The sequence below is a fragment of the Miscanthus floridulus genome, chromosome 4 (genome assembly GCF_019320115.1).
Source record: "Miscanthus floridulus cultivar M001 chromosome 4, ASM1932011v1, whole genome shotgun sequence".
Classification (NCBI taxonomy): Eukaryota; Viridiplantae; Streptophyta; class Magnoliopsida; order Poales; family Poaceae; genus Miscanthus; species Miscanthus floridulus.
This window is the reverse complement of record NC_089583.1, coordinates 66,593,439-66,665,527: the sequence shown is the minus strand read 5'-3', so window position 1 is coordinate 66,665,527 and position 72,089 is coordinate 66,593,439. Positions and strand designations below refer to the sequence as shown.

The 72,089-nt window shown below is 43.2% G+C and overlaps 2 protein-coding genes and 3 pseudogenes across 2 annotated transcripts; all 5 read left to right on the top strand.

Annotated features, from left to right (window-relative positions):
* The first annotated feature begins 41,487 nt into the window (after positions 1–41,487).
* LOC136551613 (wall-associated receptor kinase 5-like) lies at positions 41,488–48,417 on the top strand (annotated as a pseudogene).
* Positions 48,418–52,252: 3,835 nt separating this feature from the next.
* LOC136548586 (carotenoid 9,10(9',10')-cleavage dioxygenase-like) lies at positions 52,253–56,772 on the top strand (annotated as a pseudogene).
* A 2,276-nt stretch (positions 56,773–59,048) lies between these two features.
* LOC136548585 (serpin-Z2A-like) lies at positions 59,049–59,495 on the top strand. The gene has a single exon (XM_066540060.1). The coding sequence runs from the start codon at positions 59,049–59,051 to the stop codon at positions 59,493–59,495; it is 447 nt and encodes a 148-aa protein (XP_066396157.1).
* Positions 59,496–64,491: 4,996 nt separating this feature from the next.
* On the top strand, positions 64,492–68,470 carry LOC136548584 (carotenoid 9,10(9',10')-cleavage dioxygenase-like; annotated as a pseudogene).
* Positions 68,471–71,269: 2,799 nt separating this feature from the next.
* Positions 71,270–71,716, top strand: LOC136548583 (serpin-Z2A-like). Its single transcript, XM_066540059.1, has one exon. It carries the CDS (start codon positions 71,270–71,272, stop codon positions 71,714–71,716), a length of 447 nt encoding a protein of 148 aa, XP_066396156.1.
* Positions 71,717–72,089: the final 373 nt, after the last annotated feature.

Here is a 72,089-nt window from a genome sequence, read left to right as displayed (position 1 = left end):
ATATGTTCAACTCATTCCTTAGCTTGCAAAACCTTTTCTCATCTAGTGGCTTGGTGAATATGTTGGCAAGTTGATCTTCGGTGCCCACACTCTCAATGCAAATGTCCCCTTTTTGTTGATGGTCTCTAATGAAATGGTGGTGGACATCAATGTGCTTTGTTCTTGCATGTTGAACTGGATTGTTGGATAGCTTGATTGCACTCTCATTGTCACATAGCAATGGCACTTTCTTGAACATGATTCCAAAGTCATTTAAGGTGGCCTTCATGCAAAGTATTTGTGCACAACAACTACTGATGAATATGTGTTCGGCTTTGGCGGTTGATAATGCAACACTATTTTGCTTCTCTAATGACCATGAAACAAGTGATCTTCCCAATAGTTGACATGTGCCTGAGGATGTACTTGCCTTGACTCACAAATGTTCCATTCTTCAATTGCTTGATTTGAAGACCAAGGAAGTAACTCAACTCTCCAATCATGGACATCTTAAACTCATTAGTCCATCATCTTTCCAAACTCTTCACAAAAGTCTTGATTGGTTGATCCAAATATGATATCATCAATATAGATTTACAACACAAACCAGTCTTTACCAATCTTCTTGGTGAAAAGAGTGGTGTCAACCTTGCCCATCATGAACCCTTCTGACAGTAGGAAGTCCCTCAATCTCTCATACCATGCTCTAGGTGCTTGCTTCAAGCCATAGCAATGCCTTCTTCAACTTGTACATATGGTCGGGCTTCTTGTCATCTTCAAAACCGGGAGGTTACTCAACATATACTTCTTTATTGATGTAGCCATTGAGAAATGCACTCTTGACATCCATTTGATAGAGCTTGATGTTGTGGGCATAAGCATAGGCAAGCAAGATTCTAATTGCTTTCAATCTACCAACCGAGGCATATGTTTCTCTAAAGTCAAGATCTTCCACTTGAGTGTATCCTTGTGCTACCAATCTTGCTTTGTTCCTTACTAATATCCCATCTTGATTGTAACAGAACCGTTAATTTGTAAGAGCACAAGTACAAAAACAATCACCAAAATGATCAAATTCTTGCACTTGAGCCCATATAAACCCGGTAGTCCACTAAAACCACGAAGGATTTCAAACCAACTTGCATACAACCAAGATCACAGTAATTCAACATAACACATCACACATTACAACATTTCACAAATAGTTTGCAGATAGATTACAACACATCAGAGTCATAGTTATTACAAACCAAGTCTTGTAAAGTAGCAGAAACAAATAGTTTAACTCACACACATGAGTTCAAATACAAGTACCAGCTTGCCGATCACATCCCACAAAAGCATTCGGATAAGATAAATAGAGATCATGCCCGTGATCTAGTCTTCATCATCCACCGGGTGTAGACAGTACTTATAGAAGCCCCGATAAAGAAGGTCATCTGCAATAAGAGGGAATAAACCCTGAGTACTGAGAATGTACTCATCTAGACTTACCCGCCGGAAACCAAAATAATTGACACCAAGGATCATGCATAGCTTAATTTAGTGGATCTAGGTAGACACTTTCTTTTTGTGGAAAAGCATAAGTAATAATGATCAACTCTTAACCTAAGCTAGCAGTGACTTTTAGCCATTAACCTGTCATCTATATTAGCACCTGTACTAAGCAATCACTTGATTAAGATGCAAACATTATTAACCATAGCAGGTAGAAACTGTGGCAACATTATCATCATCCTCCATTTAACCATATCGTTAAATTAAGTGAATCTACGTTGCCATTGCTCAGTCAAGTTCTCACTATCCGAGAGAGACGACGATTCAAATCGATTCCTATCCAGCTAGAGGGGTATTCCTAACACAAATCCTACTTCCCCCATTAGGGTCACAAACAAGTCACCTTTGGTACAATTCAGGAGTCGCGGGTATGATCAGTGCCAGCAAAATCAGAGAACCACTCTACCATGAGTGCTCGGTGACTTAACCCACCCTTGGGCTTACGCCAATGGCTCTCCGCACATCCTTACTGCCATCTAGATTGTGACCAACTATTCGTGATCCCAGGCCTGAGTCAAACTACTAGGCTTCACTGGTCGGAACGACATATCTGGCCAGCTAAGTGTTAAGCTACGTTCAACATGACATGAGGACATGCAGCGTATTGGTCCTTAAACGACACAGACAGAGTCACTATGTCCAAACCTACACAAGACTCCGCCCTGGTCTTAATTCATTATTAACATGGTTCTTTTCCACAATAGCAAATATAGCCAACCATGACCCACCTCATCCTAAAGCTCGCAGGTGATAGGAAATCACCCGACTTCTACCGCACTAAGCATGGCTAAGCATTTAACCCGTTCCTGAACTTAAATAGGATTCAAGTGCGATATCTGGACAAGGATAGATATATAATGCAACAATTGGTTCCAACCAATTCCTATACTTAATGCATCAGCAATGATAAAAGATACTCAAGATATTTGTAAAAACATGGGAGACTTAATATGCTCCGGGGCTTGCCTTTCAGGAAAGAGGATGGGTGGTGGTCAGGGCACTCGGGCAACTCCTCCTCGGTGGCTGCTTCGTCGGTTGCCTAAACCTCAGGCTCCTCCTCCTGGCTCGCTCCCTCAAACTCCAGAAGCATCACTCCCTCCAACACACCTATTGCATGTATGCGCAAGATAAATATCATGGATGCACATGAACGAAGTTAGGGATGCTCGGGGAATGCACATGCCTACTGCAGTCCGCATATTCTAACTTAAGCTCTATTCAAATCACTTTAACTTACCAAGTTTATACAACCTAATGTACAATTGCTCATCTTCAGTTAAGGACCTAGCAACTGCACCTAAGCATGTTCTCAAGTTAGGCTAGCACCTAAACAATCAACAAGAACATTGCAACAAAACATACACACAAACATTCGTATTTTAGCAAAATAGGGACTATATAGTGGTACTATAAACTGATTATAACTGGAGATCTACAAATCGAAATGACAGGCAACAAGACAATTTGGAAAGCTTATGAAATTGCCTACAATTCATTTTCAGACCACAAGGCATGATTCCAACCTTTACCAGGTTGAATTTACATAAACACATAATCAGGTCTAAACAAGACAGAGAGCAAGCAAAACTGTGATCCAACTTTAAACGACTGTAACTCCTAAACTACTAGGCCAAAAGCCACCAAATTTTAACAGGAGCTAGATACATAAGTTCTCTACAACTTTTGTATTCACCACTTTCCCAGCAAACCAAATTATCAAGGTGAACTTTGCAAAGTTCCCAGAACTCTCCAGAAAGACATAATGCAAGAGAATATTTATTATCTTATGTTGCAAACATATAAATGGACAAAGCCAACTTTACTAACTCATCACACATATCAAAATAACACCTAGAAAGTAAAGTGTTCACCACCAATTCATTTCTTTTAATGCCTTTCTTAATTTATTTAATTATTTAAGAGGAATAATAAACATATATGAAAACTACGCCATTTAATCTACACAAATTACAGTAGGTACTACATGCTCTAAGTAGGATACTGTAAAAATTTTAGATCATTTGAACAAGTATAACATTCTACACAAAAATGACAAGGCATAGAGGCTTAAAATAACATAAATAGAAAACCCTAGTGAAAAGTGTCAAGCAACAGATTTTATATTTTTCTTAGCATCCTTAAGATACTAGGACAACCTCTAATAAATTTCATGAGCATTGGATTCATAGATAATTTATAACAATTCACACAAGGATCACCTAATTATAAAAGGAAAATCTATAACTCAAAAACTATTCATGCACTTACTATCAAATTTTTACCAGAGCTTATACTCATCAAGAAAAGCTCACCATATAAATTTCATAATTTTTGGAGCACAAGAACTCTATATATAAATTAAACAAGTTTGCATTCAGTTTAAAAACACATTTCAAGTTTCAATTTAATTCTTCCAGAAACTCTACTGCAACTGCTAATATTATATTTTTCCTAAATACTACACTTCACCAAGATCCTAACAAAATTGGAACCACCAAATTTGGATCTACCAAACTCTAGATATAAATTTCACAAAGTTGCATTCAAAACTGAAATAAATGAGCTATCCTATTTCTTAACAGTCGCCGGTAGACGGGGTCCACGACACAGGAGGGCCCACAAGTTAGAGACATGAAAAATAGGGGACGGCATGGGGTCAGCCGTAGTTCACTAGCGGTGACTTTTCCAGCGACTACACCGGCACGACCATGACCTCCTAGACCTCCCGAACCTATGGAGCGACTTGGCTAGACCTATTGTCAGAGATCAAGACGACAGCGGCGGCCATGGCGGCAAGACAGTGTGGCTCGATGGTGAGACGTCGGAGCTGACCACGAGAGCTCGATCTACGGCTCAGCCAAGACACTACCAACTACAATGAAACTAATGCACAAGCTTTCATAGCGAATGGCGGACGGAGGTGTCCTGGCCACGACGACGGGGCTCGGCAGCGGAGTACTGACAAGGTCCGCGCGGCGAGATGGCTTACCGAATGCGGCTAGCAAGCAACTGTGGGTGCGGTGCGATGGTAGAATCACAGAGAAGCTGCTGCGGTGGCAATCGAGCAATGAGGCGTGAGCTTGTGCCATCAATGGCGACGGCGACGCTGCTCTGCTGCTGTGGCGGTGCTGCGGACGAGCGAAGGAGGCGAAGGAGAAGCAGGGAATGAAATGTGGCGCTGGGAGGCTCATGGGCGGACGCTGGCGCTTCATTTGGCGTGCGGCAGCACAATGTGGCCTATGCAGGCGGGACGCCAACGACGCCCGGTGCCACATGGCGTTTGAACCCTAAAACCGGTCTATTACTGTAGCTCGCCATCAGTTAAGCCATCATAGCCTGACAGCCCAAGTTGATGACGATTGATCTCTTAAACCGCTGATGATTAGTGAAATCCATCTAAATGAAAGTTGTAGCCCTTCATACAGTCTACAATTTAGATTAAAAGACCAAGGCCTAATTCTCAAAGAATCACGAGTAAACTCATCTCCAATGTCGAGCCAATGAAACTGAAATTTGGTTTTTGACTTAGAAAATTTCTAAGTCTCCAAATAGACCTCAAAACTGACTTGTGGGTCCTTTTTGAGCATGTTCTGCATATTTTCATGAGATGGTCATAAAATAACTTTTGTTCCTTATATAATTTTCTACAACTTTTCTTTAGGTTGCTTAGACATGCAAACACTTTAAGCTATACTTTTTAAATAGTCAAACAAAAGAGCTCTAGGGGTCAACACTAGTCAAACTATTACTAGGAAACATAATTAGGCAATATGGTCAACATGAACATTATTCCTAATAACATTCTAAGTGTAGCTAAGTTGTTTAAGAGGATAATTAGCCACACCACACATTGATCACACAAAAATCAAGCATCACATGTATTGAAACAAGGAAGAACAAGTGAAATGTTACTTTTGTTTCAAAGCCATGTTTCATATGTTTTATGAGTTTGTTGCATAGTACTAACTAACCATGTTACTAAAGTATGTGACATGTTTCAAGAGTGAGTTGCACATGTTGCACACTATTCATTTCACAAAACAAACACACATAGAATAGAATAATATGTTGCAATGTTTCAAAAGCATGTTTCAACAATACAAGCTCATGAATGGATGAATGATGCTCATGTTTATGAAATGCCAGTGCAAATGTGGAAGCCAAACACCTAGGGTGTTACATTGATCTTGCTTATTTCTATAGACCTATTTGGTTCCGATCACATTGTGTCCCTTTGGTCTCTCCACAAGTTCCCATACTTGATTTCTCGTGAAGTTGTTCAATTCTTCATGCATAGCATTCACCCAATCAACATCATTTAATGCTTCATCTATCTTCTTTGGTTCAATGCATGGATGACACAAATACGAAATGCTCACAAAATGAAGCCAATCTTGATCTAGTTTCCACACCTCTAGAAATATCTCTAATTATAGTGTCCAATGGATGATCCCTTGCAATATGAGTTGGTTGGAGTATTGGAACATTGCTTGCACTTGCTTGATCATTAGGGTTGAGATGATGTACTAGCTACTTGATCTTGTACATTGTCATGAGAGCCACTTGTGCTTGCTTGATTATTGTCAACTTGCACATTTGAGTTAGAGAGCACTTGCACTTGACCATCTTCTTCAATCAATCACTTGTCTACTCAATTCACCAACATCCATGTTCTTCATAGCATTTGAAAGTTGAATGCCTCTAACATCTTCTAAGTTTTCATTCTCATCTTGGGAACCCTTGGTTTCATCAAATTCAACATCATGCACCTCTTCAAGAGTACCACTTTCCAAATTCCTAAACTCTATATGCTTTGCTTGTAGTGGAGTATCTATGTAAGAATCCTTCATCACACTTCTTATCAAACTTGCCCAATCTAATGCCTTTCTTCAAGATATAGCATTTGCATCCAAAGACCTGAAAATATACAATGTTGGGCTTTCTACCATTCAAGAGCTTCATATGGTGTCTTCTCTTTCAATGGGTGACAATACAAGTGGTTTCTACAATAGCAAGCCATGTTGATAGTTTTCAGCCCAAAAGAATTGACTCACATTGTACTCACTAAGCATAGACCTTACTGCATCAATGAGTGTTCTATTCTTTCTCTCAGCAAGGCCAATTGATTGTGGAGTGTACTTGGCCTGATAATTGATGTCAAATTCCAAAATCACCACATAACTCATCAATTCTAGTGTTTTTGAACTCACTACCATTGTCACTTCTAACTCTCTTGATGGTTGTTTCAAACTCATTGTGAATGCCCTTGACAAATGATTTGAAAGTTGCAAACACATCACTCTTGTCCACTAGAAAGAATATCCAAGTGTATCTTGTATAGTCATCCACTACGACAAAGCTATATTTGTTTCCACCGATGCTAGTGTATTAAATCCATGTGCAACAACTCAAATGCCTTGCTAGTGCTCATTATGTTTTTCTTAGGATGGGTGTTTCCAACTTGTTTGCCGGCTTGACAAGAACTACAAAGCTTATCCTTTTCAAACACAACAACTTTCAAGCCTCTAATCAAGTCATGTTTAACCAATCTATTCAATTATTTCATTCCAACATGACCAAGCCTTCTATGCCATAACCAATCTTTACTAGACTTAGTGAATAAGCATGTTGACAATTGAGCTTCACTAGCCTTGAAATCAACCAAGTATAGATTCTCATATCTAAAGCCTTTGAAGATCAAGTTAAATCCATCTACACTTATGATCTCTACATCATCTACCCCAAATAGGCATTTGAATCCAAGATCACACAATTGAGCCATAGATAGCAAATTGAAGTTCAAGCTCTCAACTAGCAACACATTAGGATATGCTCATGTTATTGGATATTGCAATCTTACCAAGCCCTTTGACCTTGCCTTTGCCAGTATCATCAAATGTGATACTATCATAACCATCATTGCCATTGGTATTGATTGAGTTGAACATTCTTGCATCACCGATCATGTGTTGAGTGCACCCACTATCAAGAACCCAATGCCTTCCTCTGGCTTTGTAATTAACCTACAAAATAAGATCAATTCTTCTTAGGTACCCAAACTTGCTTGGGTACTTGAAGGTTAGTGACCAAGCTCTTTGGCACCCAAATAGCTTTCTTCTTTGAGCTCATCCATGGTGCACCAATGAACTTAGCATTCACACCATTTGTAACCTTAGTAAGCACATAGAAAGAAGCAAGCTTAATTGAGGATACATTAGCATTCTTGTTCTTGGTCGTGCACTCATGCTCTTTATGACCAACTTGCTTGCAACTAGTGCAAAGCCGACCATTGTTCTTCACAAAACTAGTCCTGTGAAGACCGGACTCAGGGCCTGTGTCCGGTCCTCATAGCCATAGTGCGCCAATAGTTCCACCACCACATCACCATATGTCAGCAACAACCGGACCCAAGTCCTGCGCGTTCCGATCGCCATTGTGCGCTAGAGTCCGGTCACTTAACCGAAGCCAAGCCACTGCTCCACTACTGACCAGATGCGTAGGTCCAGCGTCTGGTCAGCTCAATGACCTCCTCGACTTCACTAACTTCTCCACCCTTGCTCAAATGTGCCAACCACCAAGTGTATCACCTTATGCACATGTGTTAGCATATTTTCACAAACATTTTCAAGGGTGTTAGCTCTCCACTAGATCTAAATGCATATGCAATGAGTTAGAGCATCTAGTTGCACTTTGATAATCGCATTTCGATACAAGTTTCACCCTAATTAATAGTATGGCTATCGATCCTAAATGCGATCACACTCGTTAAGTGTCTCGATCATTAAACCAAAAATCTCCTATCAAGTTTCACCTTTGCCTTGATCTTTTTGTTTTTCTCTTTCTTCTTTTCCTAAGTCTAAGCACTTGATCATCACCATGGTAACATCATCATCATGATCTTCACCATTGCTCCACCACTTTGAATAGTGCAATCTATCTCATGATCACTATGATAAACTAGGTTAGCACTTAGGGTTTCATCAATTCACCAAAACCAAACTAGAGCTTTCTGTAGGGCCGACAGCCGATCGCTGAGCACATCGTGCCTAGCAGGGCCGGTAGCCGAGCAGTTGAGCGCGTCATGCCTGGTAGGCCCAATGACCAAGCATTGCACCTTGGAAGCAGCTCATTGGCCTAGTGTCATCGCAAATGAGCGGTTGCCGTTGAGGCTTTCCTATCTCTGTGCCACCACGAGCTCGCCTCTACGCAGAACGCGTGACATGAAGCTCTCCTGCCTCCACGCCATCGCCTGTGCAGCTCACTAGCCTCGCGTCGTCATGCATGAGCGACTGCCATGGGGTTCACGTGCCTTCCGTGTCGATGTGAGCTCGCCTCTGCGTAGACCGCATGTCGCTGGGCTTTCTTGCCTCTATGTCACCACGCTGCGGCTCACTAGCACGTCGCAAACCATCGATGCTCGCTTGTCTATGTTGGATGTGCACAAGGGAGCAAATTAGGGCGAACTGAGCCTAGCTCTCAGTTGATTAGGTTCCCCGTGGTGGAACCTGTTCACCTGAGTTCAAGTCCTTGACTTGGCAAAGGTGCTCATATTTTCCTAGATTCATTATAGGATTTAACTACATTGTACTTTCAGTGGTAGGCGTCATTCCCATCAACAGCGAGACGCCTGTGGTGACTTCATCAATCTCAAGATGTGCCAGCACAGTCTTTTGGAGGTGCTCATAGGGGTAAAGTTTGCGTACCTGTGTTCTTAGGGGTGAGTGTGCGTGCGTGTTGAGCGTCTACGTCTGTACTTGTGTACTTCGCAAATAAAAGGAGAAGATTGGGGAGAGAGAAAAGAGGGGCAAGGAAGCGAACAAATTGTATAGGAATGAGTGGATGAGCAGAGCGCCATGCTTGGAGGCAACAGGCGAGCGGATAGGAGCAATAGAAATGAGTTGATATGATTGAGTGGATGAGTAGTTTTGAGAATCGAAGGAGCAGGAGGTTATTGGGTGGACAAGGCAGCCCACCAACCAAGCATCTAACGGACGGACGTCTGCTTCCCAGTATTATTGTTACTTTATTCAAATTTAGATGCCCATAGCGACGCATGGGCCAATAACTAGTCTTGCCCAAGAACCATCGAGATTAAGCTTGTGTTCGAAGTATTAGAACATAAATGTGATTAGCTCATTAGGATCACTAGCCTAAGGGCACGTACAACGGGCGTATTTTTCTCGTCTCCGGGATGGCCCTTTTTCAGAAATCCCCCAGCTCAGCGAGAGATGGGCACATCGTTGCGTCACGAAGCGATGACCATGGCCCGTGCTCCGATGCAAAACAGACGGCCGCGGCTCCGTAGTACGGGCTCGTCTCCTAGAGGCGACGGCGTGCTCAGATCCTGCGCAGGCAGCAACCGCGCGCGCAGCAGCAATCGATTTGGTGCGCATGGGATTTTTTTCGTTCCAAATCCATCTCCACCTTCATGTATCCCCACATCCTCACTTAACCCAAATCCATCTCCATCTCGCACTCTCATCTCCAATCTGGGATCGCCCGAGATGTCGACGTCGGCTGCAGCTAGGAAGAAGAAGGGCTCGACACCGTCGGCTTTGGATGCGGCGGCGGCAGTGGCCCCAGCCCATACCCTCGGTCGCGGTGGTTTCTCGGCGCTGACAGCTCTCTCCCTCGGTCGTGGTGGTGGCTCAGTGCCGATGGGCTGCTCTCTCGGACGTGGAGGCGGCTCAGCAGCGGCCACGACCCGCCCAACCATCAGTGGTCTCAGCAAGGGCGTGGCGACGGCGCCATCCTATATCGATGGATCCAGTGTAGGTGCCTTCCCCAGCTCTTCGTCGTCCATGGATGGGTTTCCATTCCCCCTTCACCGTCTCTAGCTTTGTGGGATGCGGCCGGCGGTGATCCCTCTTCTCCTAGATTTGGGCAGTTCAACAGCTTAGGATGCATCATGGTAATCACTCAAAACTCGTAGATGTCGACTGCGCATTTGGTGTGTTGCAATCACGCTTTGATATTGTTCGCCGACCAGCAAGGTTATGGAAGCAGGGGGGCGTTATCAACATAATGCAAGCTTGTGTTATCCTTCACAATATGATAGTGGAAGATGAGAAGGATTCAATTAGAGAAGTCTTAGATTTGAATGAGAATCCAAGTGCGACGATAATGCTCCCACCTGAAGCGAGTACAAGTGACAACCCTGATCCTACCTTCATAGAGATACTTCGTAGGAATTCCACTATCAAAGCTCGGCCAACCCATAGAAAACTCAAGAAGGATCTAATCAAGGACATATGGCAACGCTATGAAAACAAAGGAAATGAGACAAAAGGTATAATATAATTATTATATTGATGGTTTTAAAAAATATTGTAATCATGTTGCTCTTCAATATGTCACAGTAAATGTAATGTGAAAATGATTATGGAAAAACATGTCCTATGAGACTTTATGTGCTTGTCTGTGAAGTTACAAGTCAAATTGTCTCCATCGCCTCTCTCTATTTCAACAAATTGATCGCTAGTTTCCAACTCGATTTGTCATTTCGGTGAAATAGTACATTTTGTGAAGCTAGGGAATGAATGTGACTTCCAAACAGCAAGGACAAACCCGGTTCTTAGCAAACTGGTTGGTGATACGAATTACGAACAAATTAAAGGGGTAATCCTCACATTGCTCTCAAATTTTTAATTGAAGTGATAGTCTAGAGTACCACAACGGCATGCGCACTTGCAACCAAAATGGAACCGTTTTTTTTTAAGAATGATACAAACCTTTTTTTTGCAAGAATGATATGAACTGGTTTTGAAGTCCCTTTTTTAGCACAGTGTACAAAGAGATATGCATGTAAGTACTCCCTCAATCCCCTTTTAAGTGTCGTTGTGATATTTATACCGGTGCTTTCTTAAGTTTGATTAGATTTATAGAAAATATTAGCAACATAAGTTTATTATGAAAATAGATTCAACAATACATCTAATGATACTACTAGTAATTATGTATCATAAATATTAATAATTTCTTATAGGGGAAGTGAGAACGACAGTCGAAAAGGAACGGTGGAAGCGTGTTCTCGTGTGTACTCATGTGTATGCTCATGCTCATATAATTCTAGTGACAGAACAAAAAGTTTGTTACGCCAGTATCTTTGAATATTTTTCTGCTCAAGCTCGAGAAGATTTGGTGTCTCGTTCTACATGATATATATACATTGTCGTTGTAGACGACTTGACCTACGAGGTCTGGTTGTGCTTGGGCAATAAGTCGCCAGATGTCATTGTTGATGGGGATTTTCTCAGGTATAAGTAGGACGCAGGTTTCCACTCCTTATATTATACAGCTGGGGAAGAGTTGCTCTCAGGCCTACTTTGGCAGCAGGGGATCCCGGAGGGCTCCAGGTCGTTTCCCCGTGGAGGAAGTCCCCGTGGAAAATTTCCACGCACCGGCACTCCAACTTGTTTGGAAGCACGCAAATCAGGGGTCTCCGCCCCGCAGGAGCTGGATTTTTTATGGGAAAACCTGTCCGGCCTCGTCACATCTGGCGGCATTCCCCGCCGACTCGACTCGTCTCTCCTCTCTTTCTCGTGACTCGCCTCGACTCTCCTCCGCCGCCGCCCCTCCGTCCTCACCTCGACTCTCCTCTTCCATCCCCATCACCGTCCCAGCCACCGTCCCCTTCCGAACCATCGTCGTCCCCGCCTCCACATTGGCTTCGTCCCCTCGCGGGTGAGACGTGACCGCTGCAGCAGCTGAAAGGTGGGCTCCAAGATCCAATCCAGTTCTTCTCGGATTTATCTTCCCTCCGAACAAAGGAAGGCAGTCTCGATCTGGTATGCACCCACTCGGATTGTTGTCCTCATCTGTGATGTGCTTGTTTCATGGTTGAACCACTTTGCTTGCTTCGATCCAGTTGATCTAGGCACTACTAGAGAACAGACTTTAGAACGATGTCCCAATTTGGCATTAGCCTCGGCACTTTTCGCCCCCGGGACTAAAGGTTCCTGCCCAATGGTCGTCCGCGGGGCAGGGATCTTTAGTCCCGGCTGGTATTACCAACCGGGACTAAAGGTAAACCTTTAGTCCCGGTTGGTAATAGCAGCCAGGACTAAAGCTTTTAGTCCCGGTTTGGGTGATGCCCCGGAAATAAAGATTAATCTTTAGTCTCGGTTTGGCCCCCTAACCGGGACTAATTATCCCGGCCTATAGACCAGCTCATTTCTTCTTCCCCGAGCCCGAGCCATTCCATTCAAACTCACTGCCTCTGTTCTTCATCTTGCTGTTGTTCTTGCTCTCTCCCCCTCCATTAGTGTTGCTCTTCGATTTTGGAGGTAACAAACTTAATCCTCTTATGTTTTATCAGTAGCTTATCTCATTTTGCGATGTAGATGCATGTGTAACTTTATATGTTGGACTTTATTATGATTTTATGTCATTTTTAGCTCAAAATCACATGATGATTTGCATATATGTTTGGATAAACAAAAGTTAAATTAGTTCATCAAAATCACTTGATAGTTTAGTATTGCTAGTATATGTAGTACATTTCATGGTTTAGTTAGATAAATAAATATTTTTATTTTTTTAATATATTACTTTAGAAATGAGAAATTTACAATAGTTTGCAAAAATAAGTATAGAAAGTAATTTGATATGGTGGATTTGATTATGATTTCTATGTCATTTTTAGCTCAAAATCACATGATGATTTACAATAGTAAAATCACTTGATAGTTTGGTATTTTACTATTATACATAGTACATATTTCATGGTTTAGTTAGATAAATAAATTTGGAAGTTGATACCTAGAAGACTTATAAATTTGGCAAAAGTCTGTACAACCCTGCGGCTCTGAATGAATTGGGTACGCAAATATACTTGCTCAACAAGTGGTACATGCAGGCGTGTGGCAGGGGTGAGGAGTGGATCTTTGTCAGATTTAGAGACCATCATTACTTCCGTGGCGATGACATCTTACATATTAGTTTCGAAGAATTGCATCAACTATACCACATGGATGCTCTGGACAAATCAATCATTAGCTGCTTTTGTTTGTAAGTGATTCTTACTTTTATTTAATAAACTCACTTCCATGCGTACGTGTATATAATTATCCTCACATGTAACTTATATTTTGTCACACCCAGTTTTAAGAACAAAAGAGGATGTATAAAAGTCTTATGTGAACCCCAGGAACGATCACACACATAAGTGGACAAATTGTAAATTATACCAACACAATGTTTATTACATAGTGAATAAATATTCAACATATAGTCTCAAATATAAATATAATAACTACTAAGATAACTCTCTTGTGGAAGCTCCAGTAGGGACGTCAACTGGTGAACACCAAGCCTAATACTCATCACGATAATCTTCAATCCAATCTTGATCTGTTACCCATCCGGGATTTTTCCAATATAAAAGATAAAGCAAGGCATAAGTACATGTCGTACTTAACAAGATAACTAAAGGTTCATGAGGCTCAAATAGCTGACACTGGTTGAACTGCAAGCAGCTTTTATGTGTATGGTCAAGTTTAGCATTTATTAGCAACAAGGTAGTACCATAATTCCGATAACACATGATCATTATACTAAGACAACAATTAGCTTAAGGACAACTTAGTTAAGCACAATTAAACAAGAGCTCATTTATGGTGTAAGAATTCCTTGGCCGCTCATGACCGTGAGCACGGCTAGTATACCAGTTTATTAACTCTGCGCAGAGGTGTACACTTGTACTGTGAGTCATGATTCTCAAATGCCTAGGTTAGCTAGGCCCAAAACACAGAGAACCATATAAAGCCACTCAAAAGTTCGTCTAACTAGGAAGGGCCACAGGGTCATCAGATATAGGAACCCCCCCTTCCAAAAATAAAAGGCCGCTTCCATAGTAAGGCACAACAGGACAGAGGATGTCCTATACCCGACTCACAGTATCCTCTAAGCCAGCTAGAAGAGGTCTCCCAAGCAACTAAAGCTAGAGCCATGTAGCCCTCACAGCTGTACTATAAGTCCCGGATAATCACTTACAAACAAGTCCTTGAGGAGAGGGAATTAAACCCTCCTATCATTGCTAACAAGTCATCTTAAATTGTTTAAAGCTCAATTATCAGTCAAGTATCAAGATCATGGTTATTGTTTAGCACTAGCATAACACTACCCAAATGCATAAATCTTGGTTTCAAGGTATTCAAGATCAAATTCTAGGATTTCCTACATAGGATAACAAAGTGGACACATGCAAATGAATTTTAGTGCATCTCATGAATAGGACAACAAGGACGGTCCTTAGCTATACTTGCCTTGATCAAAGGGCTCCTGAAGATCCTGTTGGTCTTGCTGGTCATAGATGAACTCTTGATCCCCAATGAAAACCTCACCGTCTATACTCGATCAACAACACCAAGCAGCAACATACAATCATCCGAGCAATCATACATGAGGCAAACAAATAGATTTAATTAGAATAGCACACCAACAGAGACAAACAGTTTTGAAAAGTTTATAAAACTATTCTACACATTGCTATGATCACACAAACGCGAAGATCACGAAAAACGGAGCTATAACGAGGAAGTTATGATTAAAGCAAGTTTTCCTATTAAAGAAATAGATTAAATATAAACTTGAATTTTATAGTTCAAAAACATGATGGAAAATTATATGAATAGATAGATCTTGAAAAGATGAATCTAACGCAACTTGAACGGATCAATTTGGAGTTAAAACGAAGAAGTTATGAGCAATTAAAGGCAGTGGCAAAACTGTAATTAATTGGAATTTCTATTTGAATCTGCATACTGGAAAATACGTTTTCAAAACGAGAACACGTATTCCCTGGAATACGCTTTGGACTGCGGGTTCTATTATTAAAAACCGTAGGGGCTCTTTAGCAAAAATGCCACCCGAAGGGGTATCTTCTATTATGGATCGTCCGATCCAAATCGGACGGCTAAGATCAGATCCAAGGGGAAAAGAGAGAGCTGGCCGGCTGGCACAATACTCCAGCGCGGTGGCGGCCATTATCGGCGGTGGGGAGCTCACTGGCGTAATCGGCTTGGGCGATTTCGTGCACCAAACTCGATAGGACCGGTGCCAAATGAAAGCGGGGATCGAGACGACCTTACCTAGCTAGAAGATGGAGGCCGAGGCAGATCATGGACAGCGTATAGCTCGGCACGGCGGCGTCTAGGGTTTTGGTGGTGCGGGTGCTCGAGACGAGGGCGGTTGCGCTCGGTTTTTAGAGGAGAACGACGTGGGCGTGCTTGCTTTCGTGATTTATAGGGACAAAAGTGTCCGGAGCACGCCAAGGCGGTGTAGCACGCGCGAACTCAAAGGCGTCGTGTTCGGCCTGGACTCGGGCGGGAGGAAGATGATGACTGACAGGCGGGCCATCCTCGTCAGCGAGGCAGAGAGGAAGGAGGCGGACTGCTATGAGCTGGGCCCCGGCTGTCAGTGAGGGAGAGGGCTACTGCGGCGCGCGGGCGCTCGCGGGCTGGCCATCCTGGGCCGCAGCCTATCGGCCCAAGAAGGAGGAGAGAAGGTGCGAGCGGGCTACCGATGCGCTGGGCTGGCTGAGGGAGGAAGAGGAGGCCGACTGGGCCAGAAGCCTGGGCAGAGAGAAAATGAGGGTTCTTTTCCTTTTTCTTTTTTTTATTTTTCAAGCATTTTGAATCCTTTTCAAATGAATTTGAATTCCCTTTTGAAATCAAACAAAACCAAATCAATTCAACACAAAATATGCACCAGCATGAATGCTCAAGCATGTATTCTAACTTTGATGTTGATTTTATTCTTATAAATTTATTATTTAGCCTATGTTTAAATGCTCACACAAGTAAAAGTAAATCAATTTAACCAATTTAAATCTATCCAAATTTTAGGGTGTTACAATTCTACCCCCCTTAAGAGAATCTCGTCCTCGAGATTAGGCTGTGCTTACTCAAACAACTGCGGGTATGTCTTCCTCAACTCATCTTCTCTTTCCCAAGTTGCCTCTGCTTCCGAATACCGATTCCACTGAACCTTGCACATCTTAATAATTCTGCTCCTTGTAACCCTTTCCGCTGTCTCTAAAATCTTTACCGGAAACTCTTCATAAGTAAGATCATCTTTCATAGTGAGTTCCTCTAGTGGTATTTGTTCTTCTGGTATACGCAAACACTTCTTAAGCTGAGACACATGGAACACATCATGCACTCCTGATAACTATCAGGCAATTCCAACTGATAAGCCACTTCTCCACGTCTCTTTAGAATTTTGAAAGGACCAACATACCTTGGTGCTAACTTTCCTTTTAGGTTAAACCTTTTTACACTCCTCATTGGTGACACCTTCAAGTACACATAATCTCCTTCTTCAAAAACTAATTCTCTCCTTCGATTATCTGCATAACTCTTCTGATGAGTTTGTGCCACTCTAAGGTTCTCTCTAATCATTCTGACTTGGTCTTTAGCGTTTCTAAGCACACCTGGTCCAAAGACTTGACTTTCTCCCGTTTGATTCCAAAACAACGGTGTTCTACACTTATGACCATACAAAGCTTCAAACGGTGCCATCTTCAGACTATTCTGGTAGCTATTATTGTAGGAGAATTCTGCATATGGTAAACTTTTATCCCAACTAGTACCATACTGCAAAGCACAAGCTCTCAACATGTCTTCTAGTATCTGATTAAGTCTTTCTGTTTGCCCATCTGTCTGAGGATGATAAGCAGTACTGAAGTTCAACGCTGTACCCAAAGAACTATGGATTTGTTTCCAAAAGTGAGAGGTAAACTGTGATCCTCTATCAGACACAATTTTCTTTGGAACCCCATGCAGACACACTATTCTTTCCATGTATAGCTCTGCTAATTTTGGCCCATTATAAGTAGTCTTAATAGGTAAGAAATGAGCAACTTTAGTCAATCGATCCACAATTACCCATATCGAATCATAACCTTTCTGGGTACAGGGTAATCCTACTATGAAGTCCATACCAACTTCTTCCCACTTCCACTCTAGGATCTTCATTGGTTGCAACAATCCTGTAGGTCTCTGGTGCTCAGCTTTCACTCTCTGACAAGCGTCACACAAAGCTACGTACTCAGCCACATCTCTCTTTAATCCATACCACCAGTACTTTTCTTTAAGATCTACATACATCTTAGTACTTCTAGGATGAATAGAGTAAGCTGACTCATGTGTCTCCCATAGAATTGCATCACGAATAGATTTCACTTTAGGCACACAGATCCTTTTCCCAAACCACAAAGTACCATTCTCATCTATAGTGAATCCGGGTGCTTTTCCAATCACTACATTCTCTGCGATCTCTTTTAACTTCTCATCCTCTAACTAACCTCTACGTATCTCTTGCTCTAACGTAGGAGTCACTTCTACCTCCATAACATTTGCAACTATACCAAGATTCAAGTGTTTCAACTCTTCACATAACTTCTCTGACTCAGGTCCCTTTTTAAAACTACTGTAATATCTCTTCTAGCTAAGAGCATCAGCCACAACGTTTGCCTTACTAGGATGATAGTGCACTTCTAGATCATAATCCTTGATTAACTCCAACCAACGATGTTGTCTCAAATTCAGATCCATCTGAGTGAATATGTACTTCAAACTCTTATGATCGGTAAAGATATCACTCTTATGCCTAATCAGATAATGTCTCTAGATCTTTAATGCATGAACCACAGCTGCTAACTCCAAATCATGAGTAGGATAATTCAATTCATGCTTTCTCAACTGTCTTGATGCATATGCAACAACTCTACCATCTTGCATAAGAACACATCCCAAACCTTGACGAGATGCATCACAATATATAGAGAACTTCTTGCTCAAATCTGGCAATATCAACACTGGGGCGGTGGTCAACCTCTTCTTTAACTCTTCAAAACTAGCTTGACATTTAGTAGACCACTCGAACTTAGCATTCTTCTCTAGTAGAGCTATCATGGGTTTAGCAAGCTTGGAGAAACCTTCAATAAACCTCCTATAATAACCAGCCAATCCGAGAAGAGATAAACCAACCCAAACTTTCTATTTACTAACTTAAAACTTAGTATTCTTAACTAAGGGATCTGTAGACAAGCCTACAATATCCCAGCACTCATTATAAAGAAGCAAATCACTCATAAGCATAATAAGAACTCAATTAATCACACAAGGTTCACACCACACTTAAAGACTCGACTAGACTCAACTTGCGCTTCTAGCGTCTTATTACAAAAGGGACTCCAAAACTATGGTCGAAGCGGGCTGGGAAGCAAATCATAGATCCTTGGTTCTCCAAGTCTTTCCCAGAGGTCATCACTCTCCTTTTGCAATCTCTTGAGATCTCTTCCTTGCTGGCGCACGGTATCTTCCAAATTTTGGCTCTTTTCACCATATCATAGGCAAAGTATACCGTGCCACATGCGGTTGCATCTAAACCCAAAGGTCCCAGCATGCCCCATCCATCTTCTAAGTCCTTATCGGCACGGGGAAGATGATGATCATGGCCTTGCCTTATAGCATCAAAGCGATTACCACAGAGAGTTGCCCAAGCATGGTATGCAGCAGCTTCCATGCTATCTTCCATAGTAGCACGACGACCCATGTGTCGATGTGCTATCTCCACCTCATTAGCCTTTAACTCTTCATTCCATGCGTTGATGGTCACAATGGTCTTCTAGTAGGTGTTCTCCAAGGGGTGAGTAAACTGGGAGCATGTGTAGTGCACCGAAGAGTTCCAATCAGCATAGTGATCAGTGAGGAGCTCTGCAAGACGTTGGTGCATGTTGACGTTGCATTCTGGATCCTAGAGTATTCTTTCAGTCCATCCCATTGATGGGGGTGGCACACTTCCCGATGATCCATCTTGTGACGGTGACAGGGGTTGTCCATCACCTTGATCGACGTCTTGTTCTTCATCACTGCTCACATTGTTGATCCCTTGAGGGCTCTCATCCATAGGTTCTATTTCTTCTTCTTCTATAGGCTCAGGTGTAGGAGATGGCATTGGTGATGGTGGTACAACAGGGTAGACCACTTGCTTGTCTTGATACACACTTGGCTCTTCATCTTGCTCCATAGGCTCATACACGTAACGGGGTGGATTGTAGCCTCCAATGGACATGCGAGCTCTCTTGGGTGCATGAGACATCTATAGAATTTAGACTTTAGTTAGAGAGAAGCAATATTTTGTAATAGAATGTGAGAGAAGAGCATCAAAGTTTAGCAAATAACAAGATCAAGATGAAAAACAAGAAACAAGTGAAGCAAAGAACACTAAAATGACCATTCTAACTAGGCTTGTGTCCTATAGTCAACAGTGCTCTGATACCAATCTGTCACACCCAATTTTAAGAACAAAAGAGGATGTATAAAAGTCTTATGTGCACCCCAGGAACGGTCGCACATATAAGAGGACAAATTGTGAATTATACCAACACAATGTTTATTACATAGCGAATAAATATTCAACACATAGTCTCAAATATAAATATAATAACTACTAAGATAACTCTCTTGCGGAAGCTCCAGCAGGGACATCAACTGGTGAACACCAAGCCTAATACTCATCACGATAATCTTCAATCCAATCTTGATCTGTTACCCATCCGGGATTTTTCCAATATAAAAGATAAAGCAAGGCATAAGTACATGTCGTACTTAATAAGATAACTAAGGGTTCATGAGGCTCAAATAGCTGACACTGGTTGAACTGCAAGCAGCTTTTATGTGTATGGTCAAGTTTAGCATTTATTAGCAACAAGGTAGTACCATAATTCCCATAACACATGATCATTATACTAAGACAACAATTAGCTTAAGGACAACTTAGTTAAGCACAATTAAACAAGAGCTCATTTATGGTGTAAGAATCCCTTGGCCGCTCGTGACCGTGAGCACGGCAAGTATACCAGTTTATTAACTCTACGCAGAGGTGTACAGTTTCACTGTGAGTCATGATTCTCAAATGCCCGGGTTAGCTAGGCCCAAAACACAGAGAACCATATAAAGCCACTCAAAAGTTCGTCTAACCGGGAAGGGCCGCAAGGTCATCGGATATAGGAACCCCCCTTCCAAAAATAAAAGGCCACTTCCATAGCAAGGCACAACAGGACAGAGGCTGTCCTATACCCAACTCGTAGTATCCTCTAAGCCAGCTTGAAGAGGTCTCCTAAGCAACTAAAGCCAGAGCCATGTAGCCCTCACAGCTATACTATAAGTCCCGGATGATCACTTACAAACAAGTCCTTGAGGAGAGGGAATTAAACCCTCCTGTCATTGCTAACAAGTCATCTTAAATTGTTTAAAGCTCAATTATCAGTCAAGTATCAAGATCATGGTTATTGTTTAGCGCTAGCATAACACTACCCAAATGCATAAATCCAGGTTTCAAGGTATTCAAGATCAAATTCTAGGATTTCCTACATAGGATAACAAATTGGACACATGCAAATGAATTTTAGTGCATCTCATGAATAGGACAACAAGGAAGATCCTTAGGTATACTTGCCTTGATCAAAGGGCTCCTGAAGATCCTACTGGTCTTGCTGGTCATAGATGAACTCTTGATCCCCAACGAAAACCTCACCGTCTATACTCGATCAACAACACCAAGCAGCAACATACAATCATCCGAGCAATCATACATGAGGCAAACAAATAGATTTAATTAGAACTGTACACCAACAGAGACAAACAGTTTTGAAAAGTTTATAAAAGTATTCTACACATTGCTATGATCACACAGACGCGAAGATCACGAAAAACGGAGCTATAACGAGGAAGTTATGATTAAAGCAAGTTTTTCTATTAAAGAAATAGATTAAATATAAACTCAAATTTTCAAGTTCAAAAACATGATGGAAAATTATATGAACAGATTGATCTCGAAAAGATGAATCTAACGCAACTTGAACGGATCAATTTGGAGTTAAAACGAAGAAGTTATGAGCAATTAAAGGCAGTGGCAAAACTGTAATTAATTGGAATTTCTATTTGAATCTGCAAACTAGAAAATACGTTTTCAAAATGAAAACACGTATTCCCTGGAATACGCTTTGGACTGCGGGTTCTATTATTAAAAACCGCAGGGGCTCTTTAGCAAAAGTGCCACGCGAAGGGGTATCTTCTATTAAGGATCGTTCGATCCAGATCGGACGGCTGAGATCAGATCCAAGGGGAAAAGAGAGAGCTGGCCGGCTAGCACAATACTCCGGCGCGGTGGCGGCCATTATCGGCGGTGGGGAGCTCGCCGGCGTAATCGGCTTGGGCGATTTCGTGCACCAAACTCGATAGGACCGGTGCCAAATGAAAGCGGGGATCGAGACGACCTTACCTAGCTAGAAGATGGAGGCCGAGGTGGATCGTGGACGGCGTATAGCTCGATGCGGCGGCGTCTACGGTTTCGGTGGTGTGGGTGCTCGAGACGAGGGTGGTTGCACTCGGTTTCTGGAGGAGAATGACGTGGGCGTGCTTGCTCTCGTGATTTATAGGGACGAAAAGCGTTCGGAGCATGCCAAGGCAGGCGTAGCACGTGCGGACTCAAAGGCGGCGTGTTCGGCCCAGACTCGGGCGGGAGGAAGACGATGACTGACAGGCAGGCCATCCTCGTCAGCGAGGCAGAGAGGAAGGAGGCAGACTGCTGTGAGCTAGGCCCCGGCTGTCAGCGAGGGAGAGGGCTGCTGCTGGCGCGCGGGCGCTCGCGGGCTGGCCATCCTGGGCCATAGCCTGTCGGCCCAAGAAGGAGGAGAGAAGGCGCGAGCGGGCTACCAGGCGCGCTGGGCTGGCTGAGGGAGGAAGAGGAGGCCGGCTGGGCCAGAAGCCTGGGCTAGAGAGAAAATGAGGGTTCTTTTCCTTTTCCTTTTTTTATTTTTCAAGCATTTTGAATCCTTTTTAAATGAATTTGAATTCCCTTTTGAAATCAAACAAAACTAAATCAATTCAACACAAAATATGCACCAGCATGAATGCTCAAGCATGTATTCTAACTTTGATGTTGATTTTATTCTTATAAATTTATTATTTAGCCTATGTTTAAATGCTCACACAAGTAAAAGTAAATCAATTTAACCAATTTAAATCTATCCAAATTTTAGGGTGTTACATATTTATATACAGATTCCAGATGTAAGAGCTCCAAAGAATACAAGACACTAGTGTTGGCTTCATTGATCCTTATATCGTATTCAAAACCGATATTATTGCCAAGGAGCGGTGGGTATCTGAAGCACAAAATAATATCATGAGGTTCTTCGTGAAGCCGCACGACAAGACAACAATACTTTTCCCATACAACTTTGAGTAAGTGTTAATAATAATGTAGTATACACATTTTATGTAATATCAATACAACTTATATGCAAGTACGTGTGTGTATAAACCAATGCAGGTTTCACTGGATACTCATTGTCATTGAGTTAAACTCAAGTCGGTTAGTAATCTTGGACTCGTTGAGAAAAGAGCAGGCACTATACCAAGATATGATAGACATTATCAGGGATAATTTCAATCTCTTGCGCACAACTATTATTGAATAGACTTTGCCATAATTTATTAACGATCATACATTATTGGTCACATAGGGTTTGGAAAGAGTTTATTCGGCAACACCGCAAGGATTGCAAGGCACCACTTAATGTAGTCAAAATACCAGTAAGTTGTACTATATATACTTCCCTACGTGTTTAATTACTATATCGTACTTCAATTTACGTGTGAGATGATGAGAATAATCTTCTTCTCGTATAGTGGTGTTTGCGGCAGCAACCAGGTAATAACTTGTGTGGATACTACGTTTGTGAATTTATCACTGCGCATATAAGAAGAACTCCTAAGATGTCCTCAGAGTATGTATATATGAATTTTTTATTTATTTTTAAATGAATATATATATATATGTATTAATACTTTTCCTTTTATTTCAAATGCAAGGCTGAATGGTTGAAACAAAGGGTCATGCAAAAAGACCATCTAAAAGCAGTTCAAGAGTCAATAGCAGGATTTCTTCTAGAAAAAGTGCTAAATCCCAACAGCGAGTTCTACTTTGATCCTAAGGACTAAATGATATAAATTAAATGTTTATTGATATTGTTATTTTCCAGAACAAGATTATGAAAGTGTTGTATATATACATATATATCTATAATATATATAGTTTCATACTTTATTCGAATATAATAATGCTCGAGATGAGAATTAGATGTAATTATATGCGTGCCTATATTTATATTAGCAGTGTAGAATACATACATAAAAACATATTATATATTAAACAAATATGTGTAACTAAACTGAAAACAAATTAAACAAAAAAAAAGAAAAAGAAAAGGAACCTTTAGTCCCGGTTGGGGTTACCAACCGGGACTAAAGGGTGCGGCCACGTTTGCTCGGCTGGAGGGCCTTTAGTCCCGGTTGGTAACACCAACCAGGGACTAAAGGTCCCTCTTTAGTCCCTGGCTCGATGACCCGGGACTGAAGGTTCCACCTTTAGTCCCGGGATCGTTGTCCCGGCGCGGTAACCAGGGACTAAAGGCCGTTACCGCCCGGGACAACAAGGCCATCCTGTAGTAGTGAGGGTTCACTAAATTGTTGATTCATAGGTGCCCAAATATAGTCGATCTAAGGTTTTCGGTAGATTATTGATTCTCAGGTTTACTGGTTCTGGTAGTGTGTTGTCTTGTTTCTTGGATTTCTTGTTTCTAGAACTAACTGGTTCTAGTAGATCCAGTTTCCTGGTTCATGAATGCACTTGTTGCTACTAGCTTCAGTGATATGATGCAGAGGCCAAGTGATGCTCTTGAGCTGACAACTGACTGTACATAATAATTGCAATTTAATAGATTGGTATCTTTAGACAATCCAGCAACACTGAATTTACACATTTCATGGAAGGTTGCTGAGGTCTGACTATGACTTCAGTTCCTGATTTGCGCATGGAAATTGTTAATGCACCTGATTTGTGCATTGCTTTAGTACCATTGGAGTGTTTAATTATAGCTATGAAAAGTATAAGCTTTTACTAAATAAATTAAGGCCGAACTTTGAATGATTGGTCCTCGTTCTCCCAAATAATGTTGATTGGATATCCAACAATAATTTCCTTTTTTAGAGGAAGCAATAATTTTCCTTTTTTAGAGGAAGCAATAATTTCTTTCCATCTTGTGTAGGGACGGTTCTGAAAAGGGGCTGTTGTTTGAGTTTAGTGGATGACCAATACTCTAGAATCAGATTGATTTGTGTGGTAGGCATATATATAGATATAAAACTATGTCTAAATTTGTGAATCAGATTGATTTGTGTGGCAGGCATATATATAGATACAAAACTATGTCTAAATTTGGCTGTAGTTTTTCTTGTCAGTCCTTCTATTCTAAAAAAATAATGCATACATGCCTGGATGAGTAGGTGCTGCCTGGATGAGTAGGTGCTACTATAGAATGCTATAAATATGATTAAGGTGCTGCCGTAGAATGTTATAGAAAATGATTAGGTACTTCTGACTTCTTTAGACTTTTAATACTTGTTTTCTCTACTGGTTTATATATGTAAATGTAATAATATAATTTCATATATGTAACACTAGATGGCTTCTTGGGAGGAGCTTGCTAGGATTTTTTTGTTGAAAGAGGAAGAAGAAGATGAGGAGCTATTCTTTGTTCTTCTCCCTGTTGTAATGCCCTTTCTCGATGAAGAGAAAATACCTGAGCATACCTCTCCTCTTCCTGGTGCTAAAAAGGTTAAAGAGATCCTCGAAGGACACAAGAATTGGTGCAAGGAAGAATTTAGGATGGAGGTTGAAATATTTAGAACTATAGCAAACTTTCTCAGGGCTAAGAACTTGCTACGTGACACATGTGGTATGAAGATTGGGGAGCAACTTGGTCCTTTTATGTTCATGCTCTCTCATAATGCAAGCCCAGATAGGCTAAAGAAGGAGTTTCAACATAGTGGTGAGACCGTGCATAGGAAAATAAATGAGGTCTTCAATATCATTCCAACATTAACCCAAAAATTCATCAGACTTCCGAATCCAAGCCACACACATGTGAAGATTACATGTGACCCTAGGTTTAAGCCATTCTTTTAGGTCAGTTCATACATATAGTACACTTTCCTTAATACCATTCCTAAATACAATCCAAAACTTTAGTAATTTTTCTTACCTGCAGAACTGTATCGGTGCTATTGATGGTACGCACGTCCCTATCACAATTGGACAAGACAATGCCAGTCCATATAGAAATAGGAAAGGGACACTATCGTAGAATGTAATGTTTGCCTGTGACTTTGACCTGAAGTTCACTTTCGTCTCATCTGGTTGGGAAGGATCCACATCTAATGCAGGAGTGTTGCAGTCTGCTCTTGGCAAGGGATTTACTGTGCCAGCAGGCAAATTTTATCTTGTAGACGATGGATATGCAAACACACCATCATTCCTTGCTCCCTATCGAGGAGTTAAGTATCATCTCAGTGAGTTCAGGAGACGAGGCCAGAGGGGAAATGCATATGCCAACTACAAGGAATTGTTCAATCATCGGCATGCAATTCTTTGAAACCACATTGAGAGGGCCTTTGGGCTTCTCAAAAAGCGGTTTCCAATTCTAAAAGTGGGGACACATTACCCAATTGAATGTCAAGTTAAGATTCCAGCTGCTGCTGCTGTATTTCATAATATCATTAGAGGGTTGAATGGGAGTGAAGAGTGGCTAGACATCCTACCTGATAATATCAACCCATCAAATTATGTCAACATGCTAGAGGGAGACACTAACTACCCAAGTGAGATGAAATCAAATGATGGAAATACCCTACAAGACCAGATAGCCCATCAGATGTGGCCTGCCTACAATGTGTAGGATAGTAGTGTTTGGAATGTAATTTAATAATACTTTGTATCTCTTTATGAGTCATGTATTTCTGTAATACTTTGTTTCTGATTTTTGAGTTATGAGTTATGTATTTCTGTAATAACAAAGTATTTCTGTAATACTTTGTCTTGATGATGAGACCTAAATGTTGTGCTACTTTCACCTTGTAAAATTAGATTTGACTTGCTTACAATATTTGTGTTATCATGCTCAAAAAATATTTGTGTTATCATGCTCAAAAAATATTTATGTTATCTTCTATCATGCTTTGGAACACATACACCCTATCCTGTATTCTGACAATCCTAAATTATTTCTTGTAGCAATGTCAAAGGAAAGGGCTACATGGAACTGGAGATATGAGAAAGGGCTTGTTGACACTATGAGAGACCACGTGAACATCCTAATGTTTAGGGATCAGAATGGATGCACTAGAGATGGTTGGAGAAGTATCTCAGAAAAGTTCAACCAGATGTTCCCTTTTTCACACTTCACAAAGCAACAGCTACAAGAGAAGGAAAAGGAGTTAAAGGGCAGTTGGAAGGCGATACATGTAGCGAGACAGGAAAGTGGTGTTGGTTGGAATGACTCATTGGCCATGGTCATTGCGGACCTAGAAAAATGGAAGAAACTGATTAGTGTAAGAATTTTTCACTGAACCAAAAAATTGTTGCCATATTCTGGTTGCAAGAACTAACTATGTTGTTGTCTTAGTATTCAATAGGATAATGGAAAAATGGCTAGGTTCCAGAAGAAGCCATTTCCTTTATATGAAGACTGTACGTCATTGTATGCTGGTATGTTATTTGAAACTTCTCTCTAAGGTTATGTAGCCTTATTGTTCTACTTGAGAGTAAAGCACCATCTAACTTGATAGTATGATTGTGCAGTGCTTTCAGTCTAAGTTATAGTATGCCTGCACTTGAAGTATGATTGTGCACTATTTTTTGCATAGGAAGTGTTGCTACAGGAGATCTAAACTTCACATCAACCGAGCACTTGCAACCTGCTCCTCTTGTTCCTATTGCTGCTCCCACTGCTCCAGTTGCTCCTGTTACAGTCTCTAATAGCACAAATCTATTTGCTACTTTTGATGGGCTAGACGTCTCAAGTGCACGCAATGAAGCTCAATCTTCACCTTCTAATCAAAATTTTGTGTAAAGAGCGAGGAGTGGGAGAAAGCGTAAGCAAAGTCATATTGGTTCTGCTATTGAGGATTTTGTGCAGTTTAAGAAGATGCAAACAAGCAAAACTATGGAAGCTCTCAATGAAAAGAAGAAACAAGATGAAGAATTTTCAATCCATAAGTGTCTCGATGAAGTGGATGCAATGGAACTTATTGATGTGGAGAAGGCGTATGCTATGAGTATCTTCAAATCTAAGATAGATAGGGAGGTATTCATGAAAATGAAAAACAAAAATGTTTGCTTGATTTGGCTCAAACAACAGATTAGGTAATGCTTAGGTGCCACTGGATTAGTTTACTTTGGTATGTCTTAGCTGCTAATGCTTTTCCTTGTGTTTACTTGCAGTGCTATTAGTGGAGGCATTGTTGGTGGAGGCAATGTTTGAATTGAGAAGAAAAACGCAGCTACAGTCATTGTATGCAGGTATATTATTTGAATCTGTCCTTCTCAATTATGAAAATGGGTTGTTGTTTGAGTTCAGTGGATGACAAGTACTCTAGAATCAGATTGATTTGTGTTGCAGGCATATACTCTAGAATTAGATTGATTTGTGTTGCATCTGTGTCTGGCGTTGTTAAGCATAGTAGGTCATATTCCTTTGGCTTTAAAATAGATAATTTGGCTATCGTTTTTGTTGTCAGTCCTGTTCTATGTAGGTCTGATTGAATTTGTTTCTACATTTTGTGACTGGTCTTGTGGAGCTTAGATGACTAACCTGTAGCTGCACCAAAACTTAATAACTTTTCCACATTTGTAATTTGCTTGTTGTGGCATGCCACATGTTACCCTTGGTTCAAGTTGATGTATCCTAGCAGCACTAGATTATTTTACTTTAGGTATGTCTATAGCTACTAATGTTTTTCCTTATTTACCTGCAAGGTTCTTGGTGTGGAAGCAAATGCATGATTTGAGAAGAAAATTGTTTTACTAGCTACAGTGCCTAAGTGAGAAGCTTATGCAAATGAGTTTTTTTCTCCCAAACACCGCTTAAGAAAAGAGTTGAACCATTTTTTTATTATATGTCTTGGATATCTGGACGGATTTGATCAGTGATTTGGTGACGAATGGATTAGCTAGGTTGGATTTGCCACTTGAATTAAATTTTCTATGTATTGAACTATGTCAAAAAATTTATCGTTCCATATTCTTGATGCGGGCTTCTCATGTTATTCAATTATTTGTATTATTTTGGTCTTGTGATTTTCCATGCATTATTTTTATGAAAATGTTGTGGTTGACATTGATCTGTGGTGGATTCCTCATATTATTCACAAAATTATGTTTTTCTTGATTTTCTAAGACATCAATGCAAACCTGTTGCAAAGCTGACATCAATCTATGAATGATAACATCAACGTAAAGGCACTCTGGAGTACGGCCAACCTCCTGCCAAAGGGCGACAGGGAAACTCCCATACGGCATGGATATCTCCCCTGGGTTGGACGGAGTTTCTACTTGTTGATGCAAAAGTGGATCTGCAAACACAAAGGGCTAATACCCGAATCGATATCCAAAGCATGCCAGTCGATTTGACCTGTTAATCGACAAGGATGAAGATACGAGCACTTTGGTCCTAACAACAGCGATACGCCCGGAAGTCATGGCCAAGAGGTACTCACGCGGAACTCGAGAATCGCCGAAGGTCGCACTGAAGCGATGCAACTCGCCGAATCAATGAGAACTTGTAAAAAGGAAAATATGCAAATTGACGAAGTCGCCGAAAAGTAAGTAGATGCAAATAGGAGTAAAAAATTGGTTTTGGTATTGATTGATATATATTACATTGCCCCTCAATCTATATTTATACCCTGATCTAAAGAGACATAACCAAATACGACTAGGACACCAAGTCCATATCTAAGGAAACACGTGACTCTTACATGAATCATACTCTAACAAATATAGAAAAGGAAATCAACTCCTATCTATTTCCCTGTCCGCCTCAATTACGATGGAATTCTCACCGACCTCCTTTCCATCGGCATACTTCCTGTTTCATCGGCAGTAGTTTTCAAGCCTTCCTTCATTGACATCGACAATAACATCTCCAACCTTATCGGCAACGCCCGAGTCTAAATCAACCTTTCCATCGATCACCACCATTCATCGGCAACCATCTTTACAAGCTGATTTTCATCGGCTGTCAGCGTATACAGTAACTTTCCTCCTGCCGATTAGCCCACTCTAATCATTTTGACACGTGCAAAAAACGGTGTCAACACATGCCCCCCAATTTCGAAGTATAAAACCATTAATGCTCCGAAATTTACTCCAGATAACGTTTGCCTTCGCCCAATTACCGTAACTCATCCTTCAAGCCAAAACTTGATCTGTTATCAAATCTAATCCTGATTCACGCACCTCAGTAAATATCGCACAATTGCCAACCACTCTTGCCCTGATTATGGTTAAGATACCAAAACAATAATCCATCGGCAAGATCCTAACATAATAATGTCGCCATTTTCAGAATTAAAATATCCTGTACCGAGATCTCTTCCAAGTCATGATTACTTGCCATCAAATCATCTGTACAATCCCTTGATTATCGTGCGAACAGTTACCATATCCATCTGAACCACCTTGACCCACATGCACGCGGCATAGAGATAAGTCCAAAATACCCCTACTCCAAGCGCCTTATAAATAGATTTCTCCGGAACGCTCGTCTTCTACCCTCAGACTCTAATCTTTAGCATTCTCTCTTTCCGGCGGCGACTCCGACGAATAACTGCGCGACCTCAACCAACAAGAACTTTTCTCCAGCGTCAACCTCGAGTCTCCAGCTCGTGCCCCCATCTACCTCAAGATAATGGCAATTAACTTCGACGTCCCTGCGGTTCGTTCCACTTCCGTTACTTTTTACCTCGATTCCTCTGGTCTTTGCGAGTTCATACAGTTGGTAATTTTTTCTCTTTTTCTTTGTTCTTCGGATCCTCTAAACTTAGGAACTTTGCAACAAATTAGTTATTCCAACTGATCAGCCGCATTTCCAATGCCTAGGACCAATGGGCAACCCAGATCCAACTAATCTAATTAATGCAGAGGTTAACAGAATCCCTTTTAGAGCCCAAAATTTCTCTCTGGATTTATGGAAAGATACATTTCGATCTTGGTCCAAAACCACCAAAGGGTGGAAAGATTGATACTTGAGGGTCAACAGGTCAATGATTGGTACACTGGGCAGAACAGAAGCTAGACCAATGCATTATTCTATCCATTGCCGATATGCAAAAGAACGAGTCAATGATGATTGCAGCTGCTTACTTTTGGTCAGACACAACAAACACTTTTATGTTTGGACATGGCCCAGCTACTCCCACACTTGCCGATGTCTACATGCTCACTGGCTTGGACATTTCAACTGCCAATGAAGGCTCTATCTATGGCAGAAAATCTGAATATAGGGTGAATACCCGCAACATCGGCGGTTGGACGGGATATATTCAAGAATGCCAGAGGACCGGGACAGTTAACAAGAAGGAACATGCCACATTCTTGAATATGTGGTTAGAAAAATTTATCTTCTGTGGTCGATCAGTAGGACCAACCAATGCCTTCCTCCCCGCGGCTGAACTCTTGGCCAATGGTGTAAGGTTCCCTCTTGGCCGATACCTTCTGAGCTCCACTTATCATCTTCTTCATCAAGTGTCTTAGAAACTTTTGCTTGGCGAACCCATCGGCAACTTAGGAGGCCCGTGGTGGTTTATCAACATGTGGCTGAATGCCCATATGCACAAACGTTTGCAATGGGACTTCTTTACCCAACAATTCCCATGAGAAATTGCTGAAGACCACGTGCTTGGGGATGAGGAATCGGCAACACGCTCACCCCTCAATTTTGGTGAAGCCATAATTGTCCTCCCGGGAACAGAGGCCAATGAAGACCAGATCGGCAGATTCTTCCAAAGCTTCTACAATGGTCTTTCTCGTGATCATAGGGCCTGGGTACCTTATATTGACAAAGAAAACAGATTCCCTCTTCTTTTCAACTTTGCTGATGACACTCTGAATCAGGATAATGAACTCATGATGGCCATCATTACTCCCAGGGCAATCCCAATAAACACATTCGGTAGCAGGAAAAACACCAATATCACGTATGAATTTTACAATCCATCGGCAGTATCCCGTCAATTGGCTTTTGGGCAACTGCCAATCAAACTTTGTTTTGCCGATGTGATCAAACCCAGAGAAACAATCACCTATGGAACAGATTGGAGCAGGGTAGTGCGACTTTCCCCCGATGCCGATACTACAGATATTGATATATCCATCTAGACACCAACATCTTTCATCACCGAATCATATAAGCAATGGTGGCGAGAGTGGAGGGAACAACTGTTTGCAACATCTGCTCACACATATTGGCACATGATCGACCCTGAATACGCCATCCTCGATGATGCAGTAAGTTTCTTTTAACTCCCTTCTACTTTTTCCTTTCATATATCGGTAACTAACTTTCTCGTGACAGGTTAACAACCCAGCACCATCTATGAGAAAAAGTGGGAAACCCTTCAATCTTCGGCCTGTTTCCTCGATATCACCAATCGGCTACAATGCCCCCACCTTAGCTACTTTGACTCACCAGAAGACCCGTGCCAAGACCATCACCTCCAAGTCCAAATTGGCAACAGCTAGGGCCACTCCATTGGCTGCTGCTACAACCCTAATCAAGGCATTCAAGGTAACAACCCTATTTATTTCTACTCATGCTGATCACAAACTGTATTAACATTAATCATCAGGGTGTAAGAGCTGCTGCTGGATCGTCATCGGCAATTCCTCCGACATCAAGCACCACTACCTCTGACAAACCTTCAGAGGTATTCCTTTGATTTTACATTTTATCTGTTAAATATCATACCTTACACTTGTTTTGCAGCAACAAATGGGTACATCGGCAAGCGTACCAGATGTTCAAGCTCCACAACCAATAAGTGCCGATGCCCCCCAGCCAACCGTTGCTGAGACCCAAGCAAAGCGCAAAGCCTTAATAGATGCCGAGGCATAGCCAAAATGACAGAAGTCCATGCCGATCCCCACATCTGCCCCAATGTCTGTAAGCCGGCAAGAATCAGTCGATGCAACTGAGCAAGCAGTTAATCCTCCTGTACAGGACATACCATCGGTCATCATACCTCAAGGGCCAACCACCGATGAGGCCACAGAGGATATCCCATCGACAAGCTCAGCCGATCCTCCACATGGCATACTCCAGGCTGCTTCCTCCAGCCAACTACAGGAAATTTCCTTGAAACTGGTAAGCCGATTGACCTAGTCGATTTATAATATTCATACTTATCCTTAACTAACCTCTTTTTCTTTTTCTCAGGAACAAGACTCCCCAAATAGCCTATTTTCCTTTGCCATTGACGTTTCTGATGATGATGGAGAGGAAACAAGTTCTTCCCTTGCACTGGGAACAATATCGGTAGAAATTAAGTCCAAGTTGGAAGCTCTCCTGGACTTGTTATAGCAGGATACCGCCCAACTAGTAGATGACTTGGACCCCGCAAAGGCAATTTTCAAAACAATCCATGGCCAGGTCCCTGCCGATGTTGAAGAAGCACTCTTCCCAGCAGCCCATTTAGAAAGCCGCCAACTGCAATATCAATGGGCTGCTCAATGCATTGTCGATAGAGCAGCTCAGGCTCAACTCAAAGAAGAGATGCTACAACTGAAACAGATTGCCGATGAGAAGCACAAGGGCATCGGCAACTTGCAGACTTCGGGCGCTGAACTTAAGCAGAAAATCTTAGATTTATCGGCAAAGAGGATGGCTCTATTGGCTGAATTGAAAGAAGTCGAGGCAGCCTTAACTCATACCCAACAAGAAGAAAGCTAGCTACCCGATGCCATCAAAGCCCTTCAGCAAGAAAGAGACATCTAGGCTCGCAAAGCCTTGGCCATGAAGAAAAAATTCAAGCCTGTGGAGGGTGCTGCCGATGAAGACATCAAAGAAATGAAGGAAGCCGACCAGATTTGTCTGCGTGTGATATTGGCTATCCAATCCTTGTTAAACTTGTAAATCTTATCTATTGCATCGGCACTTTATGAGACATTGATATCCTTGTATAATTCTAGCCGATAGGACTGTTATCGGCACTTATACTTTTATGCATCCATCTAGATACTAGGGTAATATTTCTTTAAATATTTTTCATTTAATGCTTTGGGAAACACAACCCCTTCGAGGGTTTCTAGAATATATGCGTTACCAGGAACAGACTGATTTATCCGATATGGACCTTCCCAATTAGGAGACCACTTTTCAAACTTTGAACTTTTAGTCCCAATCGGTAAAATCAATTTCCAGACCAGATCTCCATCGGCAAACTCCTTTACCTTCACCTTCTTGTCATACCATCTGGCTACTCTTTTCTTATTTTCTTCGATGCTAACTAAAGCCCTTAACCGATGACCCGCCACATCTTTCAACTCATCCTTCATAAGAGTATCATAATCATCGGTTGTCAGCTGATTTTGAGAATGTATTCGCCTAGAGCCAATTTTAATTTCCCAAGGCAATACTGTGTCGTGTCCATATACTAACTGATAAGGCGTTACTTTGGTTGCACCATGACATGACATCCGATATGACCACAAGGCTTCATTTAATACTGTATGCCACCTCTTAGGATTTTCTTTAATTTTGCGCTTAATGAGTTTGATAATCCCTTTGTTAGAAGCCTCAGCCTGACCATTAGCTTGAGCATAATATGGAGAAGAATTTAAAACTTTAATTCCCATACCTACAGCAAACTCATCAAATTCTCCCGATGTAAACATAGTACCCTGATCGGTAGTGATAGTTTGAGGAATACCAAATCGGTAAACAATATGCTCTTTCACAAAATCGATCATATTAGCCGATGTCACCTTTTTTAAAGGAATTGCCTCAACCCATTTTGTGAAATAATCGGTAGCAACCACAATAAATTTATGTCCTTTGCTCGATGGCGGATAAATCTGACCGATGAGATCGATAGCCCATCCCCGGAATGGCCAAGGTTTAATTATAGGGTTCATAGCCGATGCAGGCGCTCTTTGAATATTACCAAACTTTTAACACCCCTGACATCCTTTAAAATATTTAAAACAATCTTCAAGAATAGTCGGCCAATAGTATCCATTCCTTCTGATCATCCACTTCATCTTGAAAGCCGATTGATGCGCTCCACACACTCCTTCATGAATTTCACCCATCAAGCTTTTCGATTCATCACTGCTAACACATCTGAGTAAAACTCCATCTATAGTTCAATAATATAATTCATCATCGAGGAGCACATACTTGGTAGCTTGGAACCTTATACGTCTTTCAACCTTTTTATATGGATCCTTTAAATAATCGACAATCTCCTTTCTCTAGTCATCAGTATCGACTACCGATGTTAGCACTTCCTGAATAGGCTGATACCCTGAAGCATGCTGAGCTAGTCGATTAGCCTCTTCATTATGTAGTCGAGAAATATGTTCAAGACGAAAATCTCTAAACCCTTTCAACAATTGCAAACATCTTTCATAATACGAAATTAAAACTTCACTTCGGCATTCATAAATCCCAGCCAATTGATTTATAACTAGCATAGAATCACCAAAGATTTCAACAGCATCGGCACGTATCTCCTTCAGCAATTCTAACCCTTTTATCAAGGCTTGGTATTCAGCCTGATTGTTTGTCGATGTAGCAACAATCGGCAATGAAAACTCATACTTCCTTCCTTGAGGTGAAATCAACACAATGCCGATACCTGCTCCTTCACCACATGTGGACCCATCGAAGAAAAGTGTCCAAGGAGCAACCTCCAGAGAGTCCACTGTATTACAATGCTGAGTGACAAAATCAGCCATAACCTGCCCCTTAACTGCCTTAGTCGATTTGTAACGTAGTTCAAATTCTGATAATGCTAAAATCCACTTGTCGATTCTACCACTTAATATCGACATCGACAGCATATACTTGACTACGTCGTCTTTGCATATGACCGTACATTCGGTAGATAATAAATAATGTCTTAATTTGACACAAGAAAAGTATAAACACAGACATAATTTTTCGATGGCCGAATACCTTGTCTCAGCATCCACTAATCTTCTGCTCAAATAATAAATAACACGTTCTTTCCCTTTAAATTCTTGAATAAGAGCTGAACCGATAACGGTATCATTAGTTGACAAATACAACTTGAAAGGTTTCCTGTGTTGAGGTGGAACTAGCACTGGAGGATTTGTTAAATATTTCTTAATTTCATCTAGGGCTAACTACTGCTCAGCTCCCCATACAAAATCCTAATCGGCTTTCAATTTAAGTAATGGACTAAAAGCCTTGATCTTACCCGACAGATTAGATATGAATCTTCTAATGAAATTAATCTTACCGATCAAAGATTGCAATTCAGTTTTATTGGCAGGAGCAACCACCTTGTTAATTGCATCAAAAGACTTCCTACTGATTTTGATGCCCCGCTGATGCACCATAAAACCCAAGAATTGACCTGCCGATACACTAAATGCACATTTATTAGGATTCATCTTCAATCCATGCTTCCTTGTGCACTCCAGTATCTTTCGTAGATCGGCTAGATGTTTTGTGATATCTCCAGACTTAATCACTACATCATCAATGTAGATCTCCACTAATGTGCCGATGTATTCATGAAAAATAAAGTTCATAGCTCTTTGATAAGTAGCGCCGGCATTTTTAAACCAAACATCATGACTATCCACTCAAACAACCCTACATGACCTGGACATCTAAAAGCAGTCTTGGGAATATCTTCTTCAGCCATGAATATTTGATTGTAACCTGCATTACCATCCATGAAGCTGATAATTTGATGTCCGGCTGCAGCATCAATCAACAAATCAGCAATCGGCATTGGATAGCCATCCATCGGTGTGGCTTTGTTGAGATTCCTGAAATCAATACAAATATGAAGTTTTCCATTTTTCTTATAAACAGGAACCACATTAGAGATCCACTCTGCATATCGACACTGCCGAATAAACTTTGCCTCAATTAATTTAGTTATTTCGGCCTTAATGTCAGGAAGTATATTAGGGTTGCATCGGCGCGCTGGCTGCTGATGTGGCCGAAATCCAGATTTGATAGGTAATCGATGTTCAACTATCAATCGGTCTAATCCAGGCATCTCAGTATAATCCCAAGCAAAACAATCTTTATACTCTTTTAACAAATCAGTTATTTGCTGCTTACACTTGGAATCTAACTTAGCACTAATAAAAGTAGGTCTTGGCCAATCGCCATCACCAATATCTACTTCTACTAAATCATCTGCCGATGTGAACCCTTGACCTAATTTTCCATCATCGGCAAACCTATCCATTAAAACTCTTCTTCAAAACCGACTGCTTGGATCAGTGGAATTTCATAATCAGCAACTCTAAGAAACTCTTTTTCCCAAACTTCTCCTGATATGCATTTAGTTCGCTCATAAGTATCTGATTCTGCCGATGCGATGATATAAGAAGAATCACCAGGGACAAACTCAATCTTATCCCCAATCCACTGTACGAGGCATTGATACATTGTAGAAGGAACACAACAATTAGCATGAATCCAATCCCTCCCTAGAAGCAGATTACATGCACCCTTGCCATTAATAACAAAGAACGTCGTCGGCAAGGTTTTGCTGCCGATGGTCAAATCAACGCATACTGCCCCTTTAGCCGGTGACACATTGCCTTCAAAATCCTTCAGCATCATATCGGTTTTGGTCAAGTCTTGATCTCCCTTACCAAGTTTCCGATACATCACATAAGGCATAATATTAATCGCAGCCCCTCCGTCGATAAGTATCTTAGATATAGGCTGCCCATCAACTCTGCCTTTCACAAACAAAGCCTTAAGATGTTGTCTCTCGTCATTGGTAGGTTTCTCAAAAACAGCCATCATTGGATCTAGTGTCAACTGAGCTACTTGATCAGAGAGAACAACTTCTTCCTCATTATCAGATAGTGCCAAAAACTCCATCGGCAACATGAATACCATATTAACATCTGCCGATGGACCCTTATTTTTGTGTTTTACCTGCCACTGCTGATGACCGGACCTCTCATTGGAGGAATTTTCCTCTCGGTATAAATCCTCCTGATGCTCACGTTGCATCCTCCTTTTCTGTGTCTTTGTCAGACCCTCCGGGCACCATCGAGGAAACTTGGTTTTCCAAACCGGCTGATAACAGGTCCCAGTTGATTCTACACGGTGTATATTAGGGTCCCTGTAGAATATTTCTTCATCGAGAACTCTTGCGTTTGCCATCTCCTCAAGCTCCTCTTGATTCCTTGGAAAATATCCAGCGCGTTTACCAAGCCTTTCATGTACACTAAGTCTGCCCCTCAGCCGATCATGCACTGATGCTCTGCCTCTGATCGGCTCATTGATAAATAAACCCTGATTGCCAGGTTGAAACCTCCTTTCTGACCGATTGACCCCATAATAACCATTGCACTCAGGGTAATTTTCAACAGTTGGCAATTTAATACTTTCTTCCTAGCAATGGATGAAAAATGGGCACCTCCAATGATCTTTATGCCGATACCATTCTTCTCGACGTCTCTCTTCTTGCTGTTGTCGATATCGGTCCTTACGCTGACGCCAACCCTCCTGCTGCCTTCGATGGGTAATCACAATGCCAGGTCGAGGAAGGTTTTTGGAACTACTGCTTTCTCCCAGCAAATCTGTACTTTTTGCATCATCGGTAGTTATCCGATGTTGGGGATCCACTGATGCGATTTTCTCAGCAGCCTCTGACGTCAATACCTTGGTCTTCCCTTTGGCCTCCAACATATTTGCTGGAAAAGGGTGTTGATCAATTTTCATCGGCTTCTGGGCCTTGGAAGTACCAAACTTAATTCTCCCAGATTCAATAGCCGATTATAACTGTTGCCTGAACACCTTACACTCATTTGTACTGTGTAAAGTTGCATTGTGCCATTTGCAGTACAAGATCTTCTTCAACTCTTCTGCCGATGGGATCACATGATTAGGTGACAGCTTAATTTGGCCCTCTTGAAGCAGAAGATCAAATATCTTGTCGGCCTTGGTGATATCAAAGGTAAACTTTTCTGGCTCTTTCTGACCAAAGGGACAAGATATCGGCTTTTTATTCTTAACCCACTCAGCTAAGCCGATAACTGGTTCTTCATCAGAATCAAAATCTCCTACTTCTTCAACAAATGATACTTTTTTACTCCAATTCTTTTTAGGTTCAAAAACCCTAGTATCTTGATCAGAGATCCTTTGCACAAGATGACTGAGGCTTTCAAACTCCTGAGAAGCATATCTGTCTTTAAGATGTGGCAATAACCCTTGGAAAGCCAGATCGGCAAGCTGCCGATCATCCAGCACCAGGCTGTAGCACTTATTTTTTACATCTCGTAGCCTTTGCACAAGGCTTTCTACCGATTCATCATTACGCTGTCTCAATTTTACTAAATCGGTAAGCTTCTTTTCATGGATTCTAGCAAAGAAATACTTATGAAATTGTTTTTCTAGATCAACCCAACTAATAATAGAATTTGGTGGTAATGAAATGAACCATGTAAATGTCGATCCCGACAAAGATGATGAAAATAATCAAACTCTTAATTCATCTCTGCTAGCTGCCTCTCCACATTGAATAATGAAGCAATTGACGTGTTCCATTGTTGATGTATCATCTTGCCCAGAGAATTTAGTGAAATCTGGTACCTTGTACCGATTTGGGAGAGGAATTAAATCATATGCAGGAGGGTATGGAGTCCGATAAGAATAAGTATTGACCTTGGGCTTTATCCCAAACTGATCCTTCATAATTTCTGCTATCTTATCGGCCCAAAAAGCATCAGCCTCCTGCTGACGAACTGGCTGAATTTCTACAGGAGGTGCCTGCTGATATCCCTCCACATATCTTTATGGCCCACGATCTCCAGCAATCGGCATATTTGCCGTTACTTGTGGTCCATAAACCTGTTGGAAAGGATTCATCGGCTGAGCTGCCGATGCTTGATTCTGGAAACCAGCTTGCATATGACCTTGTTGAATCCCTGCAACCTGCTGATTTTGCTGAACTGTATGTTGAACAGGTAACTGTCCTGACCAACCATTATTAGAACTCATTGGTACAAAACTTACCGATGACTGGTAATTTGCTGACATTGTTGGATAATTATAACTAGCTTGAGGCATGAACTGAACCCCAGTTTGACTCATAGCAGGGGCTTTCTGCTGCATCGGCAGTAAGCTTGCCGATGGACTTGAATTGGGTGTTTGAACCAAAGGCATCTGGAAACCTCCTGGAGTTGGTTGCACAGTAGTTGCTGTGGCATATTGAGGCACTTGAGCCATCGGCGAAACAGCCGATGGTATAGGAGCTTTTCCTACTGCATCAAACACTTGAGGTAACCCAGGATTGAAAGCAGATGACTCCGGAGGCTTACCATATCCCCACCAATTAGCAAGAATCTGGCTATTCTGAGACACAGGGCTTGACATACCTGATGCCGATAGATCTGTATTAAGCTGAACTTGTCCTCCTGGTAGTACCAGATCTGATCGTATTGGTGTAGATTGAATATTAGGTAAGCCTGTCGATACTGGAGGAGAAGTAACTTCTATACCCACAACGGCCGAGGGAGCCGATGGAGTATTGACAGATGCCGGCTCTGGTTGGTGATAGGTAGGCCCAACGTAATGCGGTGATGCTTGTCCTTTGAGAGTTCGAACCACAGCATTATGAACAGTATTGGACAGCACATTGGAATGATTAATCAAAGCATGATTTACTGCAGAATTAACCATCTCTTGAAGTTTACCAGGATTGGAGTCAAAGGTAACCTGCCGAGGCAACGGCAAATCTTGCTTCTGGATGACTTGTCCACTCTTGTTCAGGCTAAACAATTTCAGACAAAGCTGCATGTATTCTTCTATAGCCTTTTTTATAGCCTGCCTCTGCTTTTCCTTAAGATCTTCTTCTAATACCGCGATAATGTTCCCTGAATCGATCTCGGGATTGAACATATTGATCGGATTGATTTGTCCCACCGAGCGTGCCAAAAGATGTGTTGATGCAAAAGTGGATCTGCAAACACAAAGGGCTAATACCCGAATCGATATCCAAAGCGTGCCAGTCGATTTGACCTGTTAATCGACAAGGATGAAGATACGAGCACTTTGGTCCTGACAACAGCGATACGCCCGGAAGTCACGGCCAAGAGGTACTCACGCGGAACTCGAGAATCGCCGAAGGTCGCACTGAAGCGATGCAACTCGCCGAATCAATGAAAACTCGTAAAAAGGAAAAATATGCAAATTGACGAAGTCGCCGAAAAGTAAGTAGATGCAAATAGGAGTAAAAATTGGTTTTGATATTGATTGATATATATTACATTGCCCCTCAATCTATATTTATACCCTGATCTAAAGAGACATAACCAAATACGACTAGGACACCAAGTCCATATCTAAGGAAACACGTGACTCTTACATGAATCATACTCTAACAAATATAGAAAAGGAAATCAACTCCTATCTATTTCCCTGTCCACCTCAATTACGATGGAATTCTCACCGACCTCCTTTCCATCGGCATACTTCCTGTTTCATCGGCAGTAGTTTTCAAGCCTTCCTTCATCGACATCGACAATAACATCTCCAACCTTATCGGCAACGCCCGAGTCTAAATCAACCTTTCCATCGATCACCACCATTCATCGGCAACCATCTTTACAAGCTTATTTTCATCGGCTGTCAGCGTATACAGTAACTTTCCTCCTGCCGATTAGCCCACTCTAATCATTTTGACATGTGCAAAAAACGGTGTCAACACTACTGTCAAAAAATCCCTCCCCTCCAATTACTTGCCAAGGTTAATTACCCTATGGCTGCCAAAGTAGGCCTCAGAGTCTTGGAGGAAGAAAAAGAACACTTGCCAAATGAACACCTCCGAGTCCGAGGTACTTTTTTTATACTATATTTCACGCTATTTATTCAATTCGTTTATTCATACGCTTGATGTTGAAGGTCGATGTTGCGTTTCATATGCTCTTTTTCGTTCCTATTACTGTTTTGCACAATCCGTTTCAGATGCAGCGCTTTGCTCTAGGCAACGTATATATACAAAACCTTGATCGTTCAAAGCATCAGCAATCCAAAGGGATCCCTCTAAATATTCATGGATATGTACATGCAAGCACGAGCATATTCAATATTCAAAATTAATTTTGGGGATAACTCTTGTCATCAATACTCGCATCCGATGGATTTTAGAGCTAAGCCGTGATGGAGGCAATAGGGAAGCTGCCGGAGCCAGACATGGAGGTGGAGGTGGTGGGGGCAAGTAGCTCATCGGGTCATGGTTGGGTGTGGATGTGTGGAGGAAGAAGGGAAGAAAATAAGGTGTAGAAAGAGAGATTTGATCTAGGCCTCTATTTTATTTCGAATAAGGGTAAAAAATTGAGTGATGGTTGCCCTTGATTACTCGGTTGTTATCAAGATAGACTGCAAGTCTGTAACACTTCAGCCCGTTAGTACCTATAGTAGTTATGAAGTTGGTCCACACACGTGGCACATGAGAAGTTATAGTTGATGATGGGTTTAGTATCACCTTACAAATTTAGAAGGGTAACAACTTAGCTCAAATTAGTAGCCAAATTCTATAGTTTAGCAATTTTGTAAAATAGAAAATTGCTCAAAAAAAAGAGGTCTACAACAGCCTTGTTATTTCTCATCTTCGATAGCTAGCGCCCGTGTTGGCTTTATATGGGCACCGAAAATCAAGGGATAACCATCTTTCTATTTTACAACACTATACAACATATATGTTGTAGCCTACTTTTTGCTATACAAATTCCAAATAGCCTCCAAAATAAGAATATAGTCGAGTTGTTGGAGTTGCTCTTATAATCTTTTTTCAAACGTAGCACATCAGGGTTAACCTTTTTCACGAAGTGAGAACGAAAGTGCAAGTAAGAAAGGTGCTACGTGTATGTAGGCTTCCACGTGGAGAGCTGGACTAGTGGTTCTAAGCATCCGATTTTTTTTATTTTTCAGCCCTTTTTTTGAAAAATATTCACAAATAGACCCCCGGTGGTTTGATCTTCATTTATGGATCCTGGCCTCAGAGCCATGGCTTTTGGCGTCGAGGAAACATGTCTCAGTGCCATGGCCAATGGCGCCGAGGTCTTGGCGAGGTGTCGGACGTGGCAGTGACCTGGCGCCGACGTGGACAAGGCATCGGCGCCATAGATCTTGGCACCGAGCTCGACGCCGTAGATTTTGACGCCGAGCTGTTACCCTATAGATCTTGGCGTTTGAAATAAAATAAGTATAATTGTTTCGAGGAACATGCAACAACGTCATTGCGGTTCAGCTGCTTAGGACGCGCGCAACTTAGCGGAAAGGCCTGGGTTCGAACCCTTTTTTGCTACATTTTTATAAACAATAGAACAATAAAAATTATTTCGAGAAACATGCTATATCTCAGTTGTAGTCTAGTTGGCTACGATGCTTGGCTCTAACATGAGACTAGGTTCAAATCCAGCGGGCAAATTTTGTTTGTTATATTTATTAATCTTTTTTTTTTTGAGAGAATACTATTCACTAATTTGTAATTTATTTTGGATGAAGAATACATCTCAAGGTGCATTTATTTATATATTATCTAAATCCAAATCCTCCTTATATTATCATAATCATGGATGTATTTATTTATTAATTAATTTATATACCTCGGTAGTAGTGTTTTTCTTATGAGCGGGAGATCCTCCTCCGTTCCTCAACAAACTTAGTTGAACAGTTCAAATGATGATAATATGGAGCTTTTAGTTAATATATTAAGCTCATTCTTCTTGTTAATTCTATTTCATGTAAAATAGGAAGGTATGCGAATTAAAGAGCTCAACACTAAAATAGGGAGGCAAAGAAAATTACACTTACTTAATGTAAAATAAATTCTTTTATTTATTTACTCCTTGTCTCGAAAACCTTGAACTTATATATGATGACAAAAGCCATATGCATGTAAGTAAAAGGACGGCCAAGCAACAAGATATATATAAGCACGTCACTCAACTCAACTTGATTAAGGTACCTAATGTTTGAAAATCAAATAAAAAATAAATTAAATATACAGTGTACGGTAGAACAATGGAACAATAATATACAGTGTGCGGTGAAATCCAGGACCCTAATAATAAAGGAATAATATTTCTTGTTGTAATTGATTATAAAAATAAAAATTTAACAAAAAATATTTGCTGCTTGGGTTCGAGCCTAGGTCTATGGGCTGAGACCCGTGCGTCCAAACTAACTGGACCACAATGGGATCATTGCATGTTTCTCAAAATAATTTTTCTTGTTCTATTATTTATAAAAATGTAGCAAATTTAACAAAAAATATTTGCAGGTTGGGTTCGAGCCTAGGTCTGTGGGCTGAGACCCGTGCGTCCAAACCAACTGGACCACAATGGGATCATTGCATGTTTCTCGAAATATTTTTCTTGTTCTATTGCTTATAAAAATATAGCAAAAAAAGATTCAGCGCTGGGGTTCGAACCCAGGCCTTTGAGCTAAGTCGCGCGCATCCTAACCAACTGAACTGCAATGATGTTGTTGCATGTTTCTCAGAACAATTATACTTGTTTCATTTCAAACGACAAGATCTATAAGGTAACAACTTAGCGCTAAGATCTACGGCGCCAAGTTCGGCGCCAAGATCTATGGCGTCGAGGCCTTGTCCACGTCGGCGCCAGGTCACCGCCACGTCCGACGCCTCGTCAAGACCTCGGCGCCGAGACGTGTTTCCTCAGCGCCAAAATCCATGGCGTCGAGGTCAGGGTCCATAAACGAAAATCAAACCATCAGGGGTCTATTTGTGAATATTTTTTAAAAAATGGGCTGAAAAATAAAAAATTCGGTTCTAAGCATTTGCTGCATATGTGGTGAGCTGCCGCGTTAGCCCTTAGGTGTGTTGAATTAATGTAACACCCCCGCCCGTTAGTAATAGCCTGTAGTTGTTACAAAGTTGGTCCATGTGGCAATAAGGTTTAGTACCACACTGGAAGTTTAGGAGGGTGATGGCCAGTTTGTAATCCTTTTCGTTCCAAAACGTAATACCTCCGGATCAACCCTTTTGACACGAAGCAAGGACAAAAGTGAAAGAGACGCAGGCCCATTCCACACCATATAAGCAATTTTTCCCATTCCACACCATATAAGCAATTTTTAATTAATTATTAATTATTATTAGACCATTCCACGTAATGCTGGGCATTTAAGTAGTTTTTAGATTAGATCTTTGATAATTAATTATGTATGCGTGATCACGTGTTTCGGTTAGTATCTCTAAGTAATTGGACAAATATTCTTTTTTTTCTACGAGGTTATGTTTGTTCACATTAAGTACCAAAATATAATGTCAAAAGTTCTCAAAATTTTATCAGAAAAAAAAATATAAGGGAGTCAAGGTGAATTAACTCCTCTAGGTCCTAATTACGTTTGTATCTGTCACTAATGTCATTTTGAACCCAACAACCACGCTTAAAAAAGGTAGGCCCAAAATATCCTCAAGATAAAGAGCAAGATCAGTTATGGGCCTAGAGCCTGGCCCTAGGCATGGGTGAAAAGCCGTTTTTGTGGCCCAGTCTATAGTGTTTCATATGCTTGTCAAGCACTCACCGGGGAACAATAGCTCTTGGCAGCAAACCTATTGCCCTTATGCATCCCTCGTCGGCTCGTCCCTTGGCCGTCCATATATGATGCGGTAAGGCCATACATATCCTCATCTTGTCAGTATCGTGTGTGTCGTTTTGTGAGCAGTGACAGCGAGCATGCAGCCGTTGCTGTTTTTCTTTACTACTTTTATGTTTCCATCAAGTTTGTTGTTGATTTAATAAGTGTGGAATTGATCTAAAAGTACACATTATTATAGGTATATGGATTACATACTTAGTGGCTCTTGGGATGTAAATTGACCAGCTCCACAACTGATTAAGAAAATGTTGTATGCGTCATTTTTTATCATAAAATCGAGTCTACATTATATTTGAGGATAGAGGGAGTACAAAACAAAGATACTATATATGTCCACTCTTATGGTTACAATACATACATAGTATCATGTAGATTTTTGTATACCAAACATTTATTAGCAGTAGAGGTAATTAATCTGAACAATGCTAGAATTAGTTAAAATCGTGGTTTCTACTTTTGCAGGCCAAAACTATGGAACTTGTTGTGCAGCTTGGCCTTGGTCTTCTACTCGTTGCGGGACACTGCATCCCTGCAACAGCTGCTCCTAGTTCTGCACGCCAAATGCAGTGTGGCGATGTTAAGATATTGTACCCATTTGGCATCGGCGAGAACTGCTCCGTGTCAGGAGAATTCGATGTCACCTGTCAGCCAGACAAAATTGCATCTCCAAACCATTCATCGGTGGCCATGAGCTCCTGGTCCTGGACATTTCCTTAACCAACAGCACCATTCGCGTGCTCAACCCCATCACGACCTACTGCTACAACGACACTTGGCACACTCCTCCATGGTGGTAGAACAGCAGAATGATAGTAGTAGTGGCTATACAGTGGTGGGCGACATTGTTAGAAACTACCCCCCTTTCCGGTTCTCAGACACTCTCAACAAGTTCACTGTCATCGGGTGCCTCACCCTTGGCTACATTGGCAACACCAACGTCTCGGAATACATAAGCGGTTGCGTCTCGACGTGCGGCCGGAACATGTCTGATGGCAGCTCATGTTCAGGGATGGGCTGCTGCCAGACACCCATACCAAAGGGGATGGACTTGTTTGAGATACACCTCCAAGTCATCACAACAATCGAAAACCAGACTAATGTTGATACAAAAAACCAGACTAATAGGTTTGGTGGTCTCCAGTGCAACTACGCCGTGCTAATGGAGGCAGCGGCATTAATTTTCCTTCAGCACGACATATGTCAATACGACCAAATTCAGCAACATGGATGCTGGGCAGGCACCTGTGGTGCTTGACTGGTCTATAAGAAATGACACTTGTCAGGTGGCCCAAAGGAACCTCACAGGTACATATGCGTGCCTCAGCACCAACAGCAGGTGCGTTGATTCAACAAATGGATCTCCAGGGTATGTGTGCAACTGCTCCCTAGGCTATGAGGGCAATCCGTATCTTCCTGATGGATGCCAAGGTGCCAACCTTCTATCGGCTTAATTAGCTAAATATATATCTTCCCATATCAATGTGTGTATAATAGATATATGCCTTATGTGTTATATATATTACTACATGCAGATGTGGATGAATGCAAATAGGGGAGGCCATGTCCTTCGGATGGTGTTTGCCACAACACAATTGGGGGATACCGATGTTCTTGTCGAGCAGGAAGGAAATATTCTGTGCAAAGCAATTCATGTGTCCTTGATACCATCATAGTAATAGGTAACACCCCCAGCTAGCTCCATCAATTGGGAATTGCTCTGCATCACAGAAAATATAGCAGTAGTTATGCAGAAAATATAATATTGCTATATGAAATATGTGTCAAACTTCAACCAACAATTAAGATGCTAACGTGCATGACTGCAAAACATGGTGCCAACTAAAATTGGATAGCATGCATAGCTTATACTCTCTGTACAAATTGGAAAGACAATTTTCATCTTATTCGCTTGTTTGCTGGTGCTGTTATGCAGGAGTTACAATGGGCTTTCTTGCTCTCATGATTTTCTGTTTCTGCGGGTATGTGATTCTTCAAAAGAGAAAGCTGAAGAATACTAAAGAGGAGTATTTTTGCCAACATGGAGGCTTGATTTTGTTTGATACAATGAAGTCAGAAAAGGGTCTTGCGTTCACGGTATTTAGTGAAGCAGAACTCATACATGCCACAAGCAACTATGATAAGAGCAGAATAATTGGGAGAGGAGGACATGGAATAGTTTACAAGGGTATAGTTAAGGGTAACATGCCTGTTGCAATTAAGAGATGTACACTCATTAATGAAAGGCAAAAGAAGGAGTTTGGTCAGGAAATGTTAATACTATCTCAAATCAATCACAAGAACATTGTCAAGCTCGTGGGATGTTGCCTCGAGGTGGAAGTTCCTATGCTAGTTTATGAGTTCATCCCAAATGGCACATTGTTTCAGCTCATCCATGGTAGGAACGAGACATTGCAAATCTCGTTCAGCACCCTCCTAAGGATTGCACATGAGGCGGCTGAAGGACTCCACTTCCTACATTCTTATGCATCTCCCCCAATTATCCATGGTGATGTGAAAACCTCCAACATCCTTCTCGATGAAAACTACATGGCAAAAGTCTCCGACTTTGGAGCCTCCATATTAGCCCCATGTGATAAAGAGCAGTATGTAACGATGGTTCAGGGCACCGTGGGCTACCTCGACCCAGAGTACATGCAGACATGCCAACTGACTGAAAAAAGTGATGTCTACAGCTTTGGGGTTATTCTTCTTGAGGTCCTCACCGGTGAGGCTCCACTAAAATTGTACGGGCCTGAGGAAAAACGAAGCTTGACTTCAAATTTCTTGTCTGCAATGAAGCAGAACGATCTATGTGCAGTGGTGCCCAGCCACATAAAAGAGCAAGAGCGCATTGAACTGATTAGAGGACTTGGAGAGCTAGCACAGAATTGTCTTGATATGTGCGGCAGCAATAGGCCCTCCATGAAAGAGGTCGCTGATGAGCTCAACAGACTGAGGAAACTTTGCTCCACCCTTGGTTAGGACTGAATACAGAAGAGATGGAGACACCAGCAGACACTAGTTTTCAAACAGAAAACAGTGTTGTCGAGTATCCTGTGCTGGAAAGTCAGAACCTGCCCATCGACTCAATAAGTTCAAATTATGCAAGGTGACTACAATATATATATAGTATTCCTTTAAGCTTTGCACATGCTGGGGACAGTGTTAGTGGGAAATACAGATTCAGTATTTAGAACGGCCATCAGAACAAGTTACATGTTTGCTGAAACTCGGTGAGGGTCATGTAATAGCATTATGTTTTGAAAGATTTAACAAGTATCTCGTCCTTATTCAGAGAACCAAGTGCCTTGTCTTGTTTTTGTATTTGTAGTTTTGTACTACAAGCATGTACACAAATATCCATTTGCAACATCAAAATTGTTGGGGCAAAGAACGTTTGCCCTAGGCCTGTTAGGAATACAGGAGTTTAGCCACAACATCATTAGCCTAATTACATGAACACTGATCAAACTTAGAGATTGTTTCACTGCACACCAAGCGACCTCAATCCAGAATCCAGATGGTTGGGAGGTATTGGGGTGGAAAATTAAGTAATTATCTGCCACAATACCTCCGAACCCATATTGATTGAGGGTGGATTGGTGTGCCATGCCCATGCATATCCGCCTCAATCCATGTGGGTTGGGGTGGGTTGGTCTAACAAGGTGCCGCCCATCGGCCTTCTCCGCGCACCACCGCGAGCAGCATGCCATCCCATGCGCCGAGGGGCGAGGGCCAGACCCATCGATGGCTGGGGTTAGGGCGCATCCAGGGTGGAGGCGCTGCTCACTAGCCTCCTCTGCGCGCCGTGCGCCGTCCTCGGCCTCCTCCGTGCCGAGGGCCAAATGTGCTGATCTGGGGTGATTGACGACTAGTGCAGAGAGGCAGCCAGGAGGGGGAGGGGGAGCGGGCCGCGGGCGACGGCTGGTGGGAGAGGTGTTGGGTGGGTTAGGTTTTGCGGCTCGTTTATATATGCGAACGGATATTAGGCTTTGGGCTGGATATCTAGCACTGTAGCTCATGTGTTGTTAGAGATGGTGCATTATTAGTGACGTTATGTGAATTGTCATGGATAATCCGTCACGGATTAAAGGATTTGTTGTAGTCGGCCATCAGAACAAGTTACGTGTTTCCTGAAACTCGGTGAGGGTCATGTAATAGTATTATGTTTTCAAAGATTTAACAAGTATCTCGTCCTTATTGAGAGAACCAAGTGTCTTGTCATATTTATGTATACAAATATCCACTTGGAACATCAAAATTGTTGGGGCAAAGAACGTTTGCCCTAGCTAGGCCTGTTACAAATACAGGAGTTTAACCACAAGGTCATTAGCCTAATTACATGAACACCGATCAAACTTAGAGATTTTTTTCATTGCACACCAATCCACCTCAATCCAGAATCCAGATGGTTGGGAGGTATTGGGTGCAAAATTAAGTAATTATCTGCCCCAATACCTCCGAACCTATACTGATTGGGGTGGATTGGTGTGCAATGCCTATGTATATCCACCTCAATCCATGCACGTTGGAGTGAGTTGGTGTGGAATTTAAACTAAATTTCACACCAACTCACCGCAACGCACATGGATTGAGATTGATACATGAACATCCAAACAAGGTCATAGGTGGATTAGATTGCAAAGACATAGAGTAGCGCCTCCTTCTAGAGGTAACATGTGTAAATGGTCCTCACCCTAGCACTTGCACACACAAACATCACCAGTCATCAGCGAGGAAGAGTAGAAGCCAACAGCCTTGAGGGCGATGCAGTGCCTACGTTAGCCTTGAGCGTTATGGTGGACTACTTAGAGGCACGATTAGAGGGCCAACCATCCCCATTTCTACGCACCGATCACTCACATTGCAATCAACGAACATGATCGAGATCGGTATTTGTAGAATAACGCTGGGGCAACGCGTCAAACAAGCATGGCGAGCGGTTTACGAAGATATAAAACTTATGAACTGTCGTCGAACAAGAAATTGAACCATCTTTTATTAGAGCACGGGGACGCAGGTGCAGACAAACTCTGGTGGGCAGGTCAGTGAAGGGAATCTGAAGCCAAGGATGCCATTTTATTGGAGCTGCATGTGACGATCACGACGTCAGCACCGGATCGTGCACGTAGTTTATCGTTTTCCGTCATAAAAAAATGTTGAAGATGCGCATGCGCTTTGCTTTCATCCATCCGTCCGCGTCTGGATGCGAGGTGGCGGTCGACGAGCGGTGTTTCGCCCTGTTCGTTTGCGCTCGTTTAGCTGATAAGCTATGATTGAAAATATTGTTGGCTGATTTAGTGTGAAAGAAAAATACTATTTATTGATTGAAAAAGTACGACTTATAAGTCAAATAAATCTAAACGAACAGGGCGGTTGATCGGAGGGTGAGCTGGATATGGATATATCTGACAGCAAAATATTCTCTCGCAGTATATTTCTTTAGTCTGCTTCCCAGCCTCAACGTACCACGCCAAACTATGGCAATTGTGGCGGCGGCAAGGAAAACTAACGCCACAAGTGTGGCGAAAATTACTACTCATTCTAGTTTTCAAAGTTGTGGCAGCCTAATAAGGCTATTAATCCAAACGGTAGCCTTCATGGGTGTGGCTGTCCTAACTGCGGCTCTGACCAGGTATGGCCCGGACACAAACAGCCCCTAAATAAAAAAAAAAGTTATTATATATAATATCCTGAGTCCAAGGTTGAGGTTTCATTTGGTGAAGCATCAGCTCGGCTGCGTCTGTTCTATCGGCATCTATGCTATCGATCTGGCAAGCAGCAAAAAAAATAGAGAAAATAAAAGGCTTTTATTATTCCCAAGTATTAGTTGAGCCAAGACCCATCATCATGTGCCTTATTACAGCATATTGGTAGAGATTAAGAGTTCACGAACAAGAACTCTATGTAAAGAAAAAAAAAACATCTTTTAATACCTGCCACAAACTTTATACTCACACTAGAACTTACGATAAGAACTGCCCTATCAACCACCATCAACTGAGTTAGATATGTCTTCTGAAACTTATTTCAAATCCAAAAGTCCAGTATAATCTTCCTACAAATTAGCGAATTAGGAGGCGTTCTTTTGTGCAGAAAAAGAAAGAGTAGTACAATCTTTCAAGCTTGCATTTTAAATGTGCAATGTTTATAAAAGGGGAGATATAGGTTTGAAATGGGATACAACAAACTAGCACACTCCCTCGATAACATAAGGAATTTGATAATATAACTTGCATTGGCGCCCATCAACATTGCTTTGTCTTCCATCTTGGTTGCATTGTCCTCCCAAGTAGCTTCTTCAAGCTGATCCACAACCACCAAGGTCCAGTTTAGTTCCAGAAAATTTTGCAAAATTTTTCAAGATTCCCCATCACATCGAATCTTTGGACACATGCATGAAGCATTAAATATAGATAAAAAATAAAACTAATTACACAGTTTAGACGAAATTCACGAGACGAATCTTTTAAGCATAATTAGTCCATGATTGGACACTAATTGTCAAATAACAACGAAAAATTCGCTATCTAAACACTACCCAACTAGAACTGATTGGACAGACTCTCTCAACAAGTGTAGGTGTAGGTCCCGGGAGAACCAGAAAAGGTTTAATTCCCTGCTCCCAGTTCCAGACAAAATTAAACTATGCTTAGCTTAGCTTGATGATGCAGGCAAAACGTATTCGCTTCCGTGGATGAGCATCAGGGCCGTTGCTACTAGTACATACGTCCAAACTGTTTGAACGGGGCGGCAGTACGAACTTGAGCTAGGGATATTCCGGCAACGAATGACATGCTACTGGGCCTATTTCTTATGGATGGATAGGCTCGCAACTGGGCCTTTGTCCCGACGTGCATCGATACGTACGGTACGCATGCTATATATAAGTCCGAGGCAGATTTGTCCCCAACCCGGGGCTCTTCTTCTTGGTTCCTGCACGACACGATGATAATGAAAGCGTCGGCTTCATTCAGTTCCAGCCTGCCTCTGCCTCTGCCTCTGTCTTGTCGCACCAATGGCGGTCGACCGTCCATGTCCATGTCAGCTGGCGCAAGAACTGCAGCATCAGTGGGCACCAGCTCTAAGGTCAATCATCTCAGCATCTCTCTCACTACTCCTGATGATTCTTGTGCCGTAGCCTGATGATGTGCTCGTCGTGTTCCTCCTCTTCCTACAGAAGCCTTTGTTTGGTGAGCTCCTGGGGCACCTTTCGCCGAAGATGGACAGAGCATCGAAGGCCCTAAAGGATGTGCCGCAGAGATTTCTCGATGTGCTGGTTGATGCAACCTTCAGATTTACTGATCAAGCTCTGAATCCCTCCGAGGTAACTTGGGCAAACAAAACCAATGGCCTCTTATATGCTTTTCTGGCTGAGCAAAAGTGACGACGACTATCTTGGGCTTTCTTTGCAGAGCAATTTCGCGCCGGTCGATGAAATTGGTGAAGCCATAGAGATACACCAGAATCAGATTGAAGGAGCCATACCGGATGATTTCCCCGAGGGGGTGTACATCAGAAATGGTGACAGTTAATTTCAGTTTTTTTCTTTTTACTCTGTCAGTCCATAAGCAGGAGATAGAGTTGCTTCTTGGCTGCTGAATCTGAATGGTGAACGATTTCTGGCATTATTAGGTTCCAATCCACTCTTTGGTGCCCTCCATTCCACGTCCTCGATCTTCGGACAATCCAGGGAGATATGGGTTGAGGGGGAGGGCATGCTCCATGCCCTCTACTTCACCAAAAACACTTCAGGCTCCTGGTCACTCTCCTATGCCAACCGCTATGTGCAGTCCGAGACGCTCAAGCTAGAGACAGCCCGGCAGAAACCTTGTTTCCTCCCTGCCATCGAGGGCGACTCTGCAGCCGTCATCGCCGCCTACATTTTCAACCATGTAAGCAATAACTTTGCAAATCCAGATTATATGCGATCCACCAGACATTCTGAAACGAGTGATCATGCAACACAGCTGAGATTTGGCAAGGTGAACAAGGACATCAGCAACACCAATGTGTTTGAGCATGCCGGCAGGGTGTTTGCTGTCGCTGAGAACCATCTACCTCAAGAGATCTTCATAGATAACCTCGACACTGGCGGTACATGGGACATTGGTGGGGAATGGGATCGGCACGCTTTCACGGCACATCCAAAGGTATGGACAACCGCACAAGCTAAACGAATGAGTTGACAAGCATCAGTTATTGAAGCACCAATAGGCATTAGGGAATGAGAATACACTTACTATAGAAGTAATGGTACTACTGTCTCTGTAGCACTAGCACCAGCTATATCAAAGTTTATCGTAATTGACAAAAAAGAAACAAGACAGTGACACAGCTGTCGTCATAGCTGGAAAATATTTCAATACGAACTGTTGCAGCAGTTTCTCCAACGACAAGGATACATGTTGCTCGTTGGTATAAATTCAACATGTAACTTCTAATAATGAATAGCTACAAACCAGAATATGTTACATCATCTTTCTATTTTTTTGTGAGACTTATGTTACATCTTTCTTCTTCTTTGATTTTGAGACGCGTGTTACATACTTCTGGATTCTATGAATAGGCAGACTCAACAATTCTTGTCATTCACTCATCAACTTAGGTAGCTCCTGGATCAGGGGAGCTTGTCATCTTTGGAACGGATGCAAAGAGGCCATTCCTTGTAATTGGTGTTGTCTCAGGTATTTTATTTATACAAGTTTGCAGTTTTATACAATCTTCTTTACACCATGTTCGATATCAAAAATAAGGCTCCAGCTCAAGTTCTAACTGACTGCAGCTGATGGAACCAAACTAAAGCATAGAGTTGACCTCAAGCTGGACAGATGTACACTTTGTCATGATATAGGAGTTACTCTGAAGTACGGGTCCGACAAAACATCATTTATTCCCAATGAATTTGAAAGTGAACCACATTCCTGAATTCCACTCTCTTGATGTAGGCACAATGTAATCATGGATATACCACTTACTATCGACATCAATAGACTCGTTAAAGGTGGCCAGTAAGTAATCATGACAAACTTTTCAGTTAAAGATATTATTACTCTGCTTTATTAAATTTGCAAAAGATAATACAAAACTCCTTGGCTCAGGTTGATTCAGTTTGAGAAGGAAAGTTATGCAAGAATTGGGGTGATGCCCCGTTATGGTGATGCAGATTCAGTTGTCTGGTTTAGTGTTGAACCATTCTGCATGTTCCATCTTGTCAACTGTTTTGAAGATGGCGACGAGGTATAACAATGCTAAGAGTGGTTAGCCTGTTCCATATATCTGTAATATTCATCCAGCATTTAATTATTTTCGATTTTATAATCACTGCCAAGAACATGCCTTTGAGAACTACTCTTCCATGGTTACATAGGTTGTGGTACAGGGACTTCGTTCACCTGACTCCATAATACCAGGTCCAAGACTTGCGCTGAACAAGTGTCACTCTAAAATGTCTGAGCTTACTGAAGATGACAAGCCCATGAATGAAGGAACTACCGAGGAGTTTTTCTTTCGGCTATACCAATGGAGGTTAAACTTGAAAACAAAGAGTGTCTCAGGGGAATATTTAACTGGGACACAGTTTTCACTGGAGTTTCCAATTATCAATAACCAGTACACAGGCTTGCAACATAGTTATGCCTATGCACAAGTAGTGGATTCTTGTGGCAATTGTGGGAAAGGTACTGCTGAAAATTGAACAGATTTTTTATGTATTTAACACCTCAGAATCTACGTAGGAAAGTAAATAGTAACCTCCAACACAATAAGAGGAACGAAATAAAGAAACAAAAGACCATAGAGAATTCATTGGTATAGGTTACATTTCTGTTTCTAGTGATGTCATATCTCAGCTTGACTGACTACTATCTAATTTTGCAGTAAATCCGAAATATGGAGGTTTTGCGAAATTCTACCTTGATGAGAGAAACAACACAGAGGTACAAAGCATAAATTGGATTAGTCTAACTGCTCATTCCTCTGGATTCCCATCCTGAACTATGACCAAAAACAGATATCAGGTGCAAGTCCCATAAAGATGCAGTACCATTGGCTTGGTAAACATGAGTTCTGCTCTGGAGCATCATTTGTACCGAGAGTTGGTGGGTCACATGAAGATGATGGGTGGATAATTTCGTTTGTACATGATGAGAAAGCTAATACATCACAGGCAAGTTTTCTCTGCTGGATATACGATGCAATGATCCCATTCGTCGTACAAGTGATACAGGAAATATATGTTGCAATATTTATGTTACAGGTGCATATAGTTGATGCTAAAAGATTTGAAGATGCTCCTGTTGCAAAAATAACATTGCCGCGAAGAGTACCTTATGGCTTTCATGGAACTTTCATCAGTAAAAAATGAATAATCACTACTACAGATGGACTTATCACCACCGGGATCATCGTTGTTGATTGCTTGTGGAGCGGCAGTGGTGAGTTTCACCGTCGTTTCGTAGATGTTGGGGCGAAGTTGGGAGACATACCGGCGGAGAAAAACCACTATCACCGACGGTCTATTGTTAGATCCGGCGGTAATATTAAGGTTCATTTTCTCTGCTGTATTAAATACAGATCCAACAGAGATAACCAATATGGCCGCCGGCCCTAAACCAGCGTCGGTGGTCCGGCAGTCAACGTTGACTAATTTCCCAACTGTTCCATCACCATTACTTACGCCAGGGCCCGCGTACCTTTTGTCCGGATTCAGACGAGGATGATGAGTAGATCGGTAGCGCTCCTCTTGTCCCTGCTGGTTGTAAAGAAGACTTCTTGTTTTAATTTGTATCGTATATATCATGCATGCCTTTTGTCCTGTTACTCTTAATTCCCTAATGTACTGCAGATTTTTGTCCGTGATCCTGGTACCAAGCAGGCCGTAGCCCCCGAGCGCTTTGATCGGTTAGTGTAACATTCAATTTGTACTCCAATAGTCCCGCAATCCAAAGGGACCCTAAACATTCAGTTTGTGTGCCTTATAGTTCAACACCGGATTATACGTCTGTCGTCAGGGTTCACATCTTCGTAGGACCCAATCGCCTATGTACTCCATTAGCCACTAGTTTGAGCCAGTGGAGATGGTACCGTGCATTCACCACTGCTTGTAAACGGTCAGGATAGTACCGCTTTCGTCAAAAATTTTCAATCCCGCGCAGGGCTCCCACGCCAAATTAGAAAGTTTTGATGAAATTTCAATTCCCGTGATTCCTACTTTTTGTTACACAGGCCCTTTCCCACCGTGTCTCCTCAGTGTTGCTGTTCCTCATCACCGCTCTAGCTCCCCACTGCTGAAATGGCGTGACCGCCCCTACTCAACGGTGTGCAAGCCACCATTCACCGCCAACAAGATCGTGCTCCACGCCGATACGCCTCATTGGCATGCCCGCACAGAAGCAGCAGCGATGAAGCTAGCACTCACCGCTGTGTCCGCTCAAGCTCATTGCCGCAAGATCCAAAGGCAAGGATAATACTTTTGCACTTCCCTTATCCATCTTTCTTGGATTTTTATTCCTCTCTTCACTCATCTGATTAATAAGCAAGCTTCCATCTGATTATTAAGGAGCTCACGAACACATCCCCGTAGGCACTCCTTCTCCGATTCACACAATAGCGCCACCGCTTCCATCGTCGGTCCCGGTCCACCAGATCCTTGTCAAGATGGAGGAGGCTCCCAACAAGAGGAACGAAGTGGCCATCCTCACATACCATGTCCTTGTGCACATCCTCTGTTGCCTCATCGGTCGCTCCTTGCTACAGCAATTGTGTTGTCGCTCCTGAAACTGCCTCATCTTGGACTTCGAGTACCGTAAGGAGCTATCTCAGATTATCGCCAGATTCTTTTATAGCAGCTGAAAAGGCAAATGTCACTTCACCAGCCTCATCGGTAAACGCCCCTCCTTGCCCTTCTTTCATATGTGCCTTCGTTTATTTTTTGGAAATTAAAAAGAGAATTCTAAATGGGAAATAGTTCATGGGCTTAAACTACTCCCTCTCCCCCTCCTTGGCCCGCAGCTGCAGTCCATCTCTTCTCTTCCCTCCTTTTTCTCCCTCTTGGGCCGCCATCGGCGCCAGGCGCGCGGACCAGCCCACACTCTTCCCCCCTTCCCTCCATCTCCCTCTCTTCCCCCTTCCCTTCCGCATGGGCCAACCCAACCAGCCCTTGGCCCAGCCGCGCAACAGCAGCCCTTCTCCTCTCCCCCTTCCTTTCTCTCACCGACAAGTGGGACCCGCCCGTCAGCTCCTTCTCTAGGGGGATATTTAACTTTTTACCATCATAACAGATGGCCACTCCTCGGATAGCAGGTTTAGAATTGGAGCTACGATTTTAGCAGCTGAGAGAGAAAAATGATACATTTTTACCACAATTGTTGGCGTGGCACGCCACCTCAGCTGGCCAGCGTGGCAAGTGAAGGGAAAATAACCGCCCCTGCCCCTGCCCTCTCTATCCCTCCCCACGCGCGGCCCGGCCCACTCCAACTCGCCCTTCCGCTCCTCTTTTCTTCTTCCTCCCGCTCTGCTCACCTCCAGCACCTTTGTCTTGAAATCCACGGCAGCGCACCTCGGCCTTGAAGCACTCGACGGCGGTCGCCCTGAACGCCAGCTTCAAGACCATCTCGTCGTCGTGCCAGACGCCAGCACTATCATCCAGTGAGAGACAAACTAATATTCCTGTATGCCCTATGATTCTCTGAAGTTCATGATTCATAAAAATGATGATAGTGCTGGGTACAGATTTATCAAAAGCATACTAGGATATCTGGGATTTCATATGGTAATATGGCTTAACTTTGACCTGTGGCAATGCTGACCATATTTCCTTTTCACTCGCAGAGGAATCAGCAAAGGTTCAAATTAATGCAGAACTTTGTCAGGTCATCAGCTCCAGTAATCTGCTATGTTGAAGACCTTTTCACCTCAAGGAATTTGGGCATAGATTGGTGAAGAAACTACGGATATATTTCCTTGATGTACTAATCCAGTCAGATGGTGTGCTGTGAGCTGGGCTCGGAGGGCTCGGAAAGCCTTTTTCTGGATTCCATGTCTCCAAGTTGTAACCAAATCTATAAGCTTCGGTCTAAAACTACTTAGCGATCCTATTCTGGAGTCATTCGTGATGGTTGTTGAGTACGCATGTGACGACATGCATAGTTGATGGGGAAATATACGTGTCGGCTGATTGGAAAATTCTCTCTCTCTCTCTCTCTCTCTCTCTCTCTTCTGGATATGCTGCTTCATTTCATGTATGCTCACCTGAGGTGGCCGCAATGCAGAGCAATTTCATTTTCTTAGTGATGGCATTTCAGGAATTCGATAATCTTGGTCTCGATATCTCATGGCATCATGCCAATTTGAACTAGAATTTGCAAGCTGTCAACTAGAATTAAACTGTTGTATAGAGAACTTATATGTGACTGAATCATCAGTAAATGGCATAGGCACAATAATTTGTCAGTTTACGAGGAGTAGAAGAGGGCTGGAGGCGGCCGTGCACAGAACTGCCGCCGCGCCGCGCGCTTGCTATCTCCAGGCCCCGCTTGCTTATAGAGGGAAGCTAGGAACTGTTTTTGGTAATATAAAAAACAATACTCGTTGTCGGATCGGATCAGAATTATAATCCTTTCCCTGTATGTATGTATGTGTGTGTGTGTGTATATATATATATATATAATCCGTCCTACAAATACAGCCTCGCCGTACGTGCCGTCCTCCTCGATCCATCCCCAAGAACACAAAGAACCTCGCCATGCGGTTCCCCAGCACCATCACATCACCAGGGTCCACGGAGGCGGACACGCAGCTCGTTTCCGCAGCCAGCGCCGGGCTCACGTCGTTGGCGCTCCGTCTTGCGAAGCAGCTCGCCACCAACAAGACTAGAGACCGCGGCAACGGCGGCAACGTCGTCTTCTCGCCGCTGTCCATCTACGCCGCGCTGGCCCTGGTGGCGACCGGGGCACGGGGCGACGCCCTGGACGAGCTCCTGGCCCTGCTCGGCGCCACGGCGCGCGACGACCTCGCCGAGCTCATCCGCGGCGCGCTCGGCGATGGCTCCGGGTCCGGCGGGCCGCTCATCGCGTCCGCGTGCGGCGTCTGGCACGACGACGAGATGGTCTTGAAGCTGGCGTTCAGGGCGACCGCCGTCGAGTGCTTCAAGGCCGAGGTGCGTGCCGTGGAGGGAGGAAGAAGAAAGTAGGAGCGGAAGGGTGAGCTGGAGTGGGCCGGGCCGCGCGTGGACAGGGATAGAGAGGGTGGGGGCAGGGGCGGTTATTTTCCTTTCGCCTGCCATGCTGGCCAGCTGAGTTGGCGTGCCACGCCAGCAATTGTAGAAAAAATGTATCGTTTTTCTCTTTCAGCTGCTAAAATCGTAGCGCCAATTCTAAACCTGCTATCCGAGGAGTGGACATCCGTTATGATGGTAAAAAGTTAAATATCCCTAAATATCCCTTCTCTAGGAGGTCAACGATCACACTATACCCATGTCGCCGCCGCCGCAGACCTACTCTGCCGAACCGCCTTCCCCCGCTGTCATTTCTCGCGCGCGTGGATAGGGACGCCAGCTCACCACCAGCTATCGTCGGAGATATTTCTCCTAGCCACCGCCTTCCTATGAGCTCGCAATGGCTATTAAAGCCAGCCATGGCTGCCAAGCTCACCATCCCCACTCCCATCGCCAACTCGCTCTCTACTCTCCCTTTCTCTCTCTTCCTCTCCCTTCCCTCCTTCCCCTCTCGGAGCTACCTACGCCGGCGGCAATCCTCGCCGGAGCTAGCCCCGTCGAAGCCACCGCCAAGACCACCGTCGTGCTGCTCTTGCCATCCCTTCCACTCTGCTTTGCTCGGCCATACATATCCTCATCTTGTCAGTATCGTGTGTGTCGTTTTGTGAGCAGTGACAGCGAGCATGCAGCCGTTGCTGTTTTTCTTTACTACTTTTATGTTTCCATCAAGTTTGTTGTTGATTTAATAAGTGGAATTGATCTAAAAGTACACATTATTATAGGTATATGGATTACATACTTAGTGGCTCTTGGGATGTAAATTGACCAGCTCCACAACTGATTAAGAAAATGTTGTATGCGTCATTTTTTATCATAAAATCGAGTCTACATTATATTTGAGGATAGAGGGAGTACAAAGCAAAGATACTATATATGTCCACTCTTATGGTTACAATACATACATAGTATCATGTAGATTTTTGTATACCAAACATTTATTAGCGGTAGAGGTAATTAATCTGAACAATGCTAGAATTAGTTAAAATCGTGGTTTCTACTTTTGCAGGCCAAAACTATGGAACTTGTTTTGCAGCTTGGCCTTGGTCTTCTACTTGTTGCGAGAACTGCATCCCTGCAACAGCTGCTCCTAGTTCTGCACGCCAAATGCAGTGTCGCGATGTTAAGATATTGTACCCATTTGGCATCGGCGAGAACTGCTCCGTGTCAGGAGAATTCGATGTCACCTGTCAGCCAGACAAAAATGGCATCTCCAAACCATTCATCGGTGGACATGAGCTCCTGGACATTTCCTTAACCAACAGCACCATTCGCGTGCTCAACCCCATCACGACCTACTGCTACAACGACACTTGGCACATGAACTCCTCCATGGTGGTAGAACAGCAGAATGATAGTAGTAGTGGATATACAGTGGTGGGCGACATTGTTAGAAGCTACCCCCTTTCCGGTTCTCAGACACTCTCAACAAGTTCACTGTCATCGGGTGCCTCACCCTTGGCTACATTGGCAACACCAACGTCTCGGAATACATAAGCGGTTGCGTCTCGACGTGTGGCCGGAACATGTCTGATGGCAGCTCATGTTCAGGGATGGGCTGCTGCCAGACACCCATACCAAAGGGGATGGACTTGTTTGAGATACACCTCCAAGTCTTCACAACAATCGAAACCAGACTAATAGGTTTGGTGGTCTCCAGTGCAACTACGCCGTGCTAATGGAGGCAGACTAAAATTAGTTGCTGGTAGCATGGAGAAGGCATCCCTTTCATTAACTCTACGATATTAGCAAGGCAAAACTGATATCCAAAGCAAGTTAGTTGGTCGAAGCTGCAGCACAAAATTTAGGACAAAATAAACATCCTCATAATTTTCAACATTTGAGTGGTATGCAACTTGGCTAAATCGGATTGAACAAACATTGAGCGTGCTTGTTATCTCTTTGCTTGCGATAAGAAAGAAGGACAAAGGGGCAGCGGAACCAAACCTCAGAGAAACTCATCGTGGTGGCCTGACCCTCGTTCCAATAGTTATCTCCATCAACAAATTGCCCGTCCCCGGCGTCGGCGAGGGAAGGGAGAGGAACAAAGGAGGCAACACACCCTCACCTAGGGCTGGTCGCGACTGAGGCCTCTCGCACCAGGACAGCCGCATCCGTGCCGCCGCGCTAGGGCTTGCTCGTGTCGGGAGGGGCGGAGCAGCAACGATGGCACTGGGGCCACGCCGCCGGGGCGGCCAGCGTCGCGTGCACTGGGACGGCCGCGCTGCTGGGGCCGATCGTCGTCCGTGCCTCCGCGCTAGGGCTTGATCGTGTCGGGAGGGGCGGAGCAGCAGCTGTGGCACTGGGGTCGCTTCGCTAGGTTGCCGGCGTCGCACGCGCCTAGGGCGGCCGCGCTGTTAGGGCCGGTCGTCGGCCGACTGTGGCCCGGTGCGGAGGGAGCAGGAGGAGTTGCCGTTGGGGGAGGAAGAAGCGGTGGAGACGAGGAGGCAACAGGAGAAGTGGAAGAGAGGAGGAAGATATTTTTGTATCGAGCCCACTGGCAGGTGGAAAAAGGTGGCTGCTATATATACAGTGAGCATTTATAGGGGCGGCTGGTGATTCAGCCGCCCTACAAATGGACACAGCTAGGGGCAGCTCTACGTACCAGTCGCCCGTACAAATCCGACGTATTTGTAGGGGGCGGTTGCTGTGCTGGAGCCCGAGCACGCCACTGTAGGGGCTGCTCCAATGCCAGCCGCCCCTAAAAAAAAACCGTGCTAGAAACTGTTTTTCACGTAGCGAAGGTAACATGTGTAAATGGTCCTCACGTAGCACGTGCACACACAAACATCCCAGTCATCAGCGAGGAAGAGTAGAAGCCAACAGCCTTGAGGGCGATGCAGTGCCTACGTTAGCCTTGAGCGTATGGTGGACTACTTAGAGGCACGATTAGAGGGATCACTCACATTGCAATCAACGAACAAGATCGAGACCGGTATTGTAGAATAATGCTGGGGCAACGCGTCAAACAAGCATGGCGAGCGGATGAACTGTCAACTGTCGTCTCGAACAAGAAATTGAACCATCTTTTATTAGAGCGCGGGGACGCAGGTGCAGACAAACTCTGGTGGGCAGGTCAGCGAAGGGAATCTGAAGCCAAGGATGCCATTTTATTGGAGCTGCATGTGACGACCACGACGTCAGCACCGGATCGTGCACGTTGTTTATTGTTTTCCGTCATAAAAAAATGTTTGACGATGCGCATGCGCTTTGCTTTCATCCATCCGTCCGCGTCTGGATGCGAGAATGGCGGTTCGACGAGCGGTGTTTGATCGGAGGGTGAGCTGGATATGGATATATCTAACAGCAAATATTCTCTCGCAGTATATTTCTTTAGTCTGCTTCCCAGCCTCAACGTACCACGCCAAACTATGGCAATTGTGGCTGGCGGCGAGGAAAACTAACGCCACAAGTGTGGCGAAAATTACTACTCATTCTAGTTTTCAAAAGTTGTGGCAAGCCTAATAAGGCTATTAATCCAAACGGTAGCCCTTCATGGTGTGGCTTGTCCTAACCAAGGTTTTTCAATTTCGGTATTGCAAAAATTTCGGCCACCACCGAAACTACTGAATTTCGCGAAATTCGGCCGAAAATTCGGTGAATTTTTTTTTAGAGATAGCACATGAGTATGTTTTTTTTCTAAAACATTTAAATCTAAACAAATATAGTATGATTATGACTACAATCTATTAAATACAAAAAATATGCAATATAAACAATAAAAAATTGAGTCTAAAGTTATACAACACATGTATTAGTGTATTACAAAATTTCGGAATCTTTCTTTCGGCCACCACCGAAATTACCAAATTTCGTGAAATTTCGCCGAAATTTTGAACCTGGTCCTAACTGCGGCTCTGACCAGGTATGGCCCGGACACAAACAGCCCCTAAATAAAAAAGTTATTATATATAATATCCTGAGTCCAAGGTTGAGGTTTCATTTGGTGAAGCATCACCTCGGCTGCGTCTGTTCTATCGGCATCTATGCTATCGATCTGGCAAGCAGCAAAAAAATTTTAGAGTAAATAAAAGGCTTTTATTATTCCCAAGTCTTAGTTGAGCCAAGACCCATCATCGATCATGTGCCTTATTACAGCATACTGGTAGAGATTAAGAGTTCACGAACAAGAACTCTATGTAAAGTAAAAAAAAACATCTTTTAATACCTGCCACAAACTTTATACTCACACTAGAACTTACGATAAGAACTGCTATATCAACCACCATCAACTGAGTTAGATATGTCTTCTGAAACTTATTTCAAATCCAAAAGTCCAGTATAATCTTCCTACAAATTAGCGAATTAGGAGGCGTTCTTTTGTGCAGAAAAAGAAAGAGTAGTACAATCTTTCAAGCTTGCATTTTAAATGTGCAATGTTTATAAAAGGGGAGATATAGGTTTGAAATGGGATACAACAAACTAGCACACTCCCTACGATAACATAAGGAATTTGATAATATAACTTGCATTGGCGCCCATCAACATTGCTTTGTCTTCCATCTTGGTTGCATTGTCCTCCCAAGTAGCTTCTCAACAAGTGTAGGTGTAGGCCCCGGGAGAGAACCAGAAAAGGTTTAATTCCCTGCTCCCAGTTCCAGACAAAATTAAACTATGCTTAGCTTAGCTTGATGATGCAGGAAAAACGTAATCGCTTCCGTGGATGAGCATCAGGGCCGTTGCTACTAGTACATACGTCCAAACTGTTTGAACGGGCCGGCAGTACGAAACTTGAGCTAGGGATATTCCGGCAACGAATGGCATGCTACTGGGCCTTTTTCTTATGTATGGATAGGCTCGCAACTGGGCCTTTGTCCCGACGTGCATCGATACGTACGGTACGCATGCTATATATAAGTCCGAGGCAGATTTGTCCCCAACCCGGGGCTCTTCTTCTTGGTTCCTGCACGACACGATGATAATGAAAGCGTCGGCTTCATTCAGTTCCAACCTGCCTCTGCCTCTGCCTCTGCCTCTGTCTTGTCGCACCAATGGCGGTCGACCGTCCATGTCCATGTCAGCTGGCGCAAGAACTGCAGCATCAGTGGGCACCAGCTCTAAGGTCAATCATCTCAGCATCTCTCTCACTACTCCTGATGATTCTTGTGCCGTAGCCTGATGATGTGCTCGTCGTGTTCCTCCTCTTCCTACAGAAGCCTTTGTTTGGTGAGCTCCTGGGGCACCTTTCGTCGAAGATGGACAGAGCGTCGAAGGCCCTAAAGGATGTGCCGCAGAGATTTCTCGATGTGCTGGTTGATGCAACCTTCAGTTTTACTGATCAAGCTTTGAATCCCTCCGAGGTAACTTGGGCAAACAAAACCAATGGCCTCTTATATGCTTTTCTGGCTGAGCAAAAGTGACGACGACTATCTTGGGCTTTCTTTGCAGAGCAATTTTGCGCCGGTCGATGAAATTGGTGAAGCCATAGAGATACACCAGAATCAGATTGAAGGAGCCATACCGGATGATTTCCCCGAGGGGGTGTACATCAGAAATGGTGACAGTTAATTTCAGTATTTTCTTTTTACTCTGTCAGTCCATAAGCAGGAGATAGAGTTGCTTCTTGGCTGCTGAATCTGAATGGTGAACGATTTCTGGAATTATTAGGTTCCAATCCACTCTTTGGTGCCCTCCATTCCACGTCCTCAATCTTCGGACAATCCAGGGAGATATGGGTTGAGGGGGAGGGCATGCTCCATGCCCTCTACTTCACCAAAAACACTTCAGGCTCCTGGTCACTCTCCTATGCCAACCGCTATGTGCAGTCCGAGACGCTCAAGCTAGAGACAGCCCGGCAGAAACCTTGTTTCCTCCCTGCCATCGCGGGCGACTCTGCAGCCGTCATCGCCGCCTACATTTTCAACCATGTAAGCAAAACTTTGCAAATCCAGATTATATGCGATCCACCAGACATTCTGAAACGAGTGATCATGCAACACAGCTGAGATTTGGCAAGGTGAACAAGGACATCAGCAACACCAATGTGTTTGAGCATGCCGGCAGGGTGTTTGCTGTCGCTGAGAACCATCTACCTCAAGAGATCTGCATAGATAACCTCGACACTGGCGGTACATGGGACATTGGTGGGGAATGGGATCGGCACGCTTTCACGGCACATCCAAAGGTATGGACAACTGCACAAGCTAAACGAATGAGTTGACAAGCATCAGTTATTGAAGCACCAATAGGCATTAGGGAATGAGAATACACTTACTATAGAAGTAATGGTACTACTGTCTCTGTAGCACTAGCACCAGCTATATCAAAGTTTATCGTAGTTGACAAAAAGAAACAAGACAGTGACACAGCTGTCGTCATAGCTGGAAAATATTTCAATACGAACTGTTGCAGCAGTTTCTCCAACGACAAGGATACATGTTGCTCGTTGGTATAAATTCAACATGTAACTTCTAATAATGAATAGCTACAAACCAGAATATGTTACATCATCTTTCTTTTTTCTTTTTTTTGTGAGACTTATGTTACATCTTTCTTCTTCTTTGTTTTGAGACGCGTGTTACATACTTCTGGATTCTATGAATAGGCAGACTCAACAATTCTTGTCATTCACTCATGAACTTAGGTAGCTCCTGGATCAGGGGAGCTTGTCATCTTTGGAACGGATGCAAAGAGGCCATTCCTTGTAATTGGTGTTGTCTCAGGTATTTTATTTATACAAGTTTGCAGTTTTATACAATCTTCTTTACACCATGTTCGATATCAAAAATAAGGCTCCAGCTCAAGTTCTAACTGACTGCAGCTGATGGAACCAAACTAAAGCATAGAGTTGACCTCAAGCTGGACAGATGTACACTTTGTCATGATATAGGAGTTACTCTGAAGTACGGGTCCGACAAAACATCATTTATTCCCAATGAATTTGAAAGTGAACCACATTCCTGAATTCCACTCTCTTGATGTAGGCACAATGTAATCATGGATATACCACTTACTATCGACATCAATAGACTCGTTAAAGGTGGCCAGTAAGTAATCATGACAAACTTTTCAGTTAAAGATATTATTACTCTGCTTTATTAAATTTGCAAAAGATAATACAAAACTCCTTGGCTCAGGTTGATTCAGTTTGAGAAGGAAAGTTATGCAAGAATTGGGGTGATGCCCCGTTATGGTGATGCAGATTCAGTTGTCTGGTTTAGTGTTGAACCATTCTGCATGTTCCATCTTGTCAACTGTTTTGAAGATGGCGACGAGGTATAACAATGCTAAGAGTGGTTAGCCTGTTCCATATATCTGTAATATTCATCCAGCATTTAATTATTTTCGATTTTATAATCACTGCCAAGAACATGCCTTTGAGAACTACTCTTCCATGGTTACATAGGTTGTGGTACAGGGACTTCGTTCACCTGACTCCATAATACCAGGTCCAAGACTTGCGCTGAACAAGTGTCACTCTAAAATGTCTGAGCTTACTGAAGATGACAAGCCCATGAATGAAGGAACTACCGAGGAGTTTTTCTTTCGGCTATACCAATGGAGGTTAAACTTGAAAACAAAGAGTGTCTCAGGGGAATATTTAACTGGGACAGAGTTTTCACTGGAGTTTCCAATTATCAATAACCAGTACACAGGCTTGCAACATAGTTATGCCTATGCACAAGTAGTGGATTCTTGTGGCAATTGTGGGAAAGGTACTGCTGAAAATTGAACAGATTTTTTATGTATTTAACACCTCAGAATCTACGTAGGAAAGTAAATAGTAACCTCCAACACAATAAGAGGAATGAAATAAAGAAACAAAAGACCATAGAGAATTCATTGGTATAGGTTACATTTCTGTTTCTAGTGATGTCATATCTCAGCTTGACTGACTACTATCTAATTTTGCAGTAAATCCGAAATATGGAGGTTTTGCGAAATTCTACCTTGATGAGAGAAACAACACAGAGGTACAAAGCATAAATTGGATTAGTCTAACTGCTCATTCCTCTGGATTCCCATCCTGAACTATGACCAAAAACAGATATCAGGTGCAAGTCCCATAAAGATGCAGTACCATTGGCTTGGTAAACATGAGTTCTGCTCTGGAGCATCATTTGTACCGAGAGTTGGTGGGTCACATGAAGATGATGGGTGGATAATTTCGTTTGTACATGATGAGAAAGCTAATACATCACAGGCAAGTTTTCTCTGCTGGATATACGATGCAATGATCCCATTCGTCGTACAAGTGATACAGGAAATATATGTTGCAATATTATGTTTTATGTTACAGGTGCATATAGTTGATGCTAAAAGATTTGAAGATGCTCCTGTTGCAAAAATAACATTGCCGCGAAGAGTACCTTATGGCTTTCATGGAACTTTCATCAGTAAAAAATGAATAATCACTACTACAGATGGACTTATCACCACCGGGATCATCGTTGTTGATTGCTTGTGGAGCGGCAGTGGTGAGTTTCACCGTCGTTTCGTAGATGTTGGGGCGAAGTTGGGAGACATACCGGCGGAGAAAAACCACTATCACCGACGGTCTATTGTTAGATCCGGCGGTAATATTAAGGTTCATTTTCTCTGCTGTATTAAATACAGATCCAACAGAGATAACCAATATGGCCGCCGGCCCTAAACCAGCGTCGGTGGTCCAGGCAGTCAACGTTGACTAATTTCCCAACTGTTCCATCACCATTACTTACGCCAGGGCCCGCGTACCTTTTGTCCGGATTCAGACGAGGATGATGAGTAGATCGGTAGCGCTCCTCTTGTCCCTGCTGGTTGTAAAGAAGACTTCTTGTTTTAATTTGTATCGTATATATCATGCATGCCTTTTGTCCTGTTACTCTTAATTCCCTAATGTACTGCAGATTTTTGTCCGTGATCCTGGTACCAAGCAGGCCGTAGCCCCCGAGCGCTTTGATCGGTTAGTGTAACATTCAATTTGTACTCCAATAGTCCCGCAATCCAAAGGGACCCTAAACGTTCAGTTTGTGTGCCTTATAGTTCAACACCGGATTATACGTCTGTCGTCAGGGTTCACATCTTCGTAGGACCCAATCGCCTATGTACTCCATTAGCCACTAGTTTGAGCCAGTGGAGATGGTACCGTGCATTCACCACTGCTTGTAAACGGTCAGGATAGTACCGCTTTCGTCAAAAATTTTCAATCCCGCGCAGGGCTCCCACGCCAAATTAGAAAGTTTTGATGAAATTTCAATTCCCGTGATTCCTACTTTTTGTTACACAGGCCCTTTCCCACCGTGTCTCCTCAGTGTTGCTGTTCCTCATCACCGCTCTAGCTCCCCACTGCTGAAATGGCGTGACCGCCCCTACTCAACGGTGTGCAAGCCACCATTCACCGCCAACAAGATCGTGCTCCACGCCGATACGCCTCATTGGCATGCCCGCACAGAAGCAGCAGTGATGAAGCTAGCACTCACCGCTGTGTCCGCTCAAGCTCATTGCCGCAAGATCCAAAGGCAAGGATAATACTTTTGCACTTCCCTTATCCATCTTTCTTGGATTTTTATTCCTCTCTTCACTCATCTGATTAATAAGCAAGCTTCCATCTGATTACTAAGGAGCTCACGAACACATCCCCGTAGGCACTCCTTCTCCGATTCACACAATAGCGCCACCGCTTCCATCGTCGGTCCCGGTCCACCAGATCCTTGTCAAGATGGAGGAGGACTCCCAACAAGAGGAACGAAGTGGCCATCCTCACATACCATGTCCTTGTGCACATCCTCTGTTGCCTCATCGGTCGCTCCTTGCTACAGCAATTGTGTTGTCGCTCCTGAAACTGCCTCATCTTGGACTTCGAGTACCGTAAGGAGCTATCTCAGATTATCGCCAGATTCTTTTATAGCAGCTGAAAAGGCAAATGTCACTTCACCAGCCTCATCGGTAAACGCCCCTCCTTGCCCTTCTTTCATATGTGCCTTCGTTTATTTTTTGGAAATTAAAAAGAGAATTCTAAATGGGAAATAGTTCATGGGCTTAAACTACTCCCTCTCCCCCTCCTTGGCCCGCAGCTGCAGTCCATCTCTTCTCTTCCCTCCTTTTTCTCCCTCTTGGGCCGCCATCGGCGCCAGGCGCGCGGACCAGCCCACACTCTTCCCCCCTTCCCTCCATCTCCCTCTCTTCCCCCCTTCCCAGCCGCGCAACAGCAGCCCTTCTCCTCTCCCCCTTCCTTTCTCTCACCGACAAGTGGGACCCGCCCGTCAGCTCCTTCTCTAGGGGGATATTTAACTTTTTACCATCATAACGGATGGCCACTCCTCGGATAGCAGGTTTAGAATTGGAGCTATGATTTTAGCAGCTGAGAAAGAAAAACGATACATTTTTACCACAATTGTTGGCGTGGCACGCCACCTCAGCTGGCCAGCGTGGCAAGTGAAGGGAAAATGACCGCCCCTGCCCCTGCCCTCTCTATCCCTCCCCACGCGCGGCCCGGCCCACTCCAGCTCGCCCTTCCGCTCCTCTTTTCTTCTTCCTCCCGCTCTGCTCACCTCCAGCACCTTTGTCTTGAAATCCACGGCACGCACCTCGGCCTTGAAGCACTCGACGGCGGTCGCCCTGAACGCCAGCTTCAAGACCATCTCGTCGTCGTGCCAGACGCCAGCACTATCATCCAGTGAGAGACAAACTAATATTCCTGTATGCCCTATGATTCTCTGAAGTTCATGATTCATAAAAATGATGATAGTGCTGGGTACAGATTTATCAAAAGCATACTAGGATATCTGGGATTTCATATGGTAATATGGCTTAACTTTGACCTGTGGCAATGCTGACCATATTTCCTTTTCACTCGCAGAGGAATCAGCAAAGGTTCAAATTAATGCAGAACTTTGTCAGGTCATCAGCTCCAGTAATCTGCTATGTTGAAGACCTTTTCACCTCAAGGAATTTGGGCATAGATTGGTGAAGAAACTACGGATATATTTCCTTGATGTACTAATCCAGTCAGATGGTGTGCTGTGAGCTGGGCTCGGAGGGCTCGGAAAGCCTTTTTCTGGATTCCATGTCTCCAAGTTGTAACCAAATCTATAAGCTTCGGTCTAAAACTACTTAGCGATCCTATTCTGGAGTCATTCGTGATGGTTGTTGAGTACGCATGTGACGACATGCATAGTTGATGGGGAAATATACGTGTCGGCTGATTGGAAAATTCTCTCTCTCTCTCTCTCGCTCTCTCTCTTCTGGATATGCTGCTTCATTTCATGTATGCTCACCTGAGGTGGCCGCAATGCAGAGCAATTTCATTTTCTTAGTGATGGCATTTCAGGAATTCGATAATCTTGGTCTCGATATCTCATGGCATCATGCCAATTTGAACTAGAATTTGCAAGCTGTCAACTAGAATTAAACTGTTGTATAGAGAACTTATATGTGACTGAATCATCAGTAAATGGCATAGGCACAATAATTTGTCAGTTTACGAGGAGTAGAAGAGGGCTGGAGGCGGCCGTGCACAGAACTGCCGCCGCGCCGCGCGCTTGCTATCTCCAGGCCCCGCTTGCTTATAGAGGGAAGCTAGGAACTGTTTTTGGTAATATAAAAAACAATACTCGTTGTCGGATCGGATCAGAATTATAATCCTTTCCCTGTATGTATGTATGTGTGTGTGTGTGTATATATATATATATATATAATCCGTCCTACAAATACAGCCTCGCCGTACGTGCCGTCCTCCTCGATCCATCCCCAAGAACACAAAGAACCTCGCCATGCGGTTCCCCAGCACCATCACATCACCAGGGTCCACGGAGGCGGACACGCAGCTCGTTTCCGCAGCCAGCGCCGGGCTCACGTCGTTGGCGCTCCGTCTTGCGAAGCAGCTCGCCACCAACAAGACTAGAGACCGCGGCAACGGCGGCAACGTCGTCTTCTCGCCGCTGTCCATCTACGCCGCGCTGGCCCTGGTGGCGACCGGGGCACGGGGCGACGCCCTGGACGAGCTCCTGGCCCTGCTCGGCGCCACGGCGCGCGACGACCTCGCCGAGCTCATCCGCGGCGCGCTCGGCGATGGCTCCGGGTCCGGCGGGCCGCTCATCGCGTCCGCGTGCGGCGTCTGGCACGACGACGAGATGGTCTTGAAGCTGGCGTTCAGGGCGACCGCCGTCGAGTGCTTCAAGGCCGAGGTGCGTGCCGTGGAGGGAGGAAGAAGAAAGTAGGAGCGGAAGGGTGAGCTGGAGTGGGCCGGGCCGCGCGTGGACAGGGATAGAGAGGGTGGGGGCAGGGGCGGTTATTTTCCTTTCGCCTGCCATGCTGGCCAGCTGAGTTGGCGTGCCACGCCAGCAATTGTAGAAAAAATGTATCGTTTTTCTCTTTCAGCTGCTAAAATCGTAGCGCCAATTCTAAACCTGCTATCCGAGGAGTGGACATCCGTTATGATGGTAAAAAGTTAAATATCCCTAAATATCCCTTCTCTAGGAGGTCAACGATCACACTATACCCATGTCGCCGCCGCCGCAGACCTACTCTGCCGAACCGCCTTCCCCCGCTGTCATTTCTCGCGCGCGTGGATAGGGACGCCAGCTCACCACC

What these genes read in the sequence shown, in the direction of transcription:
- LOC136548585 (XM_066540060.1), top strand. Translation starts at nt 59,049, where the DNA reads ATGCGGTTCCCCAGCACCATCACATCACCAGGGTCCACGGAGGCGGAC.
- LOC136548583 (XM_066540059.1), top strand. Translation starts at nt 71,270, where the DNA reads ATGCGGTTCCCCAGCACCATCACATCACCAGGGTCCACGGAGGCGGAC.